We start from the raw sequence: 71584 nt of genomic DNA on the forward strand, positions 1-71584 counted from the left end.
AATAGGGATGTCCTAAGGAAAAGTGGGAGATTCCGGGATCCAATCAAAAACGGGGACAGCTTCTGTAAATCCAGGACTGTCCCTGGAAAATAGTGACACTTGGAGGGTCTGTACTCATCTAACCTCCTTGGAGGAAGGGTAAGATAAAAATATAATAAAATATAGACTTCCCATGTATAGGTCGTAGGTAACTATTACTGCATGATGGTCATGTAGGTCTGGTTGCTGTCATTCCCTGTGGACAGGAGAATGTGTTCTTGTTCATCTGTTGCATGCAAGCTGTACACTGTGAACCAACCCACAGTTTTGGACTGCAAACTAGCAACCTCAAGAACAAGATGGGCAGCACAGAGGTACAATTAAAACGTAGGTGCTATTTTACTGTATCATTGATTGCAGTGTTCATTTATCTTAGCAAAGCTAAGCCTCCCGGTATGGAGATGTTGGGAAATCTTATTAGGCCTACACATGATCTATAATATATATATATATATATCTCAGAGACACAGCAGTGGTGCCAATTCCCCTCTTTGGTGCAAAATTCCCAGTTTGCTCTGGTACTAATTACACGGCATTCTGTGCATGGATAAGTGCTTAATCTTAGAGCTGTTGACACTGGAAATGGCCCAGTCTAGCCTGGGGTGGATATTAGTGAAGGGAACTTGGCCTTCACAGCTAATACCACATCATGTGTTGCGCAAATGTTCACTTTAGTTGCAGGTAATGGATTTCCGACAGCATCTGGGATCTTTTTGTGGCATGTCTAATCTGGAATAATATATGACCCAAGCACTTTGCCGTATCAGGTTCCCCCACAATTTAAAATAAAATTAATATTGTTTTAATTCTTGGCTCAAACTTTCTCAAATAAATTGCAGCCCCTCTTGCGTTGTGCTACCTAGCCAGTCCTCCCCCAGTGATCAAACCCTGGCCGCAGGCTGGGTTATTGCAATGTGCTTTATGTGGTTCTGCCTTGAAGATTAGTCAGAAGCTCTAGCTGGCCTAGAACACAAGCCTGACTCCTGTCAATCACTAGGCAACACATTAGTCATCACCAACACGGTTTCTAAAATGTAAATTGCAGGTGCAGATGTCATGGCCCCATCAGGGGTGGGAGCTTTAACTGCTTGGCCTGGTCCTGATTGGGCCCCTGCAGCTGCAATTTGTACCTAAAACAGCACCTTCCCCAGTATCAAACATCTTGAGCTCTATGATTGGCAGGAGGCTCTGTTGGTGGTGATGCCAGTAGGGGTTGGCCAGTAGGTGGTGACTTGTGACAGGGCCTCCTTGGTGTTGACCAGCTGTTTAACAATCCAACAATTCGCACAGTCCTTCGGTACACACCAACTCCTGTTTCCCCCAGGATACTGCTTACATTCAGTTCAGACTGTCATTCCATCACAAGTGTGCTTGAATTTACTTGATCGGTACAGACTGGAACAAGATGGCCTGCATCACACTTAAGAATCTGTGTACAGTGGTACCTCAGGTTAAGAACTTAACTTGTTCCAGAGGTCTGTTCTTAACCTGAAACTGTTCTTAACCTGAAGCACCACTTTAGCTAATGGGGCCTCCCGCTGCTGCCGCGCTGCGGGAGCACAATTTCTGTTCTCATCCTGAAGCAAAGTTCTTAACCCAAGGTACTATTTCTCGGTTAGCGGAGTCTGTAACCTGAAGCGTATGTAACCTGAAACATATGTAACCCGAGGTACCACTGTATAGGGAGGTATTGGGACTCATTCCCAGGCTTGCTTGGGTACACCTGTGTATGACAGATCCAGACCCACTAGCACCCCAATGTGGTTGCGGAAACCCAGACAGATGGGCGGGGTATAAATAAAACAACAACAGCTTTGATCCCAGCCCTGCAGCAGACCTTCACAGGAAAGTAGGAAGAACCATCTCAATTAGCTATGAAAGGAATGGCATCTTGTTTCAAGCAAGCCAGTGACAGAGTCAAGGATTTAGCCAAAGTTCTAGCTCAGGGTCAGCAAACTTTTTCAGCAGGGGGCTGGTCCACTGTCCCTCAGACCTTGTGGGGGGCTGGACTATATTTTGAAAAAAAGAGAGAAAATGAATGAATTCCTATGCCCCACAAATAACCCACAGATGAATTTTAAATAAAAGGACACATTCTACTCATGTAAAAACATGTTGATTCCCGGACCGTCCATGGGCTGGATTTAGAAGACGATTGGGCTGAATCCAGCCCCCAGGCCTTAGTTTGCCTACCCATGTTCCAGCTTCTCCCTAAATTTTGAAAACACCCTGGCAGAAACCATTGATTCAAGTTGATTCCAACCATTCCGGACAGAAAAATAACTTTTCCTTGGGTAGTTTTGTGCTTTAGGATACAACATGAATCTCAAGGACAATAGACACCAAATAAAGGAAGGATAGTTTTATTTTATTTACTAAACATTTGATTTCCGACTCTTGAGCATAATGTTGTGTAAAGGAAAATGGGGAGAGATCATGAAATGGAATGCCCATATATCTGCATGTAGTCTTGGGAGTGTCGAAGCTTACTAGCTTGAACATAGCTTAAAAAAAAAAACATGCAAGAAGTGAAATCACATCTATCCAGGAATGCCAGTGAGGTCTTGTCCTATTCTCAAGCTTATTCACCTCTATGAAAAGAGGATAGCTTCTAATCAAGAGCTGCTCCTGAGCTCTCCTGAGTTAGGGGATGGACACTATTTTTACAGTACAAGTAAACACCTTTGGACCACTCATCTTAGTTTCAGCAGCCAGTCTTGTGCACCTTCATCAGCAGAGGCCCATGGCTCAGTCCAACAGAAATGAAATGCCAAGAATTGATGCCTAGGGATTCACCTCTACACACACACACACACACACACACACACACACACACACTTCTCCTCCACTGCTAGCAAAGCCATTCCGAGTTAGTGTGTTGAAGGACCCGCTCTCTCAGTCACTCCACAGGCAGGCGTGCCTATGGCGGATGTTGCTTTGGATTCATCCACTTGGGAATCAGGGATCAAAAATTCCAGGAGGATGTCTGCGAGGCAGTAAACCATGTGCCTGAAAGAAAAAACACAGGACTTTAAGGGGGCTTCGAAAGCCTAAGGGATATTCCACGCATGAAGGCCTGTGCTGGTGAAAAGGCGACAGCCTGAGCTCAGTATAGACTACAATGAAAAGAGGCAAATACTGGATGACTTGTGCCCTAGTGATGGATACTGCTGAATCGGCTGGCTTGGGGAATGGCCACCACTGAGCACGAGAGCACACGTGTCACCTGCAAAATGTCCTCGGTTCAATCTTTGGCATCTACAGGTAGGACTGCTAATAAAAGCATTGCTTGGAACCCTGGAGGGCTGCTGTCAATCAGTGTAGACAATACTGAACTAGTTTACCTATGGCAGCTATGGAGGATCTAGAGCATGGAGGATAGCTTACTGCCCACAATACATAGCAAAAAGGCACTCACACATGTTCCTTTTCTCTCTCAAATATTCTGTTGCATTTATGTCCTGTTTGAGGGTTTCCCACAGGGCCACTGGATTGGCTCCTGTGATAAGAGGATGCTGGATTAGACTTGATCCAGCAGGCTCTTTTTTTGTTCTTTTGTTAGATTAATCTGATTGTCCCCCCACCAGCACCTAAGACTCACCAGGGGTCAGCTTGGCGCATCTCCGAGTATTGCTAAAGCAAAGCATTCCATATGATCCCTGGGCAATTTGATCCAAGGTTTTTGGTTTTTCTTAAGCTACCCACTGTACACATGTCTTTATTCGTCTGCAATGATGCCATGTTGCCAAGGTTACCTGTTTATGATAGGATGTTGCATGGACTCCAGGACTAGGCTCCAACTCTGTCGACATTTACTGGTCCCAAGGATTTCCAGGATTAATTCTGTTGACATCAGAGGTTGGCATGAATTCCCAAGTACAATGTGGATCTTGCAGTACAATACAAGGTGCAATACATGGAGGAGTATGCAGCGAGAATTAATTCTTTGGATACCAAAAATATGTTTAGAACTGAAAAAATATCACCAGGAGACAAATGCCTCTTGAATGACTATACCAGCTTTCTCCAACCAGATACCTTCCAGATGTTCTACTGCTGATTTATTTATTGCATTTATATCCCAGCTTTTCCTCCAAGAAGCCCAAGGTGGCACACATGGTTCTCTTACTCCTCATTTAATCCCCAAATCAACAACCCTGTGACGTTAGGCTGGGAGGCAGCGACAGGTGGAAGGTCACCCACTGAGCTTCATGGTTGAGTGGGGGGATTTGAACCCTGGTCTTTTCCAGATCCTACACTGGCTTCCAGGTCCTGTTACACCACCATTGGCTTTCTGCTTTGGATTACATTTCCCATCAGCCCCAGACAATATGGCCAATGGTCAGGGATGATGCAAGTTTAGTTCAAAATACCTGGAAGGACCCAGTTGGGGTTGGATGAAGCACTGTCTAATGTCCCTAGATCAAAGATCAGATCAGGGTTTTAGAGGTCAAGGTTGCACTAAAAGTGACTTGCCATCAAAAATATATGATATTGATGTGGAAGAAAAGAACAGAGTTGGGGGAAAGCAAATTCAGATAAATTCAACTCTTTCACGCTGTTGCATAGTGAAGTTAAGTGATGACCATGTGAAATGGTCGTTGGAAGAAGAAGTCAGAAGCCAAATGGCAATTGGGTCTCGTCTGACATGAGAGGCTTTGTTATCTTGCTCTAGGGAGTGGGTGGTGATGTGGTCTAAACCACTGAGCCTCTTGGGCTTGCCAACTGGAAGGTTGGCGGTTCGAATCTGTGCGATGGGGTGAGCTCCCGTTGCTCTGTCCCAGCTCCTGCCAGTTCAAAAGCACGCCAGTGCAAGTAGATAAATAGGTACCACTGTGGCAGGAAGGTAAACGGTGTTTCCGTGTGCTCTGGCACTCGTCACATGTCCCGTCGCGCCAGAAGTGGTTTAGTCATGCTGGCCACATGACTTGGAAAGCTGTCTGTGGACAAACGCCAGCTCCCTTGGCCTGAAAAGCTAGATGAGTGCTGCACCCCATAGTCGCCTTTGACTGAACCATCCATGGTTCCTTTGCCTTTTTTACCTTTTCGTTGTCTTGCCCCTCCCTTGGACGCAGCCAGATGGAATGGCTGCTGAAAGAGGCAATTCTGACAAAGAAGGAACCCCTGAGCCACAAGACTTAGCCAGGTTGGTGAAGACAGCCTTGTTGTCTCAACTCTCCCTCTGATGCAGCAAGGTGAAAACTCGACCCACCCATGATGGCCAGGTGAAAACTGGTATCCACCCAGTAGCTCTGATGCAAAAGACCTATTCCATCATGCTCAATACATAAAGCAAAGCAAAACCTAGCTTAAGATTGGTTTGGGAGTTCTATACCATCATGCTTGCAGCACCAGTTCATTATAGAATCACAGAACTGGAAGGGACCCCAAGGTTCATTTGGTCCAGTCCCCTGCAAGGCAGGAATCACAGCTTAAGAATCCCCAACAGGTGGCCACCCAAGCTCTGTTGAAAATCCTCCAATGAAGGAGAGTCCAGCACCTTCCAATGGAATCTGTTCCATTACTGAATGGCTCTTATCATCTCCTTTCTTGTAACTCAAATCCATTGGTTCATGGAAGCAGCAGGGAACAAGCTTGCTCCAACTTCCATGTGGAAGCCCTTCAGATATCTGAAGATGGCTATCACATCACCTCTCAGTCTCCTCTTCTCCAGGCCAAACATACCCAGCTCCCTTGGTTTCCAGACCCTTGATCATCTTGACCCAGACTCTTTAGACTCTTGTTTCACCGGCAAGGAGGGTTGGGGGGAAATCAACTCACTCACCAGGCAGAATCCCCATGAGAATCTGTAAGGCCTGCTTTTCTGCTGCAGCCTTCTGTTCCTCTGTTCTGAGTGGTTTGGGGGCTGCAGGCAAGACCCCACCAGGCCATATTGATTCCTGGAGCAACCTAAGGTACTGCACCCAGCGCTGAGTGCAGGTCAGATTGTCCACCTGAACTTCCAACCACCTGTAACCAGGAAAAAAGGAAGAAAAGAAGAGATTGGGGAGAAAGTTTACTATGCTGGTGCTTTCGCTGCTATTTTAAAAACCTGATGCTTCACAATAGGAACACCACACAGACAGCAAACGGGCTAAAAATAAAGACGCCAACTGACCCAAACACAGGAGTTTTTTCATCCGGGGTGCTCGAGAAAGGATTTCTGCGCCAGGATTTTGTGCAAAGATATCTCGATTGTGAATATAAAAAGATAGCCAACCCATGACTGAGGCATGACCTGTACTTCAAAAGAGAAACGGACCGTGCCGGACCAGAGCAGCTTTGAGCCAGACAGTATAAAAAAAGAGATGGAGATAGCAAAGGCAAGGGGTGTCGGCTTCCCATTTGGAGACACATAACTTGTGCATGCCGTCATGGGTTCTGCATTTGAAACAGACACGGACGGAGGATGAGCCCGTTGCTAAAGGGAGAGCTGCTTTAAGACCAGAGCTCACGGTGATGGGAGGCAGGGCCAGTGCCAAGCATTTGGTGTTGTTAGGCAACTGCTGAGGGCCACACCCTGGCAGGGTGCCAACCGCAGACCCCTCGTGTCTGTGGCCCATATTTGCTGTTGCTGCCTTCACAGCCGTTGGCTATGCTCTGCTTCCACAGCTGGAGGCAGCAGTGCTTCTGAATCAGCAGCTGCCAGAAGCTACAGGAGGGGAGAGGGCTCTTGCGCTTGGGTCTTGCTTGTGGGTTTCACACAGGCAATCTGGTTGGCCACTGTGAGAACAGGATGCTGGACAAGATGGGCCGTTGGCCTGATCCAACTGGACTCTTCTTATGATGACATGTCCAAGCGCTGAGCATGGAGTTGCAGAAGCCTCCACCTGCTTTTACCTCTTCTTTTGGGCAGTGGTGTGGACTGGGCGCAGAGCAAAAGTCCACAAGGCAAGGAGGTATTCCCTATTGTAGCCAACCCTGAGAGGACAGCAACAGGAAACACAAGACTCACAGAAAAAGGAGGCTCCAAATCTCCCCACCTTCCACATCCCATTATCATCACCAGCAGATGGACTGACAAAACCTTTGGCCAAATGGTGATGTACATGGCTTCCCCCACCCCTCATTTAATCACTGCAACGAATGAATGAATGAATGAATGAATGAATGGATTTATTACAGTCACAGACCAGAAATTAATCCCCACAACCACCCCGTTGAGACAGAGAGGCTGTGCAGCAGTGCATCTGGCGCCCAACATCACACCCAGTGAGCTTCATGGCCCAAGTGGGGATTTGAACCCTGGTCTCTCCCAGGTCCTAGTCCAACACTCTAACCGCTACACCACACTGAGGGTTCTGGAAAAGGAAGTTTATTAAGTATTCGCCAGCGCTCGCCAGCAATTCTCAAGGAATCCACAAAGAGAGAGAGAAATAAATAAAGCTCAGAAGGGCCACCCTAATCCTTTGTGGAGATTACCCCGGTTTCTGCAAAGCTAGTCGTTTCACCTCTGCAACATCTCCTCTCAGTCATCTGCCAGTGCTGCAATAGTCCCCGCTTGCTACAATTCCTGCCTTTCCTCTTATGCTGGAAAACTTGGGATCCAGTCACTGCCGCGAACCAGACTGATCTACGTCGAGCAAGTTGCTAAATAGTGTGCAAGGAAGAGAACAAAAAAACGAAATCGCCAGTAAATCAGCGGCTACAAAGCACTCAAGAGCCCTTCTTAAGGGCCGGCCAAGAATAGAAGAGAGTGGCTCGGTATTTTACTGGAAATGTTCTCCGCGCCTACCCTGTAAAAGTTTACAACGGTATAAACCGTGAACAATGTGTTCTGTACCCCTGGCCGGAGGACAGTTTGACGAAGTGTTTGTTTAGCAGAGCTGTGATCCTTCCTGACCCCGGAGGGATGGAAGAGGAGTGCAGCAGGCTCCCAGATGTGTCTGGTAGAAGGAGCAAACGTCTCAAGCCCAGCCCCAGCTTCCCCTTAAGGCGGTGAACATCTGGAGACAGAGGGAGCCTCAGTGGTCCAAGGCAGTATATCTTAGAATGTGGGAGGAACAGCCCTAGTTCAGCGGCAGAGCACCTGCTTTGAATGCAGAAGGTCCCAGCCTCAATCCCCAGCAGCGTCTCCAGGTGGGACAGGGGGCAGGCTCCCTGCCTGAAACCCTGAAGAGAGCTGCTGCCAGTCAGTGTAGGCAACGCTGAGCTAGACTGACTCAGTGTATGTTCCTAATTCAAAATAGTAGAAAATAGACAAACGAATAAGAAACTTGCTCAAGAGTCCAGCCCGTTAAGATCAGCACAACATGCTCTGCTTAACATTCCTTCTCTCCGCATTGAGCAAACAAGATAAGGACACGTGTGAGGACTGGGGAATGCAGCAAAGCCTTTTTGTTTGTGACCCCCCCTTGCCTAACCAAAAATGCTGCCAGAAGAGGCCTGCCAAAGCACGCTTACATATTTTGGAAAAGTGCTTGAAAGCCACTAAAATGGCTTCGAGTGACTTCCTGATAAGAAACATGTATTTTTAGCAGGGCCTCTCTTTATCCTCTTATTTCAGCCAAAGTTGAAACTTGATGTTGCATTTTAATTGAGGGGCTGTTGTTGTTTTTTTGCTGCTTTATGATTACTGAGGCTTCTTCAAATAGATAAACAATTACAAGCTCATTCCTGCCCCCCCTCCACCGCTGGGAAAGATTCTTAGGATGAGCTTTGAACAAACCAAAGGCCAATGCACTGAATTCAGTTCAAAAGTCTTGCAGAACACTTTGTGCAACTTTACTAAGGAGTTACTGGGTCTGCCTGGGAAGGCTGTTGTTCAAAACCTAGCCAGCCACTGAGTCGCTGGATGGCTCTGCCGTTTCATTTATAGAAGACAGGGTGGAATAAAGGCCAATCACATAGCACCCTGTACACTACAAATGCAAACACTCAAATCACTTTATACTGGGGAAGGTGGCTGCACTGTGATCCTCCAGATGTTGTCAGACTCCAACTCCCATTAATCCTAGCAAACATGGCCTATAATCGGAGATGATGGGAGATGTATTCCAGCAGCATCTAAAGGGCTGGAGGTTAACAACTCTGTTTTATTCCAAGGTCAATGGAGGGTGATGGTCCAGGGCTTTCCTTTTCTGCTTGCTTTTTTATAAAAACAAAACCCCTTTCCTGAACAATAGGAATGCATTAGTCAAAGGGTAGTTTAACCACATTTTCTTTAAACTTAGCTGCCTGTTTTATCTGCGGTGAAAGGGCACAATGAAAAATGTGCTCATGCTGGATTTTTAATCCAGTGGGCTCTTTTTTGTCCTGCATCCATGGACTAATCCCCACCCCACCCTCCCCATTTATTATCTCTCTTATTTCTCTTGCTTCTGAGCTGGCCCATGGAAGTGGGTCAATTGATGCTCCCTCAAGGGAAGGGGAGGACCTGGCTTTGGGGTCATGAGCTGTAAATCAGCTGTAGAAATTAGTTACAGCAAAACCTTAAACCCAAGGAGCCATTCATGTGTCCTGCTACTAGTCTGTCTTAAGTAAAGCTCTCCCTTGTGTTTCATAAATGGGCACCATGGTCCCCACCCCCTGGCAAGCAGACACACCTCTGGCCACCGCAAGCCACCAAGCAGCCAATGTGAATAACACAGCACAACTGGAACAGCACTGAATTGGAAGGAGGGCAGCCAGGCAGCTGCTCTCATACTTAGTGGCGAGAAGCCCTCTTTGCCCAGAACATTATAGCTTCTGTAATAAAAAAGAACCTGGCCGTGATAGCTGATGGGTTACATCTGCCATTGCACAGGAGCCAGGCTCGTTTAAAGGAGCATTGACGTCCTTGGCTTGTGGCTGCTAGAAGATCCTGCCAGGCATTTCGGAGGCACCATAGCAACCGAAACGTGGGGTGTCCGAAGGTCAGATTTCAATATGCTTCGCCTCCTACTGCCTTCCTCTGATCCCGAGGAGAGCTGATGTCTGGAGGCGGAAAGTAAGTCCCCCTGCATGTTTCACAGAATCTCAGAATCAAAGATTTGTAGGATAGGAAGTGACCCCAAGCTACTTGGAAGTGTGCCCCATTCTATTCAAGAGCAGGTTGGAGGAATCCATCCAAACCAGGATTGGAAACCAGGACCGAACTGGTTTTTAAAGGATTGCTCAAACCATGGTTTGTCAGTTTAGTCCAACTTAGTCCAGCAAACTGTGGTTTAGCCACACAATGTAAAGATGACCACACCGTATGTGTGTGTGTGTGTGTGTGTGTGTGTGTGAAGGGTGCATTGTGGGGAGGGGTTAATGAAATCCTTAAGCCCCACCCTGATTCCATCCCGATTTTTGTCAAACTACATGTTACTCTCATTTTAAAGACAGTAGCTGGGTGGGCATTGCAAAAGGTAAGGTCAAACCCTCCTCCCAGACCTCAAGCACTGAAAGAGGGAATAGGGCAGGGGAGGGCACAAACATATAGATTGTTTTTTGATCCTCCAAACCGTAGTTTGGTGGGTTGGAAACATGACCTTAGACTGCATTGCCAGGGGTTGGACTAGATGGTCCTTTGGGTCCCTTCTTTCTACAATTCTATGATTCTGTCACTGCAGTTACTGACCAGAAGGAGTCACCTGAAAGGAGGATGGGCAGACAGGTAAATGGAGCCCAAGTCCAATCTCCCCAGCAGGATGCTGAGCTCCCCAGATGGCCCTGGCAGAAGGACGGCTGACTCACCTGCCCCAGGCATCTGTTCTCGGCAGTCACAGGGGTGGTGGGAGCAGGTGCCTTGGGAAAGAGCCTAGCTCTGGCCCAGCTGCATGGACACGCTCCCAGGCGGGTGGCTCAGAGGCACCCCAGGCAGCGTTTCAGACTTGTGGCACTTTGTAATAATAATAAAAAGCATGCGAGGAACTCGGGCCTTGCCAAAGTCTTTTATTTTCGCCAGCTTCTCTGGCACACAAACTCTGCAAGCGGTGCTTGGAATTGCAGAGGGGCCTAGTGGCTTGGCTGCGTCTATGGCAGCTTTTTCAATTTGTGCTTTCCTCCACCCCACCCAAGGAAAGAGAGTGAAAGAGACAATCCAACCACAGGGCTAAGACTGCTCTCCAAGGCGCAGTCGCTCCTGAATCACCTCATAGGGCTGCCATGGGCTTCTTCAGGGGGGATTTAAATGAAGTAAATAATACAAGCACCTATCAGATCTTCTCTCCTGAAGGACAGGTCAGATTCACTGACTTTCCTGACTCATTATTGACTCATTAATGACACAGACATTTGATAGCTGGAAGAGTCTTCCAACCAACCTCAAGATCACGGATTAAGAATGTTTTGACTATATTTTAAACTGTTTTTAGTTGCTGTTGATTTTTTAATGCTTTTTAAAATTCTCTGTCTATTACCTTGGGCTTCTAAGAACATAAGAAGAGCTGCATTGGATCAGGAGAATGGCCCACCTGGTCTAGCATCCTGTTCTCAGTGGTCAACCAGATGCCCCGAAGGGAAACCTGCAAGCAGGATCCGAGCACAAAAACACTTTCCCCTCCTGCGCTTCTACCACAGGTTATTAGGAAGCATTGCTGCCTCCAGCTGTGGAAGGCAGAGCATAGCCATCGTGGTTAGTAGCCACTGATAGCCCTCTTCTCTTCCAAGTACAGTGGTACCTTGGGTTAAGTACTTAATTCATTCTGGAGGTCCGTTCTTAACCTGAAACAGTTCTTAACCTGAAGCACCACTTTAGCTAATGGGGCCTCCCGCTGCTGCCGGAGCATGATTTCTGTTCTCATCCTGAAGCAAAGTTCTTAACCCGAGGTACTATTTCTGGGTTAGCGGAGTCTTTAACCTGAAGCGTATGTAACCTGAAGCGTATGTAACCTGAAGCATATGTAACCTGAAGCGTATGTAACCTGAGGTACCACTGTATTCCAAATGCAGCCGCAGCATGGATTTGTATGGGGTGTTAGGGGATGAGGAGTATCTCTGGTGGGGGACAGGCCATGCTCCTTCTGGGGCAGTTCATCCAACTTTGGATCCCATCCCACATTCAGCTCTCACCTGTGGCTCCTAGAAGCTGTCAGCATGCTACAATGGCCACACCCCGGGAACGGCTTTGACCGGCTAGGTAAACCAGGTCAGGGTAACCGATGGGTCTTGAACCCTCAGTAGTTAGGGACTTTCCCTGCATGCGAAGACAGGTTCCGGCTGATGGGAGCAGATGAGATCAATAGTGGGTCCAATGGTCAAGAAGGCGGTTCCTCCATGTGCCGTAGAGGGAAGTGAAGGGCAGATGGGGCTCGTCCACCCGCCAAGGTAGCCTATCTAGGAGAAGGAAAACTCTGGTCCTAAGCCTCCGCTGCCTTGAAGTGAATCTTCAGGAGATGAAAAGGCTGAAGAGCGAACCCTACACAAATCTGGAGTGGAGTCGGTAAGACGGCATGCCTCCTTCTGGAAACTCCTACAGCCAAGCTGGCACCAAACGCATTGCTCTGCTTTCTTTTGGACCACATTGGTGAGGTCAAGGAGTGGGGTGGCCTTGTCATCTGGGCAGCCCAGGGCCCCCATACACATTGCCCTGGCTTTCACCCAAGGGAGGTCTCTTGGGTGCTGCTCATGCAGCAGTTTGGCTTCACCCCCAGAAGTGCACTCCATTGTCCCTTTGAGACGACGTCACCATTGTGCTATCTACTATGACTCTGGCCCAACACCTCCAGTTCCGATCTCATGAGCTTGTGTGGAAAATTAATATTCTTTTGTCCCCCCCCCCCTAATATGCACCACTCGCTTATACTTGTCAGCTCCCTCCATTGGGGAGGCAGGGGGGGGGGCTATAAACTAAATCAATGATAAGATTATGTGATAATAATGATATGACTGAAGGCAGTGATGTCATTGCACTCGTTAGTGTGGAGGAACTGCCCCCCCCTTCTCTCCCCAATGTCTCATTCTGGTGCGAATGGCTTCCTGCTCCCGTTCTCATCCGACATCTACCAGCGGGTCAGCAAAACAGCCTGCCCCACTGCAGAGTCCCTGTGTTGGGAGCTAATTAAACCGGCCACACAGGGTGGCTTAAAAAAATAATAGTGACTCCCCCTCGCACCTGTCCCCTCCCCCTGGAGCAATCGGCCGCACGGCAAGGAGCGCAGGGTGTGAAATCTGACAGGGTGAAGAAGCAGCTACGGCAATTTGATGGTTGTCGTGGCGACTGAGAGCCTCATTGTCCGCTGTGACTTCACCTCTGTGGGGAGCGACCTCCATCAAGGCCCGGCCAAAGGGCGGATTACAGAGGGGCTGGGAATGAACTGAGGCAGCGGCGGAAATCGGTCGAGGGGGAGAAACTGGGGTGGAGGAGTGGAGCAGGGCGACTTACTCCCCTCTCTCACTGACCCCGGGGCCACTGAGAATCCAGGAGCCTTCTAGATGCAGCTTTGACTGCAGAATGAGACGTGCCAATCCTAGCTCTGCAAAGGCACCTCGGCTGGAGAAACGAGTAGGCAGGAATCACCAGTAAGGCCACATTCACAAGTGTGTGTTTGATGTCAGGGCTTTCCCAAAAGAATCCTGGGAGAATGAGTTTCTTAAGGGTGCTGAAAGTTGTTAGGAGGCCCCTGTTCCCCCCTCAAGAGTTACCATTCCCAGAGTTCCCTGGGAGAAGGGATTGACTGTTAAACCACAGTGGGAACTGTAGCTCTGGGGTGAGAAGAAAGAGTTCTCCTAACAACTCTGAGAACCCTTAAACTAAGGTTCCCGGAATTCTCTGGGGGAAGACATGACTGTTTAAAGTGGTATCACAAGGGTTTAAATATATGGTGGAACACAGGCGAAATCCTTGCAGGAACATAGTAAATGGATCAAACTATTGATCCATTTAGCTCAGTATTGTCCACAAAGACTGACAACAGCTCTCCATGGTTTCAGGTAGGGAGTCTCTTCCAGCCCTACCTGGAGCTGCTACTGGAGACTGAACATGGGACCTTCTGCATGCAAAGCAGATGTTCTACCACTGTGCCGCGGCCCATCCCCACGAATTCAAGACCAGGTACAGCAGCCTTCTCCAACCTGATGGCCTTTTTGGACTACGGCTCACATTGTCCCTGACTATTGTCATGCTGGCTGGGGCTGATGGGAGCTGGGAGTCCAGTAATACCTGGAGGGCACCCAGTTGGGAAAGGTTGTACTGCAGGATCGAGTCCTGACAGCTACAATGTCCCTGTGCTTGAGGGTGAGAGTCTTCAAATCACCAAGTTGGAAGGGACCCAAGGGGGCATCTAGTCCAACCCCCTGCAATTCAAGTGCATCTCTCCCCTCCAAGCCACACTTGGGCCCAACTATGGGCAGACCAGCAGAGTTTGGATTTGGATTTTGGATTTGATATCCCGCCTTTCACTCTCCTTAAGGAGTCTCAAAGCAGCTCATGATCTCCTTTCCCTTCCTCCCCCACAACAAACACTCTGTGAGGTGAGTGGGGCTGAGAGACTTCAGAGAAGTGTGACTGGCCCAAGGTCACCCAGCAGCTGCATGTGGAGGAGTGGGGAATCAAACCCGGTCCACCAGACTACGAGTCCACCGCTCTTAACCACTACACCACACAGAGGGCATGCATAAAGCGTATATGTGGGAAGGGTTCAAAAATGGGTGGGGTGGGGTGGCTATAATCCCTATTCCCCCTTAATCTCATTCTTTTCGTTCCCCCTTCTGACAGTTTCAACGCTGTGCTATTCTGTATTTTGGACACAACATCTGTCCCAGCATTGGTGGTGGACTTGAACAAACGGTTCTTGCTCCACTGCCAAGTTCTTGCAGAGCCTGTGTCCGCAGTCTTAATAAAATTGCCCTATAAAATGACAAAGTAACAATGCACGCTGCCCCTAACAATGCACTTAATGATTAAAAGCCAGTAAATTGGGCTCCATAAATCAAAACCGTTCGTATGGTTAGGATCACGAATCTGCATAACCTTTTCCACCTGCAGGGAACGTGCTGCCTCTCTAAGTCTTGGGATTTTAGGTTGCAACTTGAAGATAGTGGGTGTATTTGGGTGGAGGAAACACCCTATTTCTGTTAGTGTTTGGTATCATTTTCCCTTTCGCGTTTGCCTTTGGAAAAGTCTTGGAATTGGAAAAAAAATTCCCGAACCTTTGAGTGGCATGGCAGATAGGGCTGGACCCAGAATTCAACGAGCTGGACTCAGTTCTTGCCAAACTCAAGGGTGCGACTGAGTCACAATTACTAACCTTTCGCGAGGATTTGAAAAGGAGCCGAGTAAAAGCAGCTCAGTTTGGATGCATCTTCCAATGCTGGAAGATTTCAAGGCAGATGATTCAAGTTACAAGAAAGGAGATTGCAACTAAACATCAGGAAGAATTTTCTGACAATTGTGTTAGGCAGTGGAATGGTCTCCCTTGGGAGGTGATGGACTCTCCCTTCATTGGAGGCTTTTAAGCAGAGCTTGAATGGCCCATCCGTCTTGGATGCTTCAGCTGAGATTCCTGCATTACAAGGGGCTGGACTAGATGACTCTCAGGATTCCCTTCCAGCTGTAAAATTCTATGAGTCTACTTCTTCTCCATGCAGAGTTAACCTATGGAACTCGCTTCCTCAGGAGGCAGTGATGGCCACCAACTTGGAAGGCTTCAAAAAGAGGATTAGGCAATTTCAAGTTGCAGGTTTTCCATCTCAGTGGCCCCTGAGCTGGACAAGATGCTGGACTAGAAGGCCCATTGGCCCAATCCAACACACCATTCTTATGCAGAGCAGCTGCTTGGGGAGGAAATGGCCCTGATCCTTATTTCTCAAGCCTGTATTGATGCAAAAGGAGAAGAAAAGTGGAGTGGGGCGTTCCTGTATCCTACAAGGCCTGTAGGATCCAAAGCAACATCTCTTAAGCAGTAATAGCAGCTCTCAGGGCTGGCTTGACTCACTTCCAATACAAAGTGAGCAAGACTAAGCCAAGCCCAACCACTGCGTGAACTGGAAGGGGAGCAGCATCCTCTCGCTCCTTCCCAGAGTCAGCTGGCGAAACATGCCGGCAGCCTCTTTTTAAAGTCTCCGGTTGCACCTCACTTCTGATGCTCTGAGCTGCATCGCTGGTATATCTCATTGTTCTGAACTAGAACCAGCGGCTGGAGGAAGAGGAGGAGGAAGGGGAAAAGGTAGCCAGCAGTGCCCTCTTGTGCCTAGAAGTGGGAATTTCCATGTCAGTGAAAGCTGGAAAAGGGGCACATATCTCCCCTTTAAGACAGTCAGTGGCAGAGTAGTGGTTAGAGCAGCGCTTCTGAAACTTGGGTCCCCAGCTGTTGCTGGACTACCACCCTCATCATCTCTAGCTAGCAGGACCAGTGGGCAGGGATGATGGGAGTTGTAGTCCAGCAACAGCTGGGGACTCAAAGTTTCAGAAGCAATGGGTTAAAGTGTCAAGAGTAGGGCCTGGGAGAGACACCAGGGTTCAAATCCCACACTTGACCCTGGGCGTAACCTTGGGCTGGTCACTGCCTCTTGGCCTACCGTACCTTACACGGTTGCTGTTGTGTGTGTAAATGAGGGGAGAGAACCCTGCAGGGAAAGGTGGAATAAAAAATGCAATAAATACATAAAAAGCACATGCATGCCTGCTTGCCAGAATCCTTTTCTTCTGTGAAACGCAGAATTCAAATTGGCCAAAATGTGAGCCAGCACAGCGCAGGGGTTAAAACATCAGATTAGGACCTGGGATACCCTGGCTCAGATCCCTGTTCAGCTGTGAAGGTCATTTGGGCGACCTTGGATCAGGTCCCCATCACTCAGCCTAGCCTTCCTCGCAGGGTTGAGGATAAAATAGGCAGGGGGAGAACCATGAATCCCACTTTGAGCTCCTTGGAGGAAAGGGCAGGATATGAAGGTAAAAAATAATAAGAATATCAATGACAAAATGAGTAGTTGTCTGGATACTGAATCCACTGATTTGGAAATCACACCCTCTTGATTCCCAAGGTGCAAAGGTAAGTTTCAGCCTGTACAACAGCAACACTTCCTTGACACATCCCAAAGCAGTAGAGTGGGGAAATGAAACCTTACTATTTCATCTGTTTGGAAAGAGAATGCATGGGTTTGGGGTCTGTAAGGGCCTTGGATTATTCAAGGCCTGAGCCTGTTTCTATCTTAAGGCCCCATCTCCCTTAGAGTGGGGAAAAGAGAGTCAGCATGAAGGTAGGAGAAAAGGCGAAAAGGTGAAGGAAATATGCGACATTTGAGGTTTTTGACCAGCAATTCTGTTCCCCTGTTTCTCCTTCAAAGCTAGTTTCTTGTGGTCTCTTATTAACCAGTTTGTGATAAACTCTGCCACCTCCATAAAAGCTGTTAAGTTTGCTGTGTGTGAGAGCAGAAAACCCTATCAATTGGATCAGGGGGGAAAAAGAGTCTGCCTGATGGGGGACTTCTCCAGCACTGACTGCAGCGGCGAAACTATATTTTCTTCCCCGCCTGCTACTTTGTGAGAACGACTCCTGGCCAAAGTAGAATCGTAGAGATGGACACTGAGCCCTGTTCTGTGGGTGTGAAGTGCTGATTTCTACCATGGCCGCTGAGGAAGACAAAACCTTGCTGGAAGGGGGGAAAGGATGGCTCTGCAGCATCCAGACCTGTTTTAGGTCTGTGTGCCACAGCTGCAGAGCCGGGCAGGCACAGAGGCAAGTCCTTTGCAGCATTCTGTGCCAAGGCTGCATACAGCCCCGTGTCACACCAAAGGATCACAGGGTGGGAAGTTGGGAAGGGAGTCAGGACATGGCCAGGTGATGCTCAACTTGCCAGTGACCAAGTTGAAGATGCTTCTCATTTATTTTAACTCCCGCTCTGGAACCCAACACCAACCTCGCTCGGTGCATGTGCCTAAAAGTCCCTTTAGAACACACAGTGCTCCTCCGAGCCCTCCCCCACCCAGTCCCAGAAGCCACCCCACTCGAGCCCGGCTCAGGTTTCCAAAGCGCAGACGGTCAGGATGTGATGAAAGGCACTGTCTTTATCTTTGGATTAACAGCTTGCACAGAGCGTGGGTCTCAAATGATACCGGGAAGGTGGACTTGCAAAAAGGGTGCAGCCTATCTCGAAGGAACTCTTGCAAACAGCAGAAGCAGAGCCCAGGTGGGATCTCATAAGAGCAGCCTGTGGAGGAGAAAGGTGGTATTTCTCTCCACCCACCCCCCACCTATATTTATTTGGGCTAAATTCCAGACACCCCACTCCACCTATGCAGCTGCCACCCTGTTCAGGAACATCTTTAAAGGCTCTTGGTCTCAAAAAAGAATTTCCAGCAAAAATGGAAATAAAGCAAATTCATTTGTGAGAAACAGAAAAACAACAACAACAACAACAACAACAACAACACAGAAGTTCCCAGGGGACTTTCATTATACTTCCAATGAAAGCATAACTTTCTACTGCAACAGAAGGCAATGCCAGGGCTCTAGTAGTCTTTGTGGCTGTTCCCTACTATGACAACAAAACAACAACACCACAAACTGGTTTATAAGTCTAAAACCAAATTTACTAGAATAATAGCTAGAATAGAGATAGACTTGTAACCATTCAAACAACAAACATACTCAGGTGCCATGTGCAAAAACAAAGCCTGGAGATACTGTAAACATGGAGCGGATAATTGTACAACTCTATCTTCACAAGTTACATGTGCAGTAAACATTATACAGGGTTGCTGTTCTGTGACTGGACTTACGCTACTTGTTGAACGGTTCATTTATCCAGTCTGTATAACGTTTACTGCACATGTAACTTGTTAAGATAGAGTTGTACATTTATCCACTCCATGGTTACAGTATCTCCAGGCTTTGTTTTGCACATGGCACCTGAGTATGTTTGTTGTTTGAATGGTTACAAGTCTATCTCTATTCTAGCTATTATTCTAGTAAATTTTGTTTTTTTACTTATAAGCCAGTTTGTCGTGTTGTTGTTTTGTTGTATTATTATTACTGTCACCACATTTGATACTTTGTGTATATACTGTTCCCTACTATGGGAACAGAGTTTAATGGGGCTCCTGGTTCTTTCACGGAGCAAGTAGAACTGTGGAATTTGCTGCTAGGCTATGCGGTAATGGCCACGAACTTTGATGGCCTTCAAAGGGGATCAGACAAATGCGTATCTGCATATACTAGCCATGATAGTACTATGCCTCTGAGTACCAGCTGCTGATGAAGAGTGGTCTGGCACTCAGCTCCTGCTTGGGAGCTTCCCATTGGCTGCCTAGTGATGGAGTTCTTCTTAGCTCCTAAGTCGGGGTAGCCAATATGGTGCCTTCCCGATGTGGCTGAAGTACAACTGTCATCGCCCCTGACCATGTTGGCAGGGGCTGATGGAAGCTGGAGTGGAGTTACATGGTTACAGCGTGGGGCCGGTCATGCCAAGGTTGCAGGTTTGATCCCTGTATGGGACAGCTGCATATCCCTGCATTAGAATCATGGAATCTAAGGATCTCCAAGGCTCATCTGGTCCATAATCCTCCAATGCAGCTAGACCACTTCCAACTCTACAATTCTACATCTGCCTTGCTATCTTTGGTCCAGGGTTTTATGGGCATCCAGAAAAGCTTGGAAACTGGCAGTCAAGCAATACACTTGGGGTTTTCCTCCCTTCTACCCAAGATGGGTACAATTCTATGGAATCTAAGAAGGTGACTTCTACCAGGTGATGCTTTTGTCCACCTGGTCTAGTATTGCCTGCTCTGATCGGCAAGGGCTCCCCATCGTCTTTGGAAGATGCTCTTCCTCATCTCCTGCTACGTGTTTTTTTTTTTTAATTGGAAAAGGCAGTGGCTGGACCTGGCTCCCTTTTGCAGGCCAGGTGCATGCTCTCTCACTGAGCTACGCTCCCTTCTCCTCCAGACTGCGCAAATGTAACTGATAGTCACAAGCAAGATTCTCCAAAAATGGGATTAGTGCCTTTCCCCCACAGCCTGTCAGGAATGTTTATTCTTCCGGGAAGCCTATTTAAAGTGGCTAGTTCTCAAGAGCAGTCGCCTCGCAGGAGACTGCGGAGGCATTGTGCCAAGGGATGCGGCCGAGCCGTGCCCTCAGCTCCAAAGCCCTATCTCTGGCCTTCAAAGAGACCTGCCAATTGGTGTCGTGTTCCTCACAGACTTACACATATCCCCACCCACGATCCCTCCTCCCTCTCCAAATCATGTCTCGGTCTGCTTTATCAGTTGGGCTTCTGTGGACTGCCCCTCGAGTTCCACAGGGCTGCATTCTATGGGTCTGGATTCATCTGCATGAGAATCCACATAACACCTCAACGAAAGGTGGGGCAGCTCAGTAGGTAGAGCCTGAGATTCTTAATCTCATTGGGAAAAAGATTCCTGCATTGCAGGGAGTTTGGACTAGACGATCCTCTGCAACTCTGTGATTCTGTGCATCCCAACAGGTCTGCTTTGGCAGAAGCCAGGTGGGCCAAAAACATCATTTTGTCTCGGTGCTCAGCACCAACCGATGGGCTAGCATTACCTGTCCCTCTGACACACTAGCATCCAGTGCCAAAGAGGACAGCCTGAGGGCAGGGTACAGATGTCTCGCGCCGTATTTTTATCCCACCGCTGACTCACTGGATCAAAGAAAGGGATCAAGATAGCTGGGTTGCTCACTATCCTCTCACCTAATGACACCAAAAGCCATTAATAGCCAGGACACGCTGTTGCTCATTCCTCCTTCGCAGGCAGCTCTCTCTCATAGTCCTTGAATTTCAGCCCCCCACCCTTCCCAAAACTATCAGTCCTTTTGCCAATGCAAAGAGAAGAATATCCTACAAAATGATAGTGGAGAAGAATAATGCTCTCACTTTCTGTACCAGGGAGAGGGAACCTTTTGTCAACCAGAGGGCCGCACTCCTCTCAGGGCAATCTTCCAAGGGCCACTTACCGGTGGTGGATTGGGCCCAGAGGCAAAGGTGGCTGGGGCAACTGTGCCAATTCTAAGGTACCCCTGCCCGTACTTGCCAGTCGTGTCCGACTCTAGGGTTGTGTGCTCATCTCACTTAAGAGGCCGGGAGCCAGCGCTGTCCGAAGACACTTCCGGGTCACGTGGCCAGCGTGACGAAGCTGCTCTGGCGAGCCAGCACCAGCGCAGCACACGGAAACGCCGTTTACCTTCCCGCTATTTATCTACTTGCACTTAGGGGTGCTTTCGAACTGCTAGGTGGGCAGGAGCTGGGACCGAAAGATGGGAGCTCACCCTGCCGCGGGGATTCGAACCGCCGACCATACGATCGGCAAGTCCTAGGCACTGAGGTTTTACCCACAGCACCACCCGCGTCCCGTGCCAATTCTACCTCTGTACAATAGTCACGTTTTTACAGACACTGCTACACGCCTCTCTACCTTCTATAATCCAGTGTTTCCCAATCTTGGGTCTCCAGCTCTTTTGGGACTACAGTTCCCATCATCCCTGACACTGGTCCTGCTAGCTAGAGACAAGTGGGAGTTGTAGTCCAACAACAGCTGGAGACCCAAGTTAGGGAAACATTGCTCTAATCCATAGAAGCAAGAAACCTTACTAGACTCCAAGGACACATTCCAGGCAGGCAGAAACACTTAAGGAGGACATGAAGCAGGGCCAAGCAAGGGAGAATCCCAAGGACCAGATAGGGAGGTTTGGGGGCACATTCAAACCCTGGGCCTGGAGGTTAAGGCTATTGATGGCTACTAGCCACAATGGCTATACTCTGCCACCCCAGTGGGCATCTGGTCCACGGGCATCTGGTTGGCCGCTGTGAGAGCAGGATGCTGGGCCAATGGGCCACTGGTCTGATCCAGCAGCCAGGCTCCTTATGTTCCTATAGTCATGCTGGCTGGGCCTGACCCATATTGGGAGTCCAAAAACATTTGTGGGGAATGCAACGCTGGCTGCCACTGGGAACATGTGCATCACATGCATTCCCAACACTGCATCCCAGACGCGGAACCCAGGGTAAAAGATATGCAGATTGAGGGGCGGGGTTATGCAGATGAAGGGGCTGTGCCATGAAAAGAGCGCTTGCATCTTAGCAGTCAGGATCATAGGATTGTAGAGTTGGAAGGAACCCTGAAGATCATCTACTCTGGTGTTTTCCAAACTGCCACCACAGTGTTCCCCAAACTTGGGTCTCCAGCTGTTTTGGGGCTACACCTCCCATCATCCCTAGCTCACAGGACTAGCCGTAAGGGATGATGGGAATTGTAGTTCAAAAACAGCTGGAGACCCAAGTTAGGAAAACACTGATCAAGTGCAACCTGTTGCAATGCAGGAATATGCAGCTGCCCCATACAGGGACAGAACCTGCAGCCCTGGAGATATCAGCACCAGGCTCTAACCAACTGAGCTATTCAGGAGGCTTAGCCCAATCATGCACCCCAATGGTGTCTTGCTAGCACATCCATAGCTGCCACTGACTTCCAGCAAGAAAGAAAAAGGGGCAAACTGTTATGTGGGGAGGGGACCCCACAGGAGTTCTGAAGGTGCAATTCCTGCATTGCAAGGGGCTGCTCTAGATGACCCTCTGGGGTCCCTTCCCGCTCGACAATTCTCTGATTCCAAGCTTGCTTTGCTCCCACCCCCCTCGGCTGCTCTTTTTACAGCAGATTCTTACACAAACATGCTTTGCTAGCCGTAGTACTGAAATGCCTGCATTGGTCCCAAAGGGATTTGTTTACGGGCTGAGTTTAAGAGACCACCCAAGCGGGGAATCTTTTCTTGGCTCCGGATGATCTCATCTCTTGGCCGACCCTCCCCCCCCCCATCTCCCCGTCCAGCCACCAAAAAAAGGCTCATTCCACCGTTGCATAATTGGATCGGCCTAACACACGCTTTGGGCAAGGGGGGTGGGGTGGGGGCTGCTTGCCTTCCTGAGCAATACCTTTTTCGGGCATCTGGTTTTCTTCCCCCTCGGCCACCGACACAAAACTAATCACTGGGAGAAATTTAGAAGGCAAGATTCCCTTCCCAACCATGGGAAGGAAGGCGAAAGTGAGAGGCGAGAGAGGTGGTGGTGCAGTGGGTTGGGGTGCCAGACTAGGACCTGGGTTCGAATCCCCCACTCGGCTGCAATGCTCATTGTTGTGACCTGGGGGGGGGGGCAGTCGCTGCCTCCCAGCCTAGCCTAATTCACAGGGTTGTTGTGGGAGTTAAATGAGGACTAGGACCTGGGAGACCGGAGTTCAAATCCCCCACTCGGCCACAAAGCTCACTGGGAATTAACTTGGGGGGTCCAGTCACTGCTTCCCGGCTTGGCCTACCTCACAGGGTTGTCGTGGGGGTGAAATGATGAGATAGGGAACCACGTACACCACCTTGAGTTCCTTGGAGGGGGAAAAAATGTAGGATAGAAAATGTTTCCTGCAGGGCAAGAGGGTGTTGTCATTCAGTGCCAGGGCCTATCGTGGGTTTTTGTTCTCTTATTTCTTCATTTATATACAGTGGTACCTTGGTATGCGAATGGGATCCGTTCCGGAGCCCCGTTCACATCCTGAATAGAACATAAGATGTGACGGCACATCTGCGCGTGCACGGGTCGCGTTTTGCCACTTCCGCGCATGCGGGTGACATAATTTTGAGCGTCTGCGCATGCATGAGCGGCGAAACCCAGAAGTAATGCACTCCATTACTTCTGGGTTGCCGCGGAGCGCAACCCGAAAGCGCTCAACCTGAAGGACATTCAACTCGAGGTATGACTGTACTGTTGTATGAGGCAGCAGCTGCAGCTTTCAGGTAGAGAGGTTAACATCAAAGGCTTAAAAAAAAAATTACAGCTCAGTTTGAAAGGTCTCCAAGTTGCTGCGAGTTCCTGAGAGAAGCCGCAGCAATCCTCCTGCCTTGACTCATGCGCAACACCCGCCAAGCTACCCTTCTCACCTGAGCCTGTTCTGAACATCTCTCTGCATCAAAGCCCCTCCCAGCATCCTGCCACCTTCTTCTCTTCAGAGTGTGAACAGAGCATCTCACCTGTTCAAAACTTTATTGTGGACAGAGCCTGGAAGATTCTGAGGCGCTCTATAAGCAACAAGTGGCAACTGCGGCAAAATTCCATCCCTGCCTTTTCACACACACCCTTCCCTCTGCAACCCTCCTCTCATTCAAGTTCCATGTTGCAGGTGAAAAGCAGGGGTGCTGGTGGGCACCCAAAGCATGCTGCAAAAAAGCACCCAAGTTGAGCACCCAAACCATGCTGGAAAAAGCACCACCCTGCTCCAGACCCGTTTCGCAGCTGCAGAAACCAAAGGCTGCTGGCTTTGCAGTTCCTCGCCTAATACGGCCTCGCAAGGGACATTTTCTCTGCTGAGCCCCCCTTGGGATTCCAAGCCGAGGCAGGAACTTAGCGTGTGACTCCTTCTCTCTTAAAAAATAAATAAATACCAAGTCCGCATGACCTGAGCCCCAGGCTACCCAGCGTATTAGCAGGCAATGACATTCCTCTCAAAGCCCTTGTGCCTCGTCTCTCTCTGGGTATCAGTTTCCAGCCTGGTCCATCTACTTTTAAGAAGCCCATTTAGGAGATGCGACTCACTCTTCCTGACCCGATTTTCTTTAAAAAGAAAACGGGCATTCCAGCACCTGTCAGCATCCCCTTGACCTCTGCGGTTCTTGGCAACCTACGTCTCAAAGGAGCTCAAATAAGCCAGGCCGCTAACACGCTGTCCTTCGTCTACCCCAGACGGTTGTCCTCTGGGGCTGTCTGCTGCAGGAGGAGGGCTGGTGGGTCGCTGAGCATCAGGGAAGGTCCAGCGCCCAAGGCCCAAACAGTAGGTGAATCAACTAAAGCTTGTGTTGATTGATCCAGTGAATGCACACTGGAAAATGCAGCTTATGTTCCTGCGCCAGACCATCGGTCTGTCCAGGTCAGTACTGCCGGCACCAGTGTTTCCCAAATGTGGGTCTCCAGCTGCTTTTGGACTACAACTCCCATCATCCCTAGCTAGGTCAGATACCTTAGGGCAGGGATGTTTCATCTGGGGAAAAGGCCTTCTCTGTAGGGTCTCTCACTTTGATGGAATTCTCTCCCAAGGGCCTCTAAACTCAGATCTTTTCAGCATCAGGAGAAGGCGTTGTTGGTTATAATCCAAGAACTTTAACAACCGAGAAAGGTTTTTCTTAAACATCAGTCTCTTTTATTATTCCTTACATTTTATTTCTCCTTTCCTCTACAGAGCCCGGCTTCGGCTGGGGAGGGCGAGCTATAAATAAAATTTATTATTATTATATGCCTGGTCGAAATAGCTGACTTTGTGGAGAAGACTCTACTATATAATGCAGAAACATGTAGGCAAGGGGTGGAGAACCTTCTGCCCCCCCCAGATGTTGTTGGACTCCAAGTCCCCATGAGTTCCAGCCATCAGGGATGATGGCAGCCCCACTCCTGCTCTACAGGCAAAGCCTACAGAGAGCTGAATGGCCTGACCACTCTCAGCACCGAGTTCAAATTCACTTCCTCCAGTTGCATGACTTACCTCTGGACCAGGCTCCCAAAGAGCAGTTGCAGGACCTTCTGCATGTTCTCCGTGCACAGCCAGCTCCAGTGATCCACCATAACCAGGCGGAGGAGGTCCAAGGCAACATCTGCCAGTAATGTCTCCGACTCTGCCAAAGTCAAGGTGACACAAAGGTAAGGTAAGGAAACTGCCTTGCACCAGGTGAGGCCGTTTGTCCACCCATCCAGACTAGAGATGGGGAAACCTGTGGTCCTCCAGGTACTGTAGTGCTACAACTGCCATCATCCCCAACCAATGGCCAAGCTAGTGGGACTTGTTGGGAGCTGGGAGTCCAACAACATCTAGAGGGCCATAGGTTCCCCATCCCTGTGCTAAACCACAGTTTACTGTGACAAGTATCAGCTGCAACAAGTGTCCAGCTTTAACACTCCCTTCCCCTCACTTCTGCTCAGCTGGGGGAACTTCATAAACTTCCAGTTTAAGTTAAGGCCAGCTTTTGTGTTGTCCAAACCTGACTTAACTATGCCCAAAATAAGTTGACCTAGTTGATATGAACCTAGCTTGTTTCGACAAACCATAGTTAATGTCCAGTACCTTTCAGGATTCGGACAACGCAGTAAACCATGGCTAGCTGAAACTGCAAGCGAAAGCTTCCGAACCGCTTGCAGCTATGGCCATGGGGAGAATGCAGCTCACACCAACTTGCTCTCATCAAGCTAAATTACGCTTCAGTGCAGGAGTAGAGAAGCATTTTTTTATCGACCCCAACCAAGGATATGCATCTTTGTGTTCCCCTTCTCACAGGCGAGGTCTGTGTGTGTGTGCGTACACCTCTTGGGGGCAACCTTCTGAGGGCTGCCAGCCAGTGTAGACAATATTGAGCTAGATGGACCAATGGCCTGACTCCAAGTAAGCCACCATCAGGACAGCTCTGCACCAGCTCTCAGGCTATTGTGAGTCACCTGTCAGCAGCGGGTGGACCCAGAAGCAAACCTGAGCGGCGCAACAGATCCAGCGCTTATCTATCCATTGCAACCAAGCAAATGAAAGAAATTTCCACTCTCCATCCATCCACTCCAGCAAGCAGCCCCATCACAGCTCAAGGGCACATTCCAGCCAGTCAGGAGGAGGATATGGAGCAGGGCCAATGAGGAGCATGACTGCAGCTCCCAGCATTTCTTGGAGGGACAGAGGGACCGGCTATCAAGCAGTCTAAAGTCAGCGTTCAAACTATGCCATTTATTTGCTATGGCTGCCTATTCCCCATTCTGTTCCTTTAATTCATGGTGGTCCACTGCCACCTTGTGGTAGCATCCTGAGTCAGCAGCGGAGACCATCATCCACAGAGCAAACAGCCCTGTTTTAATGACTCTGTTGCTCATCACAGCATAAGACAATTTCAGGATGGGAAGGGATTTGGGGAAAGTGTTGAATGTTGTAGGTACAGAAGGCCAGGCCTCCCGAGAAGCAGCCTCCAACTGGGATCCATCTCTACGTTTTGGCTTCAATTACCCCGCTTTGACTCCCCTCTTCTCCGCCCGCTAGGCCACTCCAAAAGGTCAGCAGAAGCGAACAGGTTCACATTCCGGACATCTCTGGAAAACCACATCCCAGGCATTTCTCCAGAAGAGCCTTCCCCTCCAGAATATTCTAACCCTGATGACCTGTTTGACAGGGGAACGGACTCCCTTGGAATGTTGTGGACTCTCCTTCCTCGGAGGTTTTTAAGCAGAGTTTGGATGGCCACGTGTCCCAGGTGCTTTAGTTGAGATTCTTGCATTGTAGGGGAGCTGGACTAGATGACTCACAGCGTCCCTTCCAACTCTACAATTTTATGATTCGTACATGCTCCACAGTTAACTCAGGAGAGCAGGGCCTTTAATGTGGCTGCCCCGGTTCTGCGGAACAGCATCCCTGTTGAGATATACAACAGGCGCCTGCTCTCCATTGCTTCTGCAAACAACTGAGGACATTTTTGTTCCGACAGGATTTCCCAGCCAGATGAATGGGTCCCTGCCATGGGTGTCCGCTTCGCATGGTTTTTAAATGTATCTGTTGTCATTTTCTGTGTTGTTTTTAACAGAGTTAAAGTTTTTTGTTTTTTTTAAATTTGTACATTGCCTGGAAAATAATTCAGTAATAATAGTGTTCTAAGTTGAGGGGAGGGGACAATCCCCTAAACCCTAGAAATTAATAAATGGTAGGATTTTGATTAACTGGAGTATTGAAGGGAAGATTACAGCCCAGTGGAAAAAGACTGGCTAAGTTTCCTTTCCAAGCCTGGGCCTCACCTGGAATAGAGGCATTAAAATGATGAAAGGTGTTGATGACCCATCTGAGAGGAATTCTTGGGCCTGGGCAGACAGAAGGTTACCAGGGTAACTGGATGTGAAGTAACAGGAAAAGAGATTCTTTAGCAAGTTGTGCTGGGAAGAAGAGGGGAGAGGAAAAAAGACTGAGATCCATCTTGGGCAGGCTGGCTGAAGGCAGGGTGTTTGTGATGCCTTGGACTCCCAGTCCAGCTGCACTGCCGTGGGGAACAAGCCCTGCTTGAGACGACCATGCTGCAAGATTTGAACACCCTCCATGCAGCCTGAAGATGTAAATAGGTGAATAAATCATATTTCTTAAAGCTACAACAGTCTTTGCTGTGTCTTCAATTCTGCAAAGGAGCACAGACCTTGGCAGAGGGTCAAGATACCTAGAGTGCCATGCATGGCTTGGCGGGGATTGGGGTAACCGGTTAACAACAGTAAGAGGTGAAACAGGAACAGCGCACAGGTTAGAATTTTTACCAGGATTGCTGCTGCCCTCTGCTGGCTGCTGTGGTGCCTTCATGGGCTTCCCGATGTCCAAACTGGATGCACGTCTAAAGGCATTAGGATCTCTATCTCCCTCGCCCTCTGGGCTCTCGTCAAACACGGCCTCCATCAGCTTCTCCTGCTTCTGGATGAAGGACTCCATCCTTGCCAGAGACAGGAACTCTGAGACCTGAGAGAAGAAGGAGCAGGTCACTGCCACAGTCGCTGCCTCTCTGCCTACCTCTCAGGGTTGATGTGAGGATAAACGCAGGAAGGAGTGAACCACATGTCCCACTTGGAGCTCCTTAGGGGGAAGGCAGGATAGAGATGTAGCAAATCATAACAACGGGGCTCCTTTGAGAGTCAGGGCAGGATAGAAATCGAAAATGAAATTGCTGGAATGTGGATAGCAACAGGGGGAAATATTTCACACAGAACTATGAAGACAAAAGTTTGAACAGACCAGTGGTTGTAAACATAAATGAAAATTAAGTGAAGGATTAACATAGGAATGGTTAATTGACTAATTAAGAAATGCAATGTGATATTAGATGATTAGCAGTCCGCAAAATTCAGAGCATGGGAAGTCACCGAAAGATATATAATTTGGCAATATATTTGGGTTTTTTTATTGTAATTTGGAATGTTTTAATGTGGTTATTATTGGATTATTAAAATGAAAAACTCAATAAATATTATTACCAAACATTGAAATTAAATAAATAAGAATAAATTAAATGAAGAACAATGGAGACAACTCAGTCCTGGGCTGCCTGTTGAAGCAACTCAGTGGGGTGGCTCCTGCGGGGAGCCCGGATTCATGGATAGCTCAGTTGGTTACAGCATGGTGCTGATAAGGCCAAGGTTGCAGGTTCGATCTGCGTAAGGGACAACTGCGTATTCCTGCATTGCAAGGGGTTGTATTGGATGATCCCCAGGGGCCCTTCTAAACTCTACCCTTCTATGATTCAGATTTTCTCAGGCATGTGTGCACACTCACAGCGGTGCCTTCCTTGAAAGAATATGCAATCTTCTCCTGCGCTCCAGGCACGTTCAGGACCGGAGCAATTTTGCTGGATGCAAATCTCAGCCTAGGCCTGCGAAAGAGAAAACCCCAGAATTGTTATTTACCTGTTATAACCCGTTTTTCCTCCAAAGAGCTCAAGGCTGCTCACACAGGCAGGTTCCTTGACTTAACTATTGGTAGCTGAATGGGTGAACTCCACTATACCCAAAGTTATTTTACATAACGTCATAAAGGCAAGAGGCGCAAAAATAATAATAAAGCTTTAAAAAAGAATGACTAGCATAAAATATATTCCAATGCACCTAGTCCCCTTTTCAAGTCGTTTAACCCAGTGACCAACAACATTCACTCTCACACAAATATTTCCACATGCCCTGAGTGAAGGAATGCTTTACCTGTCCTGAATCTCCTAGCAATTAATTTCATTGGGCAATCCCAAGCTCTAGTACGGCCTGGATAGTTTAGCTGGTTAGAGCATAGTGCTGATAATGCCAAGGTTGCGGGTTCTACCCCCTATGGGACAGCTGCGTATTCCTGCACTGGATGGGGGTGGACTAGATGATCCTTGGCATCCCTTCAAACTCTACAATTCTGTGATTTTATTATGTCTCCTAGATTGTAAGTCCAAAAACAAAGACTGATTTGGTTTTCTTAAAAAAAATCTGTGTACAGTGCCTAAGGATTTTTATGCGTTTTATAAGGACACAACCGCAAGATTAGCAAATTGAGCAGTCATATGTGTGCACTTACATTGATGTGCTTTAGAGAAAAGGTACACACACCTCATTACTATTGAGTTGAACCTTCAAGAATCATAGAAAAATCCTGCTAACGAAATGTTACCGAGGCACCTGCACAAGGCAGCAACAGGAACAAGCCGGGGGTAGTGACCAAAGGCCAGAAAAATAGGGTCTATTCCCAATTGTGGCATCATGTAGGGTGGTCACCAAAACAAACAAGCAATAGGACACTGATTGATATGTACAAAGGAAAACGTAGCTCAAATCTTTACTATAATTTAAATCAGTGGTTTTTCCAGGGCCCTTTGGTTCCGTAAACTCATTCCCAGTGCCCCCTACCCTACCTTATAAAAATCATTATTCAAAATAGTGTTTTGCATGACCCACAACCTGCTTGCTCAATCTGCTGTTCAGGTACTAGCACTCGATGAGCAAATTCCCAACTATGATAGATTTAATTTAGCAGACCCCAAAATAGCCCCAAGGTGACTTACAATAGTTTAAAAGATAGAAAACGGAACTCAGCACACTATCATAACCATTCTTGAAAACTCTCTGTTTTCAGGGTTATCTTTAAACTGGAAAGATTTTCAAACAGGTGCTGCCTTCAAACATAAGGCTTTTGTGTGGACCCAGAACCAGCCTAGCTAACACTGCAATCTGCAAGGAAGCAGTTTCAGACCCCTGATATATTCATTTTGCATTTTCTGCACCTGTTTCCATCTGCGAAATATGCTTTCTGGTATGGGGGTGTCCAGAGCTTCATTCAAAATACAGCAGATATACAGCTGGGGGCTCCTTCTGAAGGACACTGAATAGTACACACTGCACAGCTTTTGGAAGGGCAATTTAAAAGCAGGATTCCCAAACACCCAGACACACATCTGATAACTGCAAAATCCTCTGTCAAAAGTCTATGGCTGTCGGGAGACACCATTTATTTGGAAGGGGTCTACTGGCTTCCTAGAGAAAGCAAGAAGTCTGTTGATTGCTAAGGAATGTCCTTTCCTGCCAAGATTTCTCTAGTTTTGGAAGACTGCAATTCTCCCCGTTGGATTGCTTTCCTGAAGCGAAATCTCTTTCCGGGAAGAAGAAAAAAATGCTACAGATACCAGCACAGGGATGACAACACGCCTAATTCCAGCAAAGACTCAGAGACGGCCTCAATCGACCTGCACGTGTTCAGTAACGGCAAACACTGACTGCCAACTAACCAGCTACTCCTCCAGATAAAGGAGCCGAGTGTCCGCTGGCTTTCATGACTGGTTGCCTCCGAACAACATGTGGCGCTCGGTGGAAAACTCAGGATAGGATCCTTTTGTGCGGCCAAAAATATAACCTTGCACAGCTTGGTTTCTGCACTCAACGAGTGCCAGTTTAATCATTCAGCCAAGTCAAGCGCTAAAGACATTCCTGGATGCAGGGTGGTCCAATGCATGGCCCAAGGGCTATATGCGGCCCTCAGTGTCTTTCTAGTGGCCTTGGGCAACATTTTGATGCCCCCCCCCCGCCAGCCCTCCCACTGTCTTCCTAAAGCTGGATAAGGAGGTGCTAAGATTTGGGAAGGAAGTGTGAGGCCTGTAAAAGGGTCCCAGAGTCCTCCAGCCTTCTTCCCAAAGCCTAGTGAGCACTTTCCCAGCTTTGGACAGTGTACACTTGGGTTGCGAGCATGATCCATGCGGGATGCACATTCGCAACCCACAGCATTCGCAACCTGCAGCGGCGTGTCTGCGCATGCGCAGGTTGCGATTTGGCACTTCTGCGCATAGCGCAATTTAGCGCTTCTGCACATGCGCAACCGCCGAAACCCGGAAGTAACCCATTCCGGTACTTCCGGGTTTCGGCGTGTCTGTAACCCGAAAAAACGCAACCTGAAGCGTCTGTAACCCAACGTATGACTGTACTCTTTTTGGCACCTTGTGGAACTAAGCCGCAAGTCCAGGTTCAGACGGCATGCTAAGCCAAGCTACAGTTTCCCTCAGGGTGGCAAAGCAGCACAAAGGCTGCAGAGGAGCAAACTGGCTGCAATCCCACCCTAAATCATGGTTTAGCTCAGTATGTGTGAACCAGGCCAGAAATTCTGGGTGCATCCTCTCATCTCTGGGGCCTGCCTTCTCCTTGAGTTCCCATGCAGGCAATTCCACCCCATACCTCTGTAGTCTGAAGTGTTAAAACTAGCGATGAACTTGAAATGCTTAGCGGTTTTCTCACACAAACTCTCTTGGTCGTGCTTATCTAGTGACATCTAAAGGAGCAACTAAAGGACTATCCACTCAGAAAGAAGGTCAATGTTCAAAGCTAATGGGAGGATTGGCCCCCGGCGGCACCCTTACTTGCTAGCCTTCTTCCCTTCGTTCTGGGGCTTCCCGTCCACCTCTGCCTCACTGAGCTCTTCCGTCGGGCTCTGCGGCTCAGACCGGGGGAAGGCCGTTTTCAAAGTGTCCACAATGGCGTTCATCACAATCTGCAAGAAGGATGGGGAAAAGAGGAGAGGGGCATTCAGCTAAAATAGGGATTGCAGGAGACCTTTTGACATTGCCAGGGACAAAGTTCTGCTCTCCCCATTTTCACACCGAATGGTTTAAATCATGGGTAGGCAAATTAAGGCCCAGGGGCCGGATCCAGCCCAATCGCCTTCTAAATCTGGCCCACGGATGGTCCAGGAATCAGCATGTTTTTACATCAGTAGAAGGTGTCCTTTTATTTAAAATGCATCTCTGGATTATTTGTGGGGCATAGGAATTCGTTCATATTTTTTTTCAAAATATAGTCCGGCCCCCCACAAGGTCTGAGGGACCGTGGACCAGCCCCCAGCTGAAAAAGTTTGCTGACCCCTGGTTTAAATGTATGGAGCTGATCTTGGGTTATTTGAACGGGATTTATTGCTCTTTTAAGTGTTTTGCATTTGTGCTCTGAGCACCCTTACCTTGTCAATCCTGGAGACCACAAAGGGCTTTTTGACGAAGGCGATCCTGGCGTCTGTGTTCAGGGCCAGGAATTCTTGCATTTCCTCGCTGTTGGCAATCTCAGGAATAGCACACAGTTGCTGGAAGAAGAAGAAGAAGAATGCTCTCGCGGTCAGTTTAGGAGCACGCTTGGGCAGACTTTAACCAGGGTTAGCCACAGCCACAACACGCACTGGAAACAAGTAGAAGGTCCCTAAACACTGGTCTACTGTAAATTTAATGTAAAACAGCCAGTGGTGCCTCAACCCTGCACTACCTGGTTTACATGTGGGAATATTGCACTAGCTTTCCTGACTGTAATGATAGTGGCTTCTGTCCCATTTCCTAATGCTCTTTCCATAGAATTGTAGAGATGGAAGGGAACCCCAAGGGTCATCTATTGCAACCCCCTGCAAATGCAGAAATAATGGCTGAAGAATCCCTGGCAGGTGGCCATCCAACCTCTGTTTGAAAACAGGCCACTGCAGGACCTGTGGCATCTTGGAATTGTGGCTTTTTCACCAATATACTGGCACACTGTGCTAAATTTCATTTACACCAGTGGGAGTGGTGCAACACAACGGCGAATGCCAACAGACCACGTCACTGCCCCCCCTCACCCTTTCCACAAATGCCTGCTTGTTTTTCCACCATGATGACCCCATGAAAACAACAGGAAATAACTGCACGCTGGTGTACAACCCCAAACTCTGACACTTTGCCATGGTTTTCCAGGCTAAGGGGGCTGTGAACAGATTTTTTTTCTGGAATCCGACAACATGGAAATGAGCCATTAACGTGCGCTATGTTCCATTAGGTTTTTGTAAGTGGGTTTTATGCCGTGTGGATATAATATAATGCGGAAAGTTTGGGAAATGTTGGGGAAATTGAATAAACTGCCATGTGAAAGCAGCCGCAGTCATAGGTCTCTCCTAGCCTTACTACAGCGGCAGGGCTCACTCCACCCCCCCACCCTTGGTTTAATGATCTGGTTTGCACAATACAGTAAGCCAAACCATAGTTTAGAACAAGCTCCCAGGGAGATCATGGCCACTTTGCTCCTCCTTAGTAGTTTTGCTGCTGTGCCACACTGAGCTAAGCCAAGGTTTGGATCAGATACAGGCTTGTGGCTAAGTACTCTCCTCACTAACCATGAGATGTGGGGAAGAGCAAACCTTGGTTCCCCTCTGAGTGGCCCCCAGTAAACCATGGTTTGCCTTACCATGTTGTGGGAACCAAGCAACTGTCTGGAAACCCCACTGTTTAAAACAGGGGTAGGCAACCTAAGGCCAGTGGGCCGGATATGGCCTAATTGCCTTCTCAATCTGGCCCGCGGACGGTCCAGGAATCAGTGTGTTTTACATGAGTAGAATGTGTGCTTTTATTTAAAATGCATCTCTGGGTTATTTGTGGGGCACAGGAATTCGTTCATTTTTTTCTTCAAAATATAGTCCGGCCCACCACATGCTGAAAAAGGTTGCTGACCCCTGGTTTAAAATGGCTGAACCGTGACCCTACCAAGTCTCTTCGGCAAGGTTTATTTAAAAAATAAAATAAACCTGCTAAGAGAAATTACGTGGCAGGAGAGGAGAGAAGAGCCTTCACCTTCAAGAATGACTCCAAGAGGCTTTTCCTGGCTTCTACTTTATCCGTGTCCATGTTACCAAAAGGAAGGTCGGGAAAGATCTTCTTTGGGCCTTTAATATCTGGAGGTTAGAAAAAAACAAAGAAGGGGGAAAAAACACCTTATTGCAATGCATTATTAATCCTATTAGCTTATTTGTTGCATTTATTTATTTATGTAAATATTTATGTGCCGCTTGTCCAAGGAAAAGGAATTTACAACAACAAAAACGCAACTGAAGATTTTAAAGAACGTAACTCAAACACAACAGAGGAATAGCCAGGAAAAAAAAAACCGATATCAAAATAAGTTTTATCAAGCAAAGGCCTTACAGCTCTGATTACTAATAGTAAAGATAAATAAAGAAGCTGGTTATTTTCTTTGGGCGGGGGGAACAGTGAGGAGAGGAAGAGAGGTGTGGCAGGCAACTGGTATGTGTGAGTTTTGCGGGCGAGAGTTCAAATTCCATCTTTGGTGGTTAATTAACATTATCCATCACTCTCAGTCCGTGACATGAGATTTTGCAGAAGTGCAGAATTTATTTTCTCCATTTGAACTTGCATCCTGCCACATTTCAACACCTTGGGTGGATAACATGATGCTAATTGTACTACTTTATCCCTTGTTACCATGAGACAGCTTGATTATTATTTTTAGGTGTTATACTGCCTTCTGGAAGATACACAGAATCAGGCTCTGGAGAGTCTCCAGGAGAAGAGAATTGCTAAAGATTATTGGACTCAGCATAGGACAGTTTCCTAAGTAAAAGGACGGTCAGCAATAACACTTTGCGCATGCCTTTGAGTACCAGATTGGTACAGGAGTGGTGTACCAATCCCTGCTGATCCTAAAGCACAAAGCAGAAATTAAAATGTTTCAGTGACCAGAAGAAAAGGTTGGTGGGTCTTCATTAGGAGCTTGGGAGTCATTTTGGACTCATAGCTGTCCATGGAGGCACAGGTGAAGGCCACAATGTTATATGCACTCAATTGAAATTAAATAGGAGACTTGCCTAGGGCCACCCTATGAAAGAGCTTCTGCAGAAAGCAAGACTCAGCACTAACTTTTAATGAACTTCCGCAGGTCTGGCTTCTCCTCCAGCCTCGTTTGCAGGTTCAAGAACTCTCGATATCTCCGGTTCACGGTGTGGTAAGCTACCTGCTGGAGGCCGCTGGCATTTTCACTGTCCAAAGTCGTCTCATACTGTGGGGGGAAAGAGAAGACCACACGTCATCAAAGGAAACCACATGTAGCCAGAGACTAGGTGGAAGAATTTTCATGCCACTGGATACTTTCTACATGAAAACACAGGAGACATGAGGGTCCAGAAGGAAAGCAGGGGTGGCGAGCTGGATCCAGACAACCCAATCTGTATTCCCCCCCCCCCCAACTCCCCATCAGTGTTAGAAACTCAGATATGTAAGCTAGACCCCAAATTGCTCCTTAGAGGAGCAGCGAAGAACGCTATAATTACTGCAGCTTGTCTTCACTTACCCCACCCCACTGCCCCGCTCAGTTATGAATGGTCTGTGTCACCATTGAGAAAAAAGAGGTAGGAATAGGCCTACCAATGTCCCTGGATAAAGCAACTTTTCCTCTTTCAGAGCTCTCCAATCTTGGTTCCCCATATGTTCTTGGACTACGGCCTCCACTGTTCCCAGGCGGCATGGACAATGGGAGCTATGAGCCCAACAACATCAGGGAACCCAAGGCCTGCTCTAGAGAATAGACCTTTCAAGACTTACAAAAACATTAGAAAAATGCTTGCAACCGACATGCAGGTGCAACATATTCTGCTTACTAGCTCTGTGGGACAGCTCAGTCAGTACACCATGAGACTCTTAAACTCAAGGTTGTGGGTTTCACACCCCCATGTTGGCCCAAAGATTCCTGCATTGCAGGGGGTTGGACTAGAGGACCCTCGTGGTTCCCTTCCAACTCTTAGGATTTTACGATACCACGAAGAGACGAGCAACTCAGTTACCTTCACAGTATACAAGGTGTAGGGGTGGAATCCTGTCCCGCTGTGCTCTCGGGTAGTGATGGTGCCTGTTATGCGCAGGTTTTGGATGATGACAGGCCCATCGGGGCTGCTGAGCGGCTCAAAGCTGAAGGTGCCCAAGGGGGCAGTGGGGGACGAAGACAGCAGCCCCGGCAGCTGGGCAAGGTCTTGAGGGCTGTGGGCCAGGCTTTCGGAAGCCACCAGCTCCTTGTCCAGGTAGGACGGCCGCCTGAGGAAGGTCTTCTCCGAGTCCTCCAAAAGAGCCGTCAGCGAAGCCAAGGTCTCCTCCTTTTCCTCGGCAGCCTCGATCTGGATGTCGGGGCAGGGGCTCAAGGAGGGGATTCGGGGCCTCATTTCAGAGCTGGACCCGGCAGCATAATCTGAGTACCTGCCCTTGGTGCCCAGGCCATCCTCTTGAAACAAGCTCTCAGGTCCCTCCAGGGCGGCGAGGGACTCCACAAGGAATTCCTCCCGGGCCATGAGCCCTGCAGAGTCCTTTCCTACTTCGGACACGGGAGACTCAACTTCCAGGTCTTCGCAGGGGAAGAAGGACTCCAGGGTATCAGGCTGGAGGCAGGGCACGGAAGAGGTGCTAACTCTCCTACTATCCAAGCCAGCACTCAGCTCTCTGCTGAAAGGCTCCCTCCACTCCAAGCCGTCAAGCGTGTCTCCGATCGACGGCTCACTCGGGGAAACTGCCCTGTTCTCCGGGGCGGCTTCCGACAGAAAGGCCAGCGGCAATGAACTGGGTACCGCAGGCTGGCTTGGAGAAAGGGCTGGCGCCGTCTCCGGCTTCTCATTCCCTCCAGCGGCTTTGATCTTGGAGAAAATTCCAATCAGCAGCAGGTTGAGCCAGTCAGGGTCCGCCATCTTGTTGATCATGGGCAGCAGCACGTTGCAAGTCACCAGCTCCACCACCACAAAGCGGCCAGTCCTGGTCTCCAGGTGCGGCTCAGGCACCAGAACGCGCAGGAGCAAGTCCACGATGCGCCGAGCGTAATCCACCTCGCTGGCGGGGCTCTGGACGGCCACGTGGGGCTCTGACAGTTCTGAGTACGCTCGCCATAGGTGATCGGCCCTCTGGGCAGGGTCTCCAGAGCTCTGCCCCATCTCCGCTTTCTCCCGGACTTTCTTGTAAGTCTGAAGGTGGCAACCTCCAAGCAGGAGCAGCTTCTGGGTCAGAGCCTGTTTGTCTATCAAGGCCATCCGCCTCTTGAGCTCCACAGCCAGGCCCATCATGGCCTTTTTCACCTCGTCCTCGAAGCCCCGCTCGCTGCTCACCGACCGATACCAGGAGGACACGAAATCCCGAACGATTTTCCCTATCATGCCCTCGATCTCCTTGTCCAGCTGCTGCTCCGCATCGGGGTTTGGAGGGCTGCTCTCTAGGAGGAGGAACCTCTCCAGGTGGACTCTGCTGCTGGTCCCAATCACCGCCTGGGAGCCCAGCCAGCCACCCAGCACCGCCAGCAGCCCCGAGAGGATGCAAAGCAACCAGACGTTGACCAGCAAGTGGACGACCAGCAGCCATCCCAGCACGGCCCCCACGGCTAGCAGCTTCCGGCTGCCCGTCATGTCGCCCAAGCCAGCACCCGGATCCCGGATCCTTAGCATTTTCTGTCTCACCCACCCAACTTCTTCCTATTTAATAAAATAGCATGGCTCTCTCTTGGCTAGCGAAGGCTTGGATTTAAATAGGCATGTTTATTATTTTCAACATTAGTGCTCACATATTTACAGCAGCGTGGATGCTGCGATTGCCAGAGCAAACCCTTATTAGTTCAGCCACTTCTTTCCAGTGAATAAAGCATTGCTATATCAAAGAAAGCTCACCCAAGCTGGATTTAAAGAAGCATTTCTTTCGATTATTATTATTGTTATATTCGCTAATAGATTTAAAGCAGCAGGGAGCCTGCAAGTACCATCTGGCTTCAGGGCAAAGCCTTATTTAAGCTGCCTGGAAAGGCTGACAAGCCAAGCGGAGCACGGGGGAAAGTTGCAAGGCAAAGACAAAGGACAAGAAGAAGAAGCACGCAAGCTGCAAATGCAAAGCGTCCTCTCCCGCGCTCGGTATTTGCGAGGTAGCAAACGTCTCTCGTAGAAAGAACTCCCCGAACTTCTTCCCCCCTTGAAGCAACCCCGGGGAAGGTGGCGATGGGAGGGCTGCTGGTTTTCGCGAAGACCGACGAGACTGCCTTCCTGCGCAGCTAGACGTTCAACGCCGCCTCTCCCGCTTCGCTTTGCAGCGCGCAGAGCCTGTCCCTGGCGCGCGGCAGGTCAGTCCCGGGGGCTCCCCAAAGCGCGCGCCCTGCTTCTCGCCGCGCCGGCCCGCCCGGGTCAAGGCGGCGCAGGCAGGGCGGCGCAGGAAGGCTCCGAGTCCCGGCCGGGCTTCCGGGCGCTTCCTGGGTCTCGCTGCTAAAGAGGCGTCCGGACAGCGAGGCGGAGCGGCAGAGCCACGGCGGAGGCGGCAGCAGTGCCATCTGGCGACCGACGCCCGACGCTGGGAAGGTCCGCTCCAAACCATACACATTTTTCATTCAAATACACGTGTGTGTGTGTGTGTGTGTGTGTGTGAGAGAGAGAGAGAGAGAGAGAGAGAGAGAGTGTTGTAAAATTGTATATATATAATATGCATTTGATTTCTTATCGGTAAGATGTCAAGAAAGAGCCTGCAAATGAAAAAAGATTTGGAGATTTGGTCCAACTTAAAGCTTTCCTTGTTAGGCCGTATTGCAGCTATAAAGATGAATGTATTGCCAAGAATGTTGTTTTTGTTCCAAGCATTGCAAATAATTGATAAAATGGATTGTTTCAAGAGGTGGCAAAAAGACACATCTAAATTTGTCTGGCAGGGCAAAAAGCCCAGAATTAAATTTAAGATATTAACGGATTCAAAGGAAAGAGGGGGGTTTGCCCTGCCAGACTTTAAACTTTACTATGAAGCGGCAGCTTTCTGCTGGCTGAAAGAATGGCTACTTCTTGAAAACACAGACATTTTGGATTTGGAAGGTTTTAATAACATTTTTGGGTGGCATGCATATTTGTGGTATGACAAGGTTAAAGCACATAAAAGTTTCAAAAATCATATTGTCAGAAAAGCACTATTAAATGTCTGGGTCAGATATAAAGACTTGCTGGAAAATAAAACTCCAAGGTGGCTGTCGCCAATGGAAGCTAAGGCAGTTAAAAAGTTAAATATGGAGTCCAAGTGGCCAAGATACTGGGAAATTTTGGAAAAGGAAGGGGACAAATTGAGATTGCAGAGTTTTGAGAAATTGAAAGGGAAGGTGAGAGACTGGTTCCACTACCATCAAATAAATGAAGCGTTTAAACTGGACAGTAAAATTGGCTTCCAGGTGGAAAAATCAAAATTGGAGATAGAACTGTTAGAACCCAGTACTAAGAATTTGTCCAAAATGTACAATTTGCTGCTGAAATGGAATACACAAGATGAAACGGTTAAATCGGTCATGATTAAATGGGCTCAGGACATTGGTCATAATATTTTGTTTGCTGATTGGGAAAAGTTGTGGACCACCGGGATAAAATTTACGGCATGTAATGCCTTAAGAGAAAACATTATGAAAATGATATATAGGTGGTACATAACCCCAGTCAAGCTTGCAAAGATTTACCATGTGCCTGACAACAAATGTTGGAAATGTAAAGAAACTGAAGGTACATTTTTTCATCTTTGGTGGACTTGCCCGAAGATTAAGGCATTCTGGGAAATGATCTATAATGAACTTAAAAAGGTATTTAAATATACTTTCCCCAAGAAACCAGAGGCCTTTCTCTTGGGTATTGTCGGCCAAGGGGTGTTAAAGACGAATATAACTTTCTTTATGTATGCTACAACAGCAGCTAGAATACTCATTGCGAAGTACTGGAAGACGCGAGAACTACCCACACTGGAAGAATGGCAGATGAAGGTGATAGACTATATGGGCCTGGCAGAAATGACGAGCAGAATCCGAAACCAGGGAAGAGAAGCAGCGCAAGAAGAATGGAAAAAATTTAAGGACTATTTAAAGAAATATTACAAAGTTAATGAAAGTTAGAATGATGTTGGACTGGAAAGTAAATGGTTACTATTAGCAATGGTTATGACAAGGAGAATAAGGAAGAATAGTCTAAATTTAAATTAAAATAAGGGAAGATTTGCTGAACAATCGATAAGAATTTGGAATACAGAAAGGGGAGGCATGAGGAAGTCGGGGAAGATAGGATATGAAATTAGGATATGAAATGATACATGTTTTTTGTTTTGTTTTTGTTTTTGTATGTTTATGTTTGTTGTATTGTGTCTATATGGAAAAATAAAAATATTATAAAAAAAAAGAAAAAAAAAAAAAGAAAGAGCCTGCAAAAGTAGTCAGGCTCATCTCCTTGTTAAGTTAGTGTCTCCAGTCAAAGGTATGTTAAGCATCTCTTTGCAAGACTAAAGAGTGCAGGAGGTGACGGATTGCCCCAGAAAGTACTAGCTGCAACCAGCTAACTTAGGCAAAAGGGGGCAGGTTTTATGCCCTCCCTTGACTGGAGGTGCGTGTAAATATGAGTGTAAAAGAGCAATAGAACAGGGGTCCTCTTAGCTGGGGCTGGGAAGAGGCAAAGAAGCTTGGCTTGTAAGGTAAGGTAAAAGGTAAAGGACCCCTGGACGGTTAAGTCCAGTCAAAGGCGACTGTGGGGTTGCGGCACTTATCTTGCTTTTCAGGCCGAGGGAACCGGCGTTTGTCCACTGACAGCTTTCCGGGTCATGTGGACAGCTAAACGGCTAGAATTGTAGAGGGTCATCTAATTCACCCCTGCAGTGCAGGAATCTTTCACCCCCAGGTGGGGCTCTAACCCGTGACCCTGAGATTAAGAATCTCATGCTCTACAGAGTGAGCTATCCCAGCTGGGATATGTGTGTAGGCAGGTGCTCCCCCCCCCCCAATCATGTAAATAAAAATACTTAACTAACTGACCAGTTGTGTTGCAGATAACTCGGTTCTGCCTCCCCCTCAACATAATGCCTGCCCGCCCCCATAAATCCTGGCCTCACCCATGCATATATCACACTTTCCCCCTTGACAGACTCAATGCAGCTCACATATAAGATAGAAACTTCTAAAACATTGAGGGGTGTGTGTAATCTTTAAAAAAACATTAATAGGAATTAAAGCAATGGGAGTGAGTGGGTGGGTGGGTGGGTGCGATCTATTAAAACACAGAGATCATTACAATAAAAGCACTACCTTTTACTGATTTGTTAACAAAGGAACAAAACGTGCAAACATAACAAAAACAAAGAATTAAAAAATTAAACCATACAGCATCACATCCTGGAAGTATTTTATTGATTTGCTAACATCAACAATAAAGTGCAGATGTAACAAAAGAAAGGAAACAACTAATAAAAAATGTAAAAAAGTGTAACAGCCTGGACAGACAAAAGTACAAAGATACAGCACAGCTACAGAGGGATAATATAGTATTAATTCATACAAAGGTTCCCTTTACAAATAATAAAGACTTTTAAAAAAAAGTATTCTCCAATCAATGAGTCCCATCATCAGTACAGTGGTACCTCGGGTTAAGAACTTAATTCGTTCTGGAGGTCCGTTCTTAACCTGAAACTGTTCTTAACCTGAAGCACCACTTTAGCTAATGGGGCCTCCTGCTCCCGCCGCGCCACTGGAGCACGATTTCTGTTCTCATCCTGAAGCAAAGTTCTTAACCCGAGGTACTATTTCTGGGTTAGCGGAGTCTGTAACCTGAAGTGCATGTAACCCAAGATACCACTGTATTGGGAATAAAGATTCTATAGAGTCTTAAATGAGTCAGACATGAAAAGCATCTGGAGAGAGGCCTGGCAGTGAATGGTCAGGGCAGTCAGGGGACCTTCCAAACACCTGGTGTCTTGGGCCAATGCTGGATTTGGTGGTCTTCTGGTTGTCTCACTGCCCTTTGTCCTTGAACACAGCAGTGCTGTTCTAAAGCGGAGGACAGCCCTTGCCTTTATCCCCTTAGAAAACCCAGGCCTTCCCACCATCTTATCTGGTCGTGTCCCAGCCCATTTTGAGTTGCAGAGTTCAGTCCTTATAAATGTGGAAGCGTTGATTTAAAAAGCGCCCTTGAGCATGTACAGAGTGCCTTCTCCCATGAGCAGCCACAGCCTTTGACTTACTGTGCCTTGGGACACAAGGACACAGCTTCCTGCCCAAATGCCGGCTTCTTTGCAAGTTGCAGATCCAGCAAGAGCGAATCTCGCTTGGCTGCGCATGAGAAGTTGCACCTGCCGCAAACTTCCTTAAGGCCCTTTAGTGATGCAGCTGGGGTGAGATTTGAGACTGGGGACTTCCAGACTGATCACTCCTGCTCCAAGCTGCTGCACAGACTGCCACTGCCTCTCCTAGGAGCTTGTTAAGATGATTATTTTATTTTATTTTTGGGTGGCCGGGGGGTGGGGGCTAGCAACAGCAATTCAGCTGAACGTGTTATACAATCTTGTGCGGAAACTCCCTGGAAAGTCAGTGCCAGAGCACATCAAGTGTGAAAATCCCCCAGCCTCATCCTCCCCAAGGGAGGCTATTCCTAGCCAGGAGGAAAAAAGCCCTTTCCTTTTGCTGGAAAACTACCTGTGAATTTTAGGAAAGAAGGCTGGAATTGGGGTGGGGTAGAGGGATGGAGTTAAAGAGGGCACTTTTGTTACTCAGGGGCAAGAAGGGGATTTCCAGGGGATTTTTTTTTAATGGTTTGCACCTCTTAAAGCTGTCTCAGGGTTTCCACATCGCTGTATGCAGCGCACTGACAGGCAGTCCCAGGAAGGATTCTAAGCACCAAAAGAACATCAGGAAAACTCACCCCAGCACTATTAGACTGGGGACAGAAGAACAAGAACCTGTGCTGTTCTGTCTGGGAAAAGGTACTGTACGTTTTCTTGGGAATGGGCCACAGCTCGGTGGGAGCGCATTGGCTTTGCATGCAGAAGGTTGCAGGTTCAGTCCCTGGCATTGAGGAAGCTGATGCGGTTCCAGAAGCACAGGTCAGATGCCCACCCAGAACCAACATAAGCACTCCACCATTATGGCTTTCCAACTCTGCACAGAGTCAGGAGGTTCCTGGGATAGCGCCGACCCTGTGAGGCAGGACAGCCGTTCCATCTTAAACTAGATTTAAGTATGTATTTGTAAATGAATTACCATTTAAAAACCCAGCCAGATGGGTGGGGTAGAAATAAATTCTTCTCCTTCTCCTTCTCCTTCTTTTAAGCCTGCCTGAACAAAGCTGCTGTATCTGTTACTCTTCCACAAGTATTCTGAGTGTGTAAATGCTATCTTTTTTACCTTTTACAAGACTATTTGTGTGATTATGGTTTAAAAGGTGGAAATAACAGGCGAATTCAGTCTGCCTTAAAGCATCCTGGATTACAGAAAATAAAAGGCTAAAACCAGCCTGTCTAAGCTTCCCTTTTAAGCTGCAAAGGGATAGCACTCTGCTGAACTCAAAAACGTAGGGAAGGAAGGCTAGTATCTAATAAAGATAGATATCCTCTCCTCTATTCACATCCCAACAGGCATCTCCAGGTAGAGTTGATAATATCCATTTCCTGAAACCCTGGATTGCCATTGCTGCCAGTCTGTGTAGGCATTCCTGAGCTGGATGGAACAACAACTGGACTCAGCCTAGGCAGCTTCCCCTGCAGTTAAACAGAAGGAATTTGCCTCTTGAGCATAAGAATGAAGGCCTGATTGTAAGTTAGACCACTAGTCCAAACAGCTCGGTATTGTTTGCACTTAGGGATGTGATTCAGTTCATGTCGAAAGGCAAACTAAACCTGATTTGCACTTTCCAACGCAACTCACAAACAAAACCAAAGCACAGTTGTCCTTTAGCATGTTGTACTTCTCCAGATGTTGCAATGCAGTTCTGCAGCCAAGCTTATGTACGCATGAGGGTAAAGTGTGTCTATAAATGTATACCTATAAATGTATTAAAACAGCCTTTAAAATTACACTGTATATGGTGAAATGGCTTTGCAGAAATGGGTAAGTAAAGGGTAAAGGGACCCCTGACCATTAGGTCCAGTCGTGGCTGAATCTGGGGCTGCGGCGCTCATCTCGCTTTATTGGCCAAGGGAGCCGGCGTACAGCTTCCAGGTCATGTGGCCAGCACGACTAAGCCACTTCTGGCAAACCAGAGCAGCGCATGGAAACGCCATTTACCTTCCCACCGGAGTGGTACCTATTTATCTACTTGCACTTTGACGTGCTTTCAAACTGCTAGGTTGGTAGGAGCAGGGACCGAGCAACGGGAGCTTACCCCGTCGCGGGGATTCGAACCCTGTCGCGGGGATTCAGCAAGTCCTAGGCTCTGTGGTTTAACCCACAGCGCCACCCGTGTCCCTGCAGAAATGGGTATTTTAGGCAAAATTGCCCCCCCATCCGTGTAGTAGGAGAAATTTGTGCTGAAATGCTCAACAGTTTTCATGAGGTCTTTTAAAAATAAATCACAAACTGATGTGGAGAACTTAGGAAAATGTGGAGAACTGCACTTAAGATTGGGGGGGGGGGACCAATACAATGAGGGAAACCCAGTGTTGTTTTTTTCTGGGGGGATGCAGGGGGACGCATACCCCTAAACATTTTGTGAATCTTTGTACTTTTGTCCATTTACTGTATTTATTTTTCCCAATCTGAACTATGAAATGGTGGTTTTCTTGAGTCAAAATGAGAGTACCCCTAAACATTTTTAAAGAAAAAAAGCACTGGGGAAACCTAAAATGACAGATTTGCCCATTTCTGTCAACACTCACTGACTCCAGGAATGGTTGCTGTGCCATCGAAATGAAGACGCAAAGTTGTTTCCCACTCTAAACCTCTGCGAGGCCCAAGGGAACAAAGGAGGGAAAGGTCCTCTCTTCTTTCCAGGAGGTGTTAATGCTACTCATGTTGGGAGTTTGAGATGTGATATAGCTCCTCTCCTGGTAGCATTTACACTTCCCGAAAGACAGCAGCTGCCCTTTGCTCTGAGCAAAGATGGCTTGGGAGAATCTCTACAAGGCAAGTACAAAATGCGTGGCACTTTCAAGCTTGTGTCCAGCACAGAATTTTTCACCCAGTTTATTTATTACAGTTCTGTTTCTCCTTTCCTCCAAAGAGGTGCCATACATGGTTCTCCCCCTCTCTGTTTTATCTGTACAACAACAAACCTGGTGGCCCGGTTTGCATAATATCTGCCCCACCGACAACCCACAAGTGTTAAGCCAAGAACGAACCCTGGCTATAGCACGTGGTTTCTCTCTGGAGTGAGACAAACCATGATCCCAGGTTTGGAGGTAACACCACACCAAAACATAGCTTTAGCTGCGGGCAGTGCAGCATAAACAGGACAGAAGCAGGAGTGAAGCAGGCACAACTTTTGGTTTGACTTAGCATTAAGCCATGGTTTGGCTTGGTTTTACTGAAGGAGCATCTCCACCCCATCATTCAGCCCAGACACTGAGGTCCAGCTCCAAGGGCGTTCTGGCGGTTCCCTCACTGTGAGAAGTGAAGCTACAGGGAACCAAACAAAGGGCCTTCTTGGTTGTAACGCCCGCCCTGTGGAACACCCTCCCGTCGTATATCAAGGAAATAAACAACTATCTGATTTTCAGAAGACATCTGAAGGCAGCCCTGTTTAGGGCAGCTTTTAATGTTTGATGTTTTATTGTGTTTTTAATATTCTGTTGGGAGCTGCCCAGAGTGGCTGGGGAAACCCAGCCAGATGGGTGGGGTATAAATAATAAACTGTTATTATTATGATTAATGGATCAGGCCAGTCAAAGGAGGAAGATGAACAACAATGGATAAGTTACAGATAGGTAGCCGTGTTGGTCTGCCATAGTCAAAACAAATTTTTTTTTTTCCTTCCAGTAGCACCTTAAAGACCAACTAAGTTAGTTCTTGGTATGAGCTTTCGTGTGCATGCACACTTCTTCAGATACCAATGGATAAGGTTTGAAAATGTCACATTTCCCTGTGTACTTTGAAAAAAGGTTTATGAATATAGAGATGCTCTCTTGATGGCGAAGGTAACACAGAACAGCATCAAGTCTCCTCTTGAGACTTGTGGGCAAGTTTTAGTGCCACTATAAATCTCTAAATGCCTCTTAATGCTGTTCATATTGCGAGGCTCAACTATCCATTGGAAGTGCTCGTTGCTGAAAACCGCAGAAGGGGAGAGTTGCTCCGATTCTGTTTGTGGGTTGCCATAAAGGCTATCTGGTTGGCCTGATCAATCCAGGAGGTTCTTCTCATGTTCTTATGTGTAGGTCAGGAGTTAAAGCACACATCCCAGCCAAGCAAAAGCACTCAATGAGGCTGCAAAGCAGGGTTGGGGATGGATGTGGCATGGGAGGATGAGTGGCCTGGGGGAACAGTCCTGAGGGCCAGATGAAGAGGCTTTGGGGGCTGCCTTTAGCCCACAGAGCATGAGGTTTTCTACCTTTGTGTTACGAATCACCAATGCAGCTCCTCCTCATCTCCATCGCATTGTTCTGGACCTGAAGGAGCGTCTCCACCCCCATCGTTCTGCCCGGACACTGAGATCCAGCGCCGAGGGCCTTCTGGCGGTTCCCTCAATGCGAGAAGCAAAGCTACAGGGAACCAGGCAGAGGGCCTTCTCGGTAGTGGCGCCCACCCTGTGGAACGCCCTCCCATCAGATGTCAAAGAGATAAACAACTACCTGACATTTAGAAGACAACTGAAGGCTGTTCAGGGAAGTTTTTAATGTGTGACATTTTAATGTATTTTTAAGCTTTGCTGGAAGCTGCCCAGAGTGGCTGGAGGCCCGGCTAGATGGGCAGGGTACAAATAAATTATTATTATTATTATTATTATTATTATTATTATTATTAGCCTATTATTATTATCATTTGGCCTGGCGGCTCATCCTTTTCAAGGAAGCTGAAATGCAAAGTGGTTCCAGCGCCTGTTGGACCTCAAAATTACTAGATCTGGAGGGAAGGAGTACGCAGAGGGCAGCATTCAGTTCTGGTTGCACCTAGGTGGGAAGCTGGGGATATCTTGGCAGTAATGAATGGAACTGCCTGGGTGTTTAACTGCCTTGTCAATGGGATCCAGAGGAGGGGTGCAAAATGTTTTCGGAGACTCTGCAGCGATTACCCCAAAGATTACGGAGAAGTATGGGGGGGCAGGGGGGAGTTGTGGTGCCAGAGCTATATATTTCAGAGAGAGGGAATCTGACACCACCAGAAGCTCTTCAGAGTGGATTGGAGCGCCACAAGGGATCCTCGATGGATGGCATGTCTCAACCATCATTCTCCCCGGAGCTATTTTATTTTAAAAGAAATGTCTCTTGCAAGGAGAGGTGAGCTTCTGCATGTCTCGGGGTTTTTTTTAATACATTGACTGAGCAGCCGTTTCTCATGTTAAAAGTTATTTCAGCCAGAGAGAACAGAAGGACGTGGAATCAAATGCCAAGAGATTTGAAAAGTCATTTTGCTCTTGACACCTGAACTGACAAATGACTTCATTTTTGTACTCAGGAGGAGGCTCAAATGTTTTTAACTGCTGGATGAGAGAGAAGAGGAAGGAGTGGAAGAAGATGGCGGATTAGTTAATCGCAAGGCGACTTTGTTTCTCCCCCCCACCCCCATGCCAGAATGAAGTTTCAAAAACCTGCTGGGAGCCATCAGTTGTACAAGTGTCTGGAAATCAGGCCAATTAAAGAGAGATTAATATGTAACCATGGCAAACCACAAAGTTTGACATCTGGTTATGAATTAATAAGCGGGGAGCTGTTCTGTGTTGAGAGTGCCATGTCAGCTGAGGAACACCTGGTTTACTGGCATAGGCGAGATACGGCTTATATGGCCGCTATCAGGCCAATTTAAGAGGCAGCATGGTTTAGTGGTTAGAGTGTTCAATTTGGACCTGGGAGACAAGAGTTCAGATAAGAAGGTCAGTGGGTGAGCTTGGGCCAGCCACTACCTTTCGGCCTAATCTACCTCACTGGGTTGTTGTTAGCAAAGTCACTTAAATAACACAGAACTGAGGAGAAAGGAACGGAGAAGTGTTTGTCTTTCTTAGGCCAAGCTTTGTACGCAGCAGCAAGACCTTCAACCAAAGATATATAGATAGAAAATTTCCATCAGAACTATACAGCCAATCAGACCACATGCTACCTCAGCAAAGATCATGCCATTCTGAGTAGTTGCTAAGCAACACTTCTACCAACCATCTTTTATGGCTGAATACCCTTGGAACAGAACTGGCACCATTGGTTAAAAACGGAATGATCCGTGCTGCTGCACATCTAACATCTGTGAGGAAAAATGAGGAGGGAACTTACCATACACATCAGCTTGAGCTCCTTAAGCTTGGCAACAGTGCTTGGATTAGGTTGTCAGGCCTTGGCAATGGCCACCACTTGCTTACGCAACTCTCGCTCCAGGGATGTGTGATTGGCCTCATCAGGACCACGAAGGCACAGCAGTGGCGTAGCGTGGGTTGTCAGCACCCGGGGCAAGGCAAGTAATTTGCGCCCCCTAACCCTGAGTGAGCCAGGTAGGGGCAGAGAGCTGCGAGTGCGAGAGCGCCCCCCCAGATGTTACACCCGGTGCGGCCGGCCCCCCTGCACCCCCCACGCTACGCCACTGAGGCACAGCCATCATGGCCCTGTGTTTAGTGGTGATAGGAGTTAAGAGTTCTAGCATTTAGAGGGTTACAGGTTCCCCACTTCTGCTGCTGCCACCGCTACACCAGGGTGGGTCTCAAAGGGGGCTTATCCTCTGCCTGAATTCACAGGGGACAAAGCGACCGAGAAGTTCACTGGGGTAAGGAGAGATCTTGCAGTTGGGGAGAGTGCTGCAGGCAGCATGAGATGATCCTGACGGAGAATTTGTGCTTCTGGGTTGCCAGCTTCTGATCTTACGTCAGCCAGTGTGGTGCACTCCAGGTTTTCTTGGACAGTGCCTTCCTTTGGCCCTGGTCACTGGTCATATTGGCTTGGGCTGATTGGAAATTACAGTTCCCATCATCTCTGGCCATTGGTTGTACTGGCTTGGACTGATTGGAGTTGTGGTCCAACAACTTCTAGAGGGAACCACTTGGGCTGCTTCTGCCTTAGGTACCAGCTGGCTTGTTGCTACCCTTTTGGATTCCATGGAAAGTGTTTTTTCCCCAGTTTCCAAATGAGCACTGATTGATTTCCAGAAGTTGGCTTATCAAACGAAGATGACAGGCTGCTTGCCAAAGCCGCAGGCTCCATGCTGACAAATCACACTCCCCAGAGATGGGGCTCTGATTAAAAATAATAACGATGATGCGGTGAGTTTGGGTATTAATGAAAAGAGACTTCTTTATGGAGCACTGGGGAGACGGTTAAGCAAAGCAAGTGGGAACTGGGGCTCAAATCACAGCAACTCGCCGCAAGATGAAAAAGCAAACTTGTGAATCCCAGACATGCTAAATAGTGAATGGGAACTGGCAATCAGCGTTGGATGTAGGAATTAATGGGCTATTTAAATATTGACATCATCCTTAGTTAAGCACAACTGTGTCTGCTGGGCTGCAGAACGGAGTCTGGCAAAAAGGAAAGGAAAAAATAGAAAGGAGAACTCTGCGGGAAGTTTGATGGAAACTTTGCTTTCGGTAGATGAAGGTGGGGGGAAACCCCACACTTAATTAAACCCCACATCACATGCAGTGCTGTTTCCATTCTACTGCAGTTCATTTTTGCACACACAAAATCCTTCACTGTGGCTTGCTTAGTGCTGTAGCAAAATTTTGCACAATTAATTACATTAGGTTGTTATTCCGCCCTATTCACTGCAAAGCAAAGGCCATTCATTTTGATGCAAAGGAAACGCAATGCGGTTGGGTATCATTTGCAGACTGAAAGCAACAGGAATAGTGAATTGGGACAGATCCACAGCTGGGACGTAAATGTGGCGCTTCAGACCTGTCTTTTTGGCCCTTGAGACTCCCCCTAGGCCACACCCTTCACCAAGCCTGCTTTGCACCCTCCTTGAGAGTTTCTGCTTATCTGGGATATGATCCTGAACTTGCTTCCTGCTTTCCTAAGTGGAGGCTAGAGAGGAGCATTATGTAGAAACTACTATCCAATGGTAACATTCACAATTTTTTTGCTCCTCCTACTTTTGCTTCAAGACCTACTCACCACTGGCATGTGGACCCAGAAAGTTGCCCAAAAGGAAATGTGGACCCCCCTCTCCTTGCTCAAAAGGTTCCTCATCCCAGGTCTATATTTAAGGGCAGCATCTCCAGGATTTTAGATGGGAGCCCCCTGTGGCGATCACACAGGGTCCCCGGACGTTTCACCGTCTATTGATCCCTGCGCCACCACTTTATTTCTCGCTGCCACCACCCAGGCCCTACCTGGTACAATACTGAGTCCAGTCAGGGTTAAATTGGAACATAAACTTTTGTTTATTTATTACAGTTTAACAAGCGCGTGGTTTCATAAACGGTATCGGTCCATTACAATCATGGGTTGCCTATCCAGACCTTTAACTTCTGCTGCCTGCTCTCACTCACTAAACCACCTCTCAGATATTTACTTGTTTTCCTAGCCCCTAACTGTTCCTGATTCAGCTTATTTCGCTACATTAACTCAACCTACCCACAGACTCTATCCCAATTCACTCCCACTCCAACCAACCACCCAACTCCCAACGAACTTTCTCCTCCATCCCTCCCAGAGCTGGTTTTATAGTCCCTCTGACTCCACCCCCTGGGTTCTGATTGGGTAACCTGTTCAACTATTTCACCTCCAGCACTCTCATATGTTAACATCACACCCCCCTCTTATCCCTAACTGGAGATGTCTGGAATCAAACTTGGGGCCTTTTGGATGCAAAGCAGAAGCTCTGCTACTGAGCTACAACCCTCCCCCTAGAACAATTGGACCCAGCTTGTTCCATCATTGATTCCTACATTGCAGGGGGTTGCACTAGATAACCCTTGAGGTCCCTTCGAACTCTACAATTCTATGATTAACACCTGGCACAGAACTGAGCCCTCATATCCCAGATTCTCCCTGCCCCCGGCAATGGATGGAGATCTTTAAAGACACAGCTTTCATGCCTGCAGGCTTGCACTCAATTGTGGGTGCGGGGAGTCAGTTGGAAGTTCTTCCTAAAGTTTAGTCGGAATCTCCTTTCTTGTAATTTTAATCTGTTGGCTTGGATCCTCCTCTCGGAAGCAGCAGAAAACAAGCTTGCTCTGTCTTCCATGTGGCAGCCCTTTGAGTATTTGAAGACGGATATTGTTATGTACTGAAGTTCTCACCCTGGGCCAGCAGGGGGATACTGTAGACAGTTTTCACTCAGGTCCACATATGCAAATAAGGAATTGAAAGTGACGTTCAGTGATTGGATAGTTACAGAAAGTTGTTACTGTTGCTTGTAGTTGACCTCTGTATAAGCAGGTTGGCTGAACCCTTCAGCCCAGTTCTGCTCTGGCCTGTGAATAAACAAGAGCTGTTTGAAGAATCGCTGTGTCGTCTGATACGTTCACCCACAACTTAACAGATATCCTATCACCTCTTAGTCTTCTCCTCTCCAGGCTAAACATTCCACCTTACAAGACTCTTGGTCGCTTCTTGCAGCAAAGAGACTAGCATCCCTACTGCTCTGAAAATGGTTAATTTACAAAGCAATCTTAACCGGGATGGGAAGTGAAATTCACCCCTGTGGATTCTGGGGGTGCAGAGGACGTGCCCCAGCTGACTAGCTGAGAGGCACTTCAGCCCCATTGATAACCCTGAGCTGGGGATTAGGAGTGTGTTCCTTAGATGTTATTTGCAAACAGAAACCCCCATGTACACATCTGTTACAGCCTGCACAACAGGCCAGGGTTTTTATTCGGAGTAATTCCCCTAATCTCATAATGGTGTTATGCCATATTCTGTTTTTGTGCTGGTGCGTGTGTGTGTGTGTGTGTTTATGCATCTCTCTTCCCACGCAATCAATAACGAAAGCAATGAATAGTAATGGCAGCCTCTGTGTCAGATTTTGGCTTCTGGAGAGCTCCTCTGTGTTCAAGTTTGCCAGCAATGCACCCGCTTGCAATTCATTAGCCCAGTGAATGGAGAATTATGCAGATCATAATAGCAGCAGGGGCATAACCACATTTCGTTGATCAGATCCTGCGCTGCTAATCCCCTCTCGTGAAGGGTTTATGGTTTAATAAACTGTGGCGTGAGCCTCCAAGAGTGGAGGCCTGCTAGGTTAAAAAGCAATTGAGGCACAACAGAGAGGAAATAGAACTGCAAGCATCGTTTTGTTTAGGTGGTGTTCTTTTTTTAAAACAACAACAACAACTGAGACCCACCAACTGCATTTCAATTCACCGTAGCCCACGTGCAGAAGAGAGACCAGTGCCTTCCTGGGAAACTTTCCATTGCCAAAAAGTGGAAATGTGGGGTAGTGGTTAGAGTGTTGGACTAGGACCTGGGAGACCAGGGTTCAAATCCCTACTCAGCCAGGAAACTCACTGGGCAAGTCAGTCACCCACTCAGCCTAGCCTACTTCACAGGGTTGTTGTGTGGATAAAATGGGGAGCAGGGGAACTATGTACAGCACCTTGAGGCACCTTGAGCTCCTGGGGGAAAGGTGGGGTGCATAGTAACTAACTAACTAACTAACTAACTAGCTAGCTAACTAACTAACTAAACAAATGTATTTTTCACCTGCCTGCATGAAACAGCCTAAGCTCCATTTTTGTTATTGTTATTATTAGGCAGTGCTGGTACTTGAAACAGGGCCCTTCTGCATCACGTGGTCTCCCATGCCACTAAGCTATGATTAGTAACACTGCTAGTCTTCCAGATTTTTAATTTTTTTTTATAAAGGGGAAATCAGACCACAGTGCCTCACTCACTCCCCTGTTTTTGCATTGTAATTCTATGCCCCATCTTTGCAGATCTCGGTTCCTTGAACAATGCTAATGCCTCATTAGCAAATAAATTTGCTGCATTCAGAGTAATGATGCGTGCGAATGGGATGCGTGCACACCGCAGAGCCCCCAAAACATACTGCGCGCAGGTCTGGAATTGCCGCAATGATGAATGTGTCGCGCAAAAATTCCGAGGCACTAATTGAAGGTGGTTTCAACAGAATATTCAATTAATGTTCCCTTTTCATTCGCAGGCACTCCGTAAAGTGGCGGCATTGTCTCTCGAGAATCTGCATTACCATGCATCAAATAGATGGAGATGAGCTGCATTATGGCCTCCTAATTGAAAATGGATGCACTAATTGTATTAAGATCTTCGCGATGTGGGGGGAAATGGGTGCTGTCGTGGAAGAGCGATGGCGGGCTTCCATCACCCGCCTGCATTCATGCCGCTATAAACTGAAATGGCTCCGAGAAGGATTTGTTTGACAGCTTGCGTTAACTTCAGAGCCCAAGTGAAGCTGGGTTAGCGTCTTGTTAAGGATGCAACCATCCCAGCCTCAAAGGGTGAAGTCGAAAGAATGATGGGTCCTCAGATCAATGAATGGGGTGGTTTTGGGGGTCGGTGGGCACCTTAACCCATCAACCATCACCCTGGTTCCATCTGCAGCTTTCTCTCTGTGTCCCCACCTTCTGGAGCTGGGAGCCCAGGATCACCAATTACAACCCTAGTGTGTATTTTAGATGTAAGTTGGGAATCAATTTATTTGGAAATGGTATGAAATACATAAGCAAACAGCTTAAGGAAACTTCCCTGGTCCCACTTAGCTCAGTCGGTAGAGCATGAGACTCTTAATCTCAGGGTTGGGGGTTCGAGTCCTACTCTGGGCAAATGATTCCTTCATTGCAGGGGGTTGAACTAGAAGACCCCCATGGTCCCCTCCAACTCTACAATTCTATGAACTTCCACAGCCAATAGAATTGGGGGGTGGGGTGGGTTTTGGCTCATACAATAATATTCTTATATGGTTAAAGGGTAGCATTCTTGACTTTTTTCGGGTCCCTTCCATGCATGTGATTTCACACCAGTAAGATGAGATTCTGTTGAGAAAGAGCCTGCAAAAGTAGTCAGTTGTTATGTTATTGTCTCCAGCCAAAGGTATGTTAAACATCTCTTTGCATGACTAAAGAGTGCAGGAGGTGACGGATTGCCCCAGAAAGTACTAGCTGCAGCCAGCTAACTTAGGCGAAAGGGGGCAGGTTTTCCCACCCTCCCTTGACTAGAAGTGCATGTAAATATGAGTGTAAAAGAGCAATAGATCAGGGGTCCTCTTAGCTGGGGCTGAGAAGAGGCAAAGCAGCTTGGCTTGTAAGGTAAGGTAAAAGGTAAAGGACCCCTGGACGGTTAAGTCCAGTCAAAGGCGACTGTGGGGTTGTGGCACTCATCTTGCTTTTCAGGCCGAGGAAACCGGCGTTTGTCTGCAGACAGCTTTCCGGGTCATGTAGCCAGCATGACTAAACCACTACTGGTGCATGGAGGACCATGACAGAAGCCAGAGCACACGGAAACAGCTTTTACCTTCCCACCACAGTGGTACTTGTTTATCTACTTGCACTAGTGTGCTTTTGAACTTCTAGGTTGGCAGAAGCTGGGTCACAGCAATGGGAGCTCACCCAGTCGTGGGGATTCAAACCACCAACCTCCTGATCAGCAAGCCCAAGAGGCTCAGTGGTTTAGACCACAGCGCCGCCCACGTCCCTAGCCTGACTTGTACTGAATGCAAGGCTATGGTTTTGACCCTATAAAGCTAATGGAGGAACAAGGTCTGTTGGAGTGTTAATGCTGTGAGTCCTCTCATTTTAGGCTCAGCCTGTATATACATGTGTAAATAAAACTATATCTCATAGAATCATAGAATTTTAAAGTTGGAAGGGACTCCAGAGAGTCATCTATTCCAATGCCCTGCAAGGCAGGAATAACTACTAAAGCATCCATGGCAGATGGCCCTCTAACCTCCAAGGAAGGCGAGTCCCATCATCTTTCAAGGGAGTCCGTTGCCTCTGTCAAACAGCTGTTACCGTCAGAAAGTTCTTCCTAATGTTGAGTTGGAATCTCCTTGTCATTTGAGTCCATTAGTTTGAGTCCTCCCCTCTGGTGCAGCCCCAAACAAGCTTGCTCCATCTTCTATGTGGCAGCCTCCTGGAACCCTCCTAATATGGTATAGCTTATTCATTTGGTAAGATGATTTCACAAAGGAAGGGAAAGTCTAAATAAGCTAAGAACATATTATGAAAATTGGAACTGATTCACAACCTTCTCAAATTTAATCACAAAGGCACCTTTGGAAATATTAACACTTTGCAGGGAACAATGGAGCATTCCAGTAGATTGAGCGCAGCATTTTGAAGTTGTAATTAATTGTTGTTTTTATTATCCTGATAATGAAATGCAGGGATTGAATGGGTCTAGTTGGATTGACACATCAGTATAATGCAGATTGACGCATCAGTATAATGGAGATCATCCTTTGCATCAATGTGATAATATCTGTTTTTGCTATAATTTGTCATTCAATGAAGTGTGTGTGTGTGTGTGTGTGTGTGTGTGTGTGTGTAAAGGGGTGTCATTCCTAGAGTATTTTCCTCCATAGTTCTTCTTTGCAAGACTATCCTGGCCTAGATTCTCAAATCATCTATCTATCTCTATCTATCTATCATCTATCTATCATCTATCTATCTATCTATCTATCTATCTATCTATCTATCTATCTATCTATCATCTATCATCTATCATCTATCATCTATCTATTATCTATCTATTATCTATCTATCTATCATCTATCTATCTATCTATCTATCTATCATCTATCTATCATCTATCTATCTATCTATCTATCTATCTATCTATCTATCTATCTATCATCTATCTATCTATCTATCATCTATCTATCTATCTATCTATCTATCTATCTATCTATCTATCATCTATCTATCATCTATCCATCCATCTATCTATCTATTTACCTTTGTACCCTGTTCTTCCTCTAAGAAGGAAAAGCGCAGTGACTGAGCCAAAGAGACCAGAGAGTTTCATGCTGACCGAAGTAACTGGCTTTCTCCAGTCTACTCTCACACTCTAACCATTGCACCATACCCGCGCTGAGAAAATGTAAGCATTAATAACAAACGCAGTCTCACAGAATCAGAACCACTGAGAGACAATAGGAAGGTATTGTTGGAAGTACAACAGCAGGGATCATTCAGTTAGCCATCTAAGGGTTAATCCTGTTGACAGCCAGACAGCCAAGTAGTAGAGGAGTTGTTGCCTAGCAACTAGTCAGGCTGGCATGATCCTTGGCAAGGTAACTCCCTCCATGACTGGCTGTTTTTCAGGTCATTTCCCCCTGTATGCGTTGCTGAATATCTTCCTGCTACAAACAAGGCCAGCCCTAAAAGACAAAACCCTCGAATTATATACATTTTTTGTACAGTTTACCCAGTAAAGTATTATCAATTTCTTTTCTCCCTGGACTCCATCTGTGTTACTGAAGTGACTCCACCGACATTTACACTGAGCTTGATGGACCAATGGTTCAACTCATTATAAGGCACCTTCTTACTGCATCTGTCTGAAGCTCCAAATTTGTGCTCTGTGGAATAAAGAGCATGGAATAAAGGAGCACTGGAATAAAGGAAGGCAACCTCCTCTCTCCTTTCCCAGTCCTGCCAGCCCGGTTTCTTTACGACTGCATTTCCAAGGTGCCTCCTCTGATGGGGCAGGTGGCCTTTCCGCTGAGAGCCTCATGTCATTCCATTTGCATGGCAACATCCCAGCCCTTGCTTTCTGTGGCAGCTTGGAGAACAGATGCTGGGTTTTCGTGCCCGAGCTGCAGGAATGCACGCCGGTGTGTGCTGAGTCAGTCAGACTTTCAATCAGTTTCGAGGGGGCCAGCTGCCAGCTGCAGGCCACAGGGAGGCTTTCCACACACAACCCGGACCTGACAGTTTTGTTGCAGCACATCAGCAAGCAACAGCTAAAAGTGGGATAGCTGGCCTTAGCCTTTTAAGGTACAGGGCTGGCTGTTTGGGAGAAGCGAGGTCTCTTCCTGACACCCTACAGCAGGCTTATTCAAACTCGGCTCTCCAGATGTTTTGAGACTACAGTTCCCATCATCCCTGACCACTGGTCTGCTAGCTAGGGATCATGGGAGTTGTAGACCAAAAACATCTGGAGGGTCGAGTTTGAGGAAGCCTGTCCTGCAGCAATCATAATTTTCAGATGCAAAGGCAAAGGGGCCATCGGAGAGTGTCAGAGGGACCAGCAGCTTCCCTAACTGGACCTTCATTAATGTGTGAGCCCGAAATTCTGGATCACCACCCCAAAACTGATGCCAAAGTTTAGTGCTAGTTTAGTGCTGTTTTGTGCTGCGACCCCAACGTTTCATGCCCCCCCCAAACCGAGCAATGGACACAGCTAATCGGGGTCACAGGTTAATGCCAAAAAATCCTACCTTGTCCAATTGACTACAAATAAGCGCCAAGGTTTTGTGCCGCAAACCCCACGTTTTGTGGCTGCTCCCCAAAATGAGTAATTGATCATTGTTATGTACTGAGTTGAATAGGATCCAAAAGGCAGCAGTCTGATTGGTCCTAGAACAATAGGATTCAGAATGCAGCAGTCTGATTGGTCCTAGAACAATGCAGCAGTCTGATTGGTCCACAGGAGCCACCCTATCCAGCTCCAGGTAGAAGTGAATACGCAACCTGATTGGCCCACGGGAGAATCCCAGAATTAGCCAATCACGTGCGGCCCATTGTGTAAATAATGTATCTAAAGCAGATATTTTGGGGGAACATTCATTCCTCACTACTATGAGCTGAATAAAGAGCATGAAATCCACACTCGACTCCGAGTATATTTCAATAATCAAACAGGGACTATGCAGCTGTTGCATATGGGGATCGAACCTGAATCTTGGCCATTACCAGCGCCATACTCTAACCAACTGAGCCATCCAGGAGCCCTCAGGCTTTCCATCCTCTCAAGAGATAAGCTAGCATGCTGTTCCCATGGAGCATGCCCAGTCCTTATTGAACTGTTTTGGCCCCCCTCCCTTAGGGTTTTATGCTCCGCACCCCAAGATTCTTGTGTACTTCTGCAAAATGTCGGGTTTGCCTCCAGACTGCTGGTGCCCTCTGTCAGTGAATGGGTGCCACCGTTTCGGCTACATTAATATCCACACTGGGAGAAAGTGTTTACGGTTATGAGTGTATAAAACAGAGCTTGGTTATGCTTCCTTTACAAAGCTCCTGTGGAGTGCTTGGTATTTTCCCAACCAGGCACTGATCAGCTTCACACTTGCTGAGCTTTAGTGACAATACAGCCTGCGATGATCCCCAGACCCGACGTGGAATACTGATTTGCCATGCTGCGCCCGTTTTGCTTGTCTATCAACAGAGACAAATATATAGCCCAGCATTAAGAGTGTGCAACGTGAATCCTTGAGATATACATACATATGTGTGTGTAATCTATATGCAAATCGGAAGAAGGCCTGGCGATCAAAACTTGTGACCCTTAGTGTACTAAGACGGAAGCGAGCTCCCTTTAAAAGTCAGTGGGAAGTTTACTGCTGAGGAGACGGGCTTGGGCCCCGGGTCCCAAAGATCACATGCACCAGCTTGGGAAGTCTGAAAACTGGTACAAAATGGAGTTACATGCCACCTCAATTTCCATGGGCTGAGACACTCCAGGGCAGGGGTAGGCAACCTAAGGCCTGGGGGCTGGATGTGGCCCATTTGCCTTCTCAATCCGGCCCACGGACGGTCTGGGAATCAGCGTGTTTTTACATGAGTAGAATGTGTCCTCTTATTTAAAATGCATCTCTGGGTTATTTGTGGGGCCTGCCTGGTGTTTTTACATGAGTAGAATGTGTGCTTTTATTTAAAATGCATCTCTGGGTTATTTGTGGGGCATAGGAATGCATTCACCCCCCCCAAAATATAGTCCAGCCCACAGCTGAAAAAGGTTGCTGACCCCTGCTCCAGGGGTTCCAAGCTCTTACCCAGGGTTCAGTTTCCTTGGAATAAAGGAGACTGTGGTGTCTTTAGGATCTATGGTTTTATTTACACATATATGCAACGTGAGCATAAGATGGAGGGACACCTCAGCAGATCCTGCTTCTCTAGCTTTGGATCCTGCACAGAGTAAGCCTGCCTCTGTGTCTCCAGCTTCCAGCCTGCTTCCAAGACTACATTGCTCATTCATTCAGGATGCAGATGAGAGCACTAACGTGCCAGCCAAAATCTTTGTCTTACCAATAAACTTGTCTGACTTGTTTAGAAATTTCCACCATTAGATTTTTAACCCTCCCTGGGTACAGGTCCCCAAGGCTGGGAAGGGACTCGGGGTATCATCCAGGTGGACTCCGAAACCCCACAACAATATGGATAGTGCAGGCCCCGTTGACTTAGTTTAAACACCAAAGTCAGATGCCTTCCTGGCTTGCTCATATTTCATGAGAATGCAGGGCAGTCTTTAGGGACTGGGCATGGTGCCTGGGGAGCCCTGAGTATTTCAAAACAATACCTGGGCTGTGTTCCATGCCAAAACTAGTATAGCGTGCAGTTGCTTGCCCCCCACCCTCCAGATCGGTGCTCTGTCCCTCGTGCTCCAACGCCCTTCAAAAAGTCATCAAGAGTTTGGATTTGATATCAAGTTAAATATGATCCAATTTTTCTTCTGCAGCAATGACATTGGCAGGGGTGGGGGAGGAGGAGAATCTGACAGCTACAGAGGAGGGACAGGCTGGAGGGGGTTGGGGGGGGGAGAGGCAAACTGGAGCAGATTAAATGGGAAATGACAAATGAAGGGAGACCAGGGAGCACGCGGGCAGCAGGCACAGCGGGTGGAAAATGGAAAGAATAAAAGGTTTTTACTGCAAACAATAAAAGCAAATATGAAACTGGCGTGCCGAAAATAAAGCCGGCCATTTACCAGCCGCCTCTTTGCTGTAAATCACATTTGAGCAGGATTCTGAATATGAAACCACATTACCGAGCAGGGCTGCAGAGTTTGGCTGCGGCTGCAGCGAGGTAGGATGTGGTTCAGATGGGCAAGAGAGGACCAAAAAGAGAAAGGGGGTGGCATGGTCCACAAATGCCACTTCTCTGTGTTTGTTTGTTTTGACAGCTTGGCTTTTGGAAGAGAGTCCTCCCAAGTGTGCTATGCAGAGCCAGGGACTGGTGAGGGCTGTGGCTCTGGGTAGGAGCCTCTGCATTGCATGCAGAAGGCTGCAGGTTCAATCCCTGTCACCTGCCTGAAAACCCTGGAGAGCCATTACTGCCAGTCAGTGTACATTCCACTAGGTAGAGCAATGGTCTGGTCCAGTATACGGCAGCTTCCTTTGCTTCCATGGTGGTCTGTGCAGCAGTTGATTGCTGTGGGCCATATTGATGTGTACAGAATTGCAGCCACCATTTTGCGTTATTGTTAATAATAATGTTTCATATGCAGAACTCAAACTTGCTTCCCAAAGTTTGAGGCTCACAACAATATTTCAACATAAAAAGCCATTTCAAACAGCACTATGACATATCACAGGCAGCAGTTAGAACCAGTAGTGTGTAACCTTCATGAAACAAAAAGCCTGGATGAATAAAAGGAAGCCTGTATATGTTTCCTAAAAGCAGGTAAAAAAGGAGAATGCCTGGTTTCCCTTGGGAGTTCTAAGTGCTGCCACTAAGAAGTCCCCATTCTCCGTACTATATCTACTGATGGGACCAGGAGGAGGGCTTCTCCCACAGACCACAGATTCTTGGGTCAGGAGGTAATGGTGAAAGTGCTCTTCTGATTGACCACCACCATCAAACCAGTAAGTGACTGTGCAGTGAGTCAAGGATGGAGAAGCTGTGGCCCTCTGCATGCTGCTGGCCTCCGCCCAACTCCCACCAGCCCCAGAAAGCATGGTCAATGGTTGCAGAAGATGGGAGTTGTAGTCTAACAACATCTACAAGTCCCCCATCCCTGTTCTGAAGGGCCATTGGCTCATCTTGCCCAGTATTGTCTACAATCGGAGTTTCCCAAACTCGGGTCTCCAGCTGTTGTTGGACTACAACTCCCATCATCCCTAGCCAACAGGACCAGTGGTCAGGGATGGTGGGATGCGACAGCTGGAGACCCGAGTTTGGGAAACCCTGGTCTACACTGATTGGCAGCAGCTCTCCAGGATTTCAGAGTGGGTACATGCCCAGTCCCAGATGTAGGGAGTTGAATATGGGACCTTCTTCATGCATGGCAGATGCTCTACTGCTTGAGCTACCGCCCCTCGTGACGTCTGTCACCCTTTTTGTGTCCCATTGCTAAGGCACAGGAAAGTTGACTTGGTTCAAGATCATCTAGTGAACTTTTCAGTGAGACCCTTAAGCTTCAGTTCTTCAAATACTTTGGTTAACGCTTCACATTAAGCTGGTGGTTCATTTAAGGGTGGGGGAGCCACACACTTTCTTCAATTAAGGAGCTGTCAAACAGAGAGAGCGAGGCATTTGGAATCCTCAAGAAAAGTCATCAGGTAGACTTGAGTCCTCTTGGTCATTTTAATTACAACTCTCCATATTTCCGTGTCATTCCCCCCCCTTAAAAAAACCACCCCATGCTTCCTAATGGACTGTCATCATTATTTTAATAGTTTTGCCATTACAAACATGATCAAAAAGAGAGTCAGTGGGAGGCGGGGAAGGGAGACCTTGAAGTCGAGTCAGGTCCGCCTTTATGATGGTCAAAAGAAATTGCTCATTTAAAGTGGATTTGGAGGGGGTAAAGGGAAGCCTTCCTATTCACAGGAATTATCATTATGGCATTGCTGGGTCTTTAATTACATTGGCTTCCAACAGCAGTTTACATAAAGCCGTCGAGATAATGGGAAATGATCATGCAATAAAATGACAGCCAAGTGCAGATTCCAAACGCTTCAAGTGGCGTTTGAATGTGGCTCTGTGTGCTTAATCGGGCCTCACCTTTTATAAAGGGTGCAGACCCATTAACTTCAATGGTCGCAGAGTTTTTTATTGACAGAGGAACCAGCCTATATATTACCGGGGAAAATAAGTGTGTAAGAAGAACCGTCCCAGATCAGAACAAGGTCACATTTACACCATAGTGTTATGAGGGTTCTTTTTGGGGGGAGGGAACGGGGGAGGAAGTAGGCTGTATGCCGAGACCCTTCTAACCCCTGGATCTAGTAAGTGTTAAAATATAATTTCCTGGAATAGCTAGGTTACCTCCCTAGTGAGGTGATAGCCTAAGTAATGGGCCATTAAGGGAACAAAGATAGTGGATTGGTGCCACCCCCATCTCCAAGCTGTACAAGATATCAGGGGTTCCAGATACTTACCAGGGTTTGTGTTTCCTTTGGAATGAGACACAACAGAGGCTGTGGTGTATTTCTGATATCCGGCTTATTTACACATATAAAAACCTGAGCCTGCGATGGAGGGGTACACAGCATTAGCACCCCAAAAGGTTCTGATAACTACAGCCTTGGATTCAAACAGAAACCAAGCATCCCTCTCTGGCTTCCCAGCCTGTTGCTTCCAGCTTCCAGCTCACAACTCTCCATTCTGGCCTTTGTCTTTCGAGCTACCAGCCAGTGCCAGTCCACTTCCTTTGTTCCCTTAATGGCCCATCACCTAGGCTATCGCCTCCCTAGGAAGGTAGCCTGGCTATTCCAGGAATTTGTTTTAACACTTGCTGGATCCAGGGGTTAGAAGGGTTATATAGCATACCCCCCCCAACCCAGAACAATAATACAATGCCACTTTAAAGAGTCATGGCTCCCCCTCCTGAAGAACTCTGGAAGCTGTACAGTGGAAACTTGGGTTAAGAACTTAATTCATTCTGGAGGTCCGTTCTTAACCTGAAACTGTTCTTAACCTGAGGTACCACTTTAGCTAATGTGGCCTGCCGCTGCCACTGCGCCGCTGCTGCACGATTTCTGTTCTCATCCTAAAACAAAGTTCTTAACCTGAGGTACTATTTCTGGGTTAGTGGAGTCTGTAACCTGAAGCGTCTGTAACCCGAAGTATCTGTAACCCGAGGTACCACTGTAGTTTGTTAAGAGTGCTAATAATTTTTTAGGAGACCCCCTATTCAGCTCCTACAGCTACAATTGAGAGGCAGTGTTCTTTAGTGGTTAGGGAATTGAAGTTCCAATCCCCACTTCGCCAAGAAGCTCACTGGGTGCCCTTGGGCCAATTCCTGCCTCTCAGAGTCGTTTATCAACTCTGGGAACTCTGGGAACTGTAGCTCTGTGAGGGAAATAAAGGGGGTCTCCTAACAGCTCTCAACAAACATAAGTAACTACAGCTGTCAGAATCCTTGGGGTGGGAGTAGGGAGCCACGACTGTTTAAAATTGGTAGGATGATCCTGCTTTAAATGTATGTTGTGGATGTGGCCCATGGCTCACTTGGTCAGCCTGAGGAGAGGGTCTGAGCAGACGCCAACTGGGGTTCAACAAGGCACGGCTTTTGGAAGGACAGCAGCGAGGCTTGCTTCAAGTAACAGACAGCTGCTTATCATCTTTCCAGCCTCAGTTGAGGGCCTTCCCCTTTTCAATGAGCCCTTTAAGTGGATATATTTGTACCAGTCTTTATCTCAATTGGATTTGAAATTGTCTTTGCATCATGGAATCCTTTTTAATTGCTTTTGTATATAGATTTGTTTTGAACGGTTGATGTTTTCCCTGCCAAAACACTTCGGGGTTATATTATGGGAAGCAATTCGTAAATGGAATCAAATACATAGCATTGTATATATAATGTTTAATTGTGAAGGAAAGTCTTCTTCTCAAATGGGCCCCTGAATTTTCCCTGTCTCTGAGGCCCATTATGCTCTTCCTGAGCACCCACGCTGAATTTGCTCCCCTCCACTCTCAACGGTGTAAATCCCAGCAAACTCTTCTGGATCAGGGCCCATTTTGTCTTCTCCAGAGTGGTGCAAATGGTGACCGAATCGTGCCCAATGTATCTTCTTTGTAGCTTTGAGCCACCTGTTCCCAGAGATAAAACAGCTGCTATCTTTCCAGGCTGAAATGTGACATTCATCCGGTGAGGCCCGTGCTCTCTTCGCCGCTTTAGATGCTTGACAATTTCTTTTCTCAAATGTCAAAAGAGTTTTTCAAAACTTCATTGGAATTCTCCTCTCAGCCACCGTGCTGCCATTAAGCTGCTCTCTCTCTCCCTCTCCCGTAATGCCCTACCCTGGAGGAAGTGTGGCTGATTTATTTACAATGAGTGGGCTTGTTTGCTGTTGCACTTCAGAGAACTTGGCACCAGCGCCGAATCCATCAACTTGGGTTGGGTGATGGGTTCGTTTGACTGTATATTATTTGATCGCGGCCTTCTTCTTCTTTAAAAAAACAACAACACTTTTCTAACACCAGGAAAGCCTTTCCACATTCCACTTGCATTTCATTGCCAGGGAAGAGAGGACAGCATGTGCTAATTTATGTGTCTAGCAGTGGAGTCGCAATGGGGGGGCATTTTGCCCTGGGTGCTGTATCTGTGGGGGTGACAAGAAGGCACCCCGCAGGGGCTTGCAGTGGCACAAGCAGCCATTGTGCTGCCACAGCCGCATGTGAAGGATCCTCCGTTCGCGACTGCAGCCGTGAGCAGAGGATCCTGGCACCAACTGTATGGCACTGGAGCAGCGGCGCCGGCAAACAGCTAAGTGTCGCTGCATACAGTGCATGCATCATACATAGCAACACCGCACATGCACCCTACGTAGCAACGCCCTGCCCCGGGTGTCACAACGACTTCGTTCACCCCTGGTGTCTAGATGCCACCTTAGAAGTTATAATTCCAGTTTAAACAGAAATGCAACACATCTCCCTTAGTGGTGCCACGAATCCCATGGAGGCTTCATAGAGAGTTGGTCAGATGGCGAGGAGGAATAGGATGAGATCAGAGAATTGGGAGAGACCCACCCAGGGTTGAGGGATTCAATGAGGGGGCCTGGGACCCCAAGAGAATTCTGACCCCAGGGAAGGTCCCAGAGGATTGGGAGGTGGAGATCTGGATGACAGAGCAGCGGCCCACCTCTGTGGAACCTCAAACTGTAAGAACCTAAGTAGAGGCTGCTGGTTCAGGCCAATGACCCATTGAGTCCAGCATCCTGTTCTCACTGTGGCCAACCTGATTGGCTCTGATTGGAGCTCCATAACTGGCCAATTCTTTTGGGGGCTTTGCTGTTGCTCCATGCAAGGTTGTTCTACCCAACACTGAGGGGGCCTGGCATGTGTGGTGATGTCACACGTGCAGCGCTTGTGATGTCACATGGCGGGAGGAGGTCTGACAGAGCCTGGTACACCCTCTGAAAGGCCCAATGGGGCTGCCACAGCCACAGAATATTGAGGGGGCCAGGGCCCCTCATGTAATTTTTTTGGGGGTGGTGGGCTCAGCCCCCACAGCCCCACATAGATGGCACACCTGGCTCATCTAGTCCAATTCCATGCAATGCAGGAACCACAGCTAAGCAATCCCTAATGGATGGCCTTCTGACCTGTGTTTAAAAGGCTCCAAGGAAGGAGAACAACCACCTTCCTAGGTTGTCCGTTTCACTGTCTAATGACTTACTGCCAGAAAGTTCTTCCTAACGTTTGATCAGAATCTCCTTTCTTGCCACTTGAATTGGTTGGTTTGGGTCCTCCAGAGCAGCAGAAAACAAATTGGCTTCATTTTCCATGCAACAGTCCTTCAGATATATTTGAGGATACCTGATGAGGAACTATTATCTGCCCAATAATTCCCTGGTAGCCCCACGCCCAACCCTGCTACTTACCATTGGCATGCAACCCCCCAGAAACTTCCCCATAAAGGAAAGGTGCCCCTTTAGCTGAAAAATATCTCCCAGCTCTGTTGCAGAGCCAGGCTACCACATCTGTAAACAAAGACTGGAACCAACGAAGACAGAACCTTTGCTCACAACCTTTGCTTTAAAGTGATAATTTATTCCACATCTTGCTTTTACGAATGATGTTCCATGAATCTGGCACACACACACCCTTTTTAACTAAGGAAGACATTCTTTGAATACAAACCCTGTAATGGCAATCAAACAAATACTTGAAGGAAAACTGTGTGTGTGCGCGCTGTGGGGTTGAAGCTGAAGGGGGGGAAAGCTTTCTTCAATGGCTGGAAAAGCCTGAATGGATTTTAACAAGCTGAAAACACACTAGAGAGTTCACTTTTATGGGGAGAGCCTTTGCGAAAGGAAAAAAAAAAGCGCATCGCTGGAGAAACCTTGAGTGCCGAGCCCCTCAGACATCTAATAGACTTAATCATCAGGCATCAGACTTGGAGTGTTTTTAAAGAGACAGACAGCTGTAGGAAGCAAATCCAGGTCTATGGATGACATGGCGGTAAGCCGCAAAAAGAATCGGAGAACAAAATCCAAACTCAGGTAAAACATAAGAAACACCCTGTGGATACTGTCTTGCAGTCTCCGAATTGTGTAAAATTCTATCACAGAGGACAGTGTCATTTTTGAAGAATGTCATTTTTGGAAGCTGAACAGAAGCAGAGCAGAAACAGCATTGCATGGGACAGAAACAGGGTGGAACAGAAATCTTATATCCCAGGGTGTAAGGCTGCTTCCTACACTATGGAACTCCCTGCCTATTGATATTAGGCGGGTGCCTTCACTGTACTCTTCTTGGCACCTGCTTGAAACATTTTTGTTTAGACAAGTCTGTCCATACGTATGGAAAGCTGGCATGGTTTTTAATCTGTTATCATTTTAATTTTTTGAATAATCTTAAAATTATTGTTCTTAAAAAATAATTTAGAGGCAATTTTAATGTTTCGTCTTTTCTTGCAAACCACTTTGAGGAGTTTCTTTTGCAATGAAGCAGTGCATAAATGCCATGAAATAAATACCTTCCTGTGACCCACACTCAGGAAGGTGCATCTGGGCACTTTATAGACGTTCGCCTTGCACAGGGCTCATTGGTGTATCAAATGGGGGCAACTCCTGGCAAATGCTGCACAAAGCATGGAGCTGCCATTAGGGGGCAGCAGAGGAGAGGAAGTCTCCTGTACCTTCAGTAGTTGAGCAGCAGAGGGCCATTTTTCACTGGTGCCACTTGTGAGGGAGAGAGAAGGAATGCTGGTCTTGCTGCTCTACCATGTTTTGCATCTGGCTGCCCTCGATTCTGGCAAACCACATCCAATCTTTTGTGGCTTGGCATTATCTCTATAGAACAGATGATGGGGCAGGAGGGAGCAGGAAAGTTGGAAGGCCGATTTTCTCTCCTTTCTCTTCCCCCTCCTTATGATATTAATTATCGCTCTTAAATACTGCAGCGTCGTCAAACACGGCCATTCCAGGAGAAGCGGGTCTGGAGCTCCGCCAGCGTTTCCCACTGACCTGCCTTCTTCCCATGTTCCTTTTCCAATTAGCAGCAATTAGTCAGGGAGCCAACAGTGGGCTCTGGGGTTTGCTGTTCTGCACCCAGGGACTGTTGTAGACGCTGCCCGGTGAGGGAAGGAGAATTAATCTCATTTCGATTGCACGGCACTCTCCTCATTTCAATAACATCGCCTGAAGCGGGCCCTGCCTCCCGCAAACACCCCCGGTATGGGCTCCATTAGCACGCTTTCTGCTTAATGCCGGGTCAGTCGCATTTCAGCTTCCAGGCTTGCCAAGGCCACACTCTGCCAGGGGAATGTTATTACTTAATTAAGACACTGATCCCTTTGGGCTGGGTCTGCATCCCAGGCAGTTATTAAATGAAACATCCGCTGGCATTGCCGTGAAGCTCAAGTCCTCACGCCCATTGAGCTGGCGAAGTTAGCGCTGTGGCTCATGGCAGATAAGGGCTGCCTCTCCCCGGTGGAGCATCACGGCACGCAGTGCCCTGGACTCATCTTAACATCCAAGGGAGAGAAGACGGAGCTGTCAACCGCATAGCACATCTAGTCCGTACACACAGGTCTATCTGCACGACACCCTGGGTGGCAGAGAACAGACAGATAGGCGCTTGCCCAGTTTTCCTCTCTCTTGTATTTTTATGTTGTAAACTGCCCTGAGATCTATGGGTGAAGGGCGGTACACAAAATTAATAAATAATAATGATACTAATAGTGTATCTCTTAACTGAAAGGAGCTTCACCATTAGCATGGCAGCTGAGTAATTATTCTATTACAGTGGTACCTCGGGTTAAGAACTTAATTCGTTCTAGAGGTCCGTTCTTAACCTGAAACTGTTCTTAACCTGAGGTACCACTTTAGCTAATGGTGCCTCCCACTGCTGCCGCACCACCGTAGTGTGATTTCTGTTCTCATCCTGAAGCAAAGTTCTTAACCCGAGGTACTATTTCTGGGTTAGCAGAGTCTGTAACCTGAACCGTCTGTAACCTGAAGCATCTGTAACCTGAGGTACCACTGTATTATTATTATATTGCACCAGTGAAAGACTGGTTGTGTTAAAAGGAGTGCGCAAACATTGGCCTACAGAATTTTGGTAGTTGTGTTGAAAGTTTTTTGGCCTGAAGAGGAATGTCCAAATTCATTTTGGATTCTCATTTCATTCCTGCTTTGCAAGGAATTGATGACCCTTTGGGTCCCTTCGCAGCGGCGAAGCATATGCCCGCGCTGCCCAGGGGCGGGGGGGGGGGCGCACTCCTGAGGGTGTGGGGTGAGGAGGGTGCCCCCCACATTCCACAGTTCAGGGTAGGAGAGGGGCGGGGAAGCTGCTGCTCACTCTCCTGCTCTCTGCAGCTGGGTCAGTAGAGCTGCTGCCATTGGGCGCGAGGTGTGCCACTCACTCGCCTGCCATTTTGTCAGCCCCCTCAGTCAGGACACCCAGGGCCAACCGCAGCCCCCTTCTCATGCCTCTGTCCCTTCCAACTCTACAGTTCTGCAATTTGGGTGCAACCTGCCTCAAGATGTGGAGAAGATCTCAAGAGAGTTTTCCTGTTTTTGTTGAAATGTTTCTCTGATGTTTCATTTAAGGAGGAGCAGGGGATGTGGGAGAAAGTCGATTCTGTTTGCGTTTAAAGGTGAACCTACCTAACCCACCCTTGCCGAAACCATACACAAACAGAAACATAGCCGTTCTTTGAAATCCGGGCCTCTCTGAATGTTGCAGTGCAGTTCTCTGGCCAAGGAATGTGTACAAAAAATCATATTAAACTAATATGTGCTAATATTATGTACTAATATGCATCTGTTCATGACGATCACAGAGAAAGATGCCTTATGTTAGGGGAAATGACTGAAAATACACATATGAGGCAAAGCTGCATACTAAGATGTGCATGTTAAGAGAAATCTGCCCTAAAACGCTCACAAATTTTCACTAGGGCTGTTTAAAAGTAAATAAACCACAAGCCAATGTGGAAATGTGGACAGCTGAACTTACGACTGGAAAACATGAGAAATGGAGAGAAAGCCAAAAATTACCGATTCGCTCATCCCCTAAGGAGAAGCAGGGATGCTTCTGTTATGTTTCCTGAATGCAAAGCTAACAAAGGAATCCTCTAGCCCACTTTCATTGGCTGCCTGGAAGGCAAGGTTGGCAATCAGCTGGAGGTCGCCAAGATGGTGCCCCCTCTTTTGCATACACAGAAACTGACTGGTCTGACAGCTGAATTGTATTTAAATATTAGCAATGTGATAGTGTCTGCCATTGGCCCTGAGGGCAGCAGGCTAGTTATGCGAGTGAAGGACAGCCACAAGACACACATAGCTGTTCTGTTGCCTCGCTCTGCCTAATGGCAGCACGTGCCGCACTTGTACAATGCAATTGCAGGCACATATTTATTCCAAAAAATTATACACTGCTTGATTGTAAAAAAACCCCCAAACCCTCAAAAACCTCAAAGCTGTTTTCAAAAGGAGTAAAGCAATAAGATTGTACAGATGCATTTCAGCATTGATTAATTGTTTTCACTAATACCCTGCCTTTATCCCAGCGAGGCTCACAACATGAATTAAAAAACAGATACAGCTTTTTTTAAAACAACAACAACAAAACCCACACAATCAAGTATAAATCGTTTGTAATAATTAAGTAACTGACCATATTGAAAACAGCACTCAGCCCAAACAGCTGTAAACCATTTAAAAGCACAACAAAAGGAGAAGGAAATCTATACCCCCCCAATGACCCTGCCACAAGAGCCAAAGGCCTGTTGGAGCAAAGAGGTCTTTGCCCATTGACCCAAAGAAAACAGAGGGGGGGCCAGCTGAGCTGCCTGTAGGAGGGAGTTTCACAATCTGGGGGCAGCCACTGAGAAGGCCCTGTCTTGTGTCCTCAGCAAATGGACCTGTGTGGGTAGTGGGACCAAGAGAAAGGCCTCCCCTGAAGATCTCAAAACCGAGGCAAGTCCCTAAAGGGAGATATGGTCCTTCAGATATTTCATGGTTATTTTCATATTTCATATATTTTTGCAGGACACAGCTGCCGATAACTTATTTCAATATGTGCATGCATTAAGTTTCTGGCCTGTGCACTACCTTGACCCCATTTTCATGCTTTGTGAGTGCGATTTATTCAAATGAGCTTGGCCACTTGCTGCAGGGCCAGTCTACCCAGCAGTCAGAAACACTCAGAAGTAGCTGAGCAGAGCAACATCAATTAAAGCTGGCAATCCGATGTGACATTTCAGGCTTGTACAAGTCTGGGATTCTGCTCAGAACCCTAGAAAAATTAAATGGCCATCGTATTTCAACATCCCATTTCTATAGACATGTGCTCACGTAGCAGGACTTTCCAAAGTCGTCGTGTAAATGAAGAGCGTTACTTTGGGATCTGGGCAAAGTCACCCATTCTTCCTGTGCTCTTAGATCTAGCTCCAAGCATCATGCGACTCAGCTATACAGCTGAAAATATAACGTTTTAAGTGCATTATACAAATGTAACACTAGATGGTGATGGTGAGCTAATGGCAAATTCCATATATGTTTTACAACTTTTTTAAAAAAAGCATTTTCACAGCATCTTTTATATTTGTGTAGATTCAGCGAGGGATAGCCAGGACTCCAGCATTTCATTATCTGCATGAAAGAGTCCAGCAACATCTAAGCATGCAAAATGATCAGGGGGCAGATCTAGTCACCTATGAAAAAGGTTGCAGCG

At 47.5% G+C, this 71584-nt stretch overlaps 1 protein-coding gene and 1 long non-coding RNA gene across 2 annotated transcripts; both read right to left on the reverse strand.

Moving 5' to 3' along the window:
• Positions 1–2386: 2386 nt before the first annotated feature.
• On the reverse strand, positions 2387–38995 carry SNX19 (sorting nexin 19). Its single transcript, XM_083588419.1, has 11 exons — positions 36521–38995; positions 35601–35739; positions 34518–34618; positions 32894–33013; positions 32301–32431; positions 29201–29297; positions 28195–28390; positions 25418–25547; positions 5825–6009; positions 3795–3882; positions 2387–3048 (listed from the first exon to the last, which is right to left on the reverse strand). Exons 1-11 carry the CDS (start codon positions 38150–38152, stop codon positions 2910–2912), a joined length of 2958 nt encoding a protein of 985 aa, XP_083444545.1. The 5' UTR covers positions 38153–38995; the 3' UTR covers positions 2387–2909.
• A 25252-nt stretch (positions 38996–64247) lies between these two features.
• LOC310749896 lies at positions 64248–65695 on the reverse strand. Its single transcript, XR_014541861.1, has 2 exons — positions 65541–65695; positions 64248–64596 (listed from the first exon to the last, which is right to left on the reverse strand). It is a non-coding gene; the product is annotated as an uncharacterized lncRNA (long non-coding RNA).
• Positions 65696–71584: the final 5889 nt, after the last annotated feature.

Source organism: Podarcis filfolensis (assembly GCF_964270895.1).
Source record: "Podarcis filfolensis genome assembly, chromosome: 15".
NCBI lineage: Eukaryota > Metazoa > Chordata > Lepidosauria > Squamata > Lacertidae > Podarcis > Podarcis filfolensis.

Coding starts and splice junctions, on each gene's coding strand:
- SNX19 (XM_083588419.1), bottom strand. CDS start 38,152: ATGCTAAGGATCCGGGATCCGGGTGCTGGCTTGGGCGACATGACGGGC. Junction 33,014..34,517: donor TCTTGGAGTCATTCTTGAAG/GTGAAGGCTCTT, acceptor TTCTTCTTCCAG/CAACTGTGTGCTATTCCTGA. Junction 3,049..3,794: donor CAACATCCTATCATAAACAG/GTAACCTTGGCA, acceptor TTTTTCTTTCAG/GCACATGGTTTACTGCCTCG.